Consider the following 72,089-nt stretch of genomic DNA (forward strand, 5'->3'; position numbering starts at 1 on the left):
TATTTCACTTAGCATAATGCTCTCTAGTTCCATCCATGCTGTTGCAAATGGTAAGAATTCCTTCTTTTTTACCACAGCATAGTATTCCATTTTGTAGATGTACCAAAGTTTTTTAATCCACTCATCTGCTGATGGGCACTTAGGCTGTTTCCAAATTCTAGCTATTATAAATTGTGCTGCTATGAACATAGGGATGTATATATCCTTTCTGATTGGTGTTTCTGGCTTCTTGGGATAAATTCCTAGAAGTGGTATTACTGGGTCAAATGGCAGTTCCATTTTTAGTTTTTTGAGGAAACTCCATACTGTCTTCCATAGTGGCTGCACCAGTCTGCATTCCCACCAGCAGTGCACAAGTGTTCCTTTTTCTCCACATCCTCTCCAGCACTTGTCGTTTGTTGATTTGTTGATGATAGCCATTCTGACAGGTGTGAGATGGTACCGCATTGTCATTTTGATTTGCATCTCTCAGATAATTAATGACTTTGAGCATGTTTTCATATGTCTCTTGGTCTCCCTTATGTCCTCTTTCGAAAAGTATCTATTTCGATCCATTGCCCATTTTTTGTTTGGGTTATTTTCCTTTTGTTAAGTTTTATGAGTTCCCTGTAAATGTTGGAGATTAAACCCTTATCTGTGATAACATTGGCAAATATGTCCTCTCATGCAGTGGGCTTTCTTGTTCTATTGATGGTTTCTTTTGCTGTGCAGATGCTTTTTACTTTGATGTAGTCCCATTTGTTTATTTTCTCTTTAGTTTCCATTGCCCTAAGAGCTGTATCGGTGAAGATATTGCTTCGGCATACATCTGAGATTTTGCTGCCTGTGGATTCCTCTAATATTTTTATGTTTTCCCGTCTTACGTTTAAGTCCTTGATTCATTTTGAGTTTATTTTTGTGTATGGTGTAAGAGAACAGGAACAAGACAGGGATTCCCACTTTCACCACTCCTGTTCAACAAAGTACTGGAAGTGCTATCCATAGCAATTAGGCAAGAAGAAGAAATAAAAGGTATCCAAATTGGAAAATAAGACGTGAAACTGTCATTATTTGCATATGAAATGATACTATACGTAGAAAACCCTAAAAACTCCATCAAAAAATTATTAGATGTGGTAAATTTGGCAATTAATTTGGCAATGTAGCAGGATACAAAATTAATGCCAAGAAATCTATGGCATTGTTATACACCAATAGTGAACTTACAGAAAGATAAATTAAAAAAAAAAAAAACAATCCCAGTTACTATTGCTCCAAAAAAAATTAAGATACCTAAGAATAAACTTAACTAAGGAGGTAAAAGACCTGTACTCAGAAAACTACAGGACACTAAGAGATAGAAAAAGACATAAATAGATGGAAGAACATACCCTGTTCATGAACTAGTAGAATCAACATCATTAAAAATAAATGGAAAAAGAAACATTATATAAGCAAATAGCTTTATTCATTTATTACAGAAGAGAGAACACTTTATGGACAATTCTAAAATATCATCTTTTAGAGAAAGTGAGTGCATGACTTTCTTGCTCATGGTTTGGGCTGGGAAACTTTTAGGTTTAGAAATGAGAGTCAGGTGAGGTGCTGAGTTGTGTAATTTGTTAAGACAAAGGTAGAGGCAGCAGAGTGAAGCAAAAATATTATATGAATCACAAGGCATTCTGTGATTATAAGAGTTCTACACCACTCTTACAATCACTACTGTACAGAAACAACAGTTTGGAGTTAGGCTAGAGTTTGCAATTTATGCTCCTTTAGTCACATGATACATTTTTAAATCACCTGATATGACAGTGGCAGACCAGTCTATAAGACTCTAGAGAATGTACACTGGGAATGACAACACACAGAAAGACTAACAGGAAAATAAGGGTTAAATTATATTTAATGATATGAGGCCATGATTCAAATGAACAAATCCAAGAAAACAAGATCACTAGTGGATAGCTCCCTTAATTTAAAGAATGATTATACTTGGCAATAGTATTTATCTGGATGCATCACTAGACACCATCTTGGGTAACACAGAATCTAAAATTATTCATTTGTGCACTATCTCTTGGAGCAAAGGGATTAAAAGTGTTTGTTGAGCTGTGGAAGTGTCAATAATAACTTCACCTAAGGTTATTGATAAATGACCATTATAGAAATCATTTGGTTGGTAAACATAAAAAAGTGGACCAGGGAATTTTCTGGTTAATTATCCATATACTATGCCTTTATTTGTTATGTTACTGGCCTCAGATCTCAATGAGAAATAGTCCACAGTGTGAGTATTGGTCATGAATATATAGAGTCTCTGACAATTAGCTCCTATGCACAAGTCAGATTTATATGTACTAAACAAAGAATGAGCTTGGTTCACATGAAAAATATTATCCTTGTGGGGTACAGGTTGTATTGGGAGTGTGCACATTAGCTGAGGTTTGCCCCAGTTAACTTCCTGGGTAAGACCAGATAATTTTTATAAATCAGTTTGGATCCTTTCAGAGGAAACAGACTGCTACAGAAAAACAGTGTTGGTATTTAATTCTATATCCTTTTTGGGTTTTTAGCTTCCATGGACAGTGCTATAATTATTTTGCAGAAGAATTTTTCAGTTCCATGGCCAGGATCCAATTTTTATATGACTGGATGTTGAAGTCAACAGTGCAAGAATATTTCTAGTACTAGAAATGTCCAATGGAAAGAACAATACTCTGAAGTGTTTGTAGGAATACCAATTTGATACTTTAGGCTTTTTATGGAGTATACATTCTATATATTGCAGGGAAGAAATAAACTCTCTTCTGTTTTCCTAGGTTCTTTTGGCTTGTATAATAAAATATACATGAAACTTATAAAAAAAAAGAAAATAACCAAATTTAATACAGATGTACACATGAGAACCCCACACATATGAAAGAGCACTAGAGGCCCCACATATATGGGAGGTTAAGAAACAGAAAACAAAAATGATGTATATATGGTATTCTGATGTATGGATGAGGTAAGGCAACGTGGGGCTAGAGAGGGTCATTACAGGATATAAGAAAAGCAAAAGTTCAGTACTTAGTAGTTTGCCTTGCGCTATAGGTAGGTCACAAAAAAATTATTTCTGGTGATCATTCATTAGGGGCAAGGCACCTAATTTAAATTCTTTAAGGGAGAGGTTAAAGTTTTTCATGAGCCTGCAAGGATTTGATTGCCTTAAGCTCAAAATAATTCTCATGCTAAATGATACATTTGGGGGAGGCCTGTTGTGAATCCTTACAACATAAAAGTGAACATTAGTGAATAGATCAATGCATTTTAGAAAACAAAACACATATGTAACCTGTACCAAGGTAAAGAAGAATATACAACAAACACCATACCACAATTCCTAGTGCTCTTCCAGTCATCATTTTCCATCAAGGGTAACACTATCTTAGATAATTATAAAGTTAATACCCTTACACCCATAACCATGGTCAAGAAATACAATTCACTCCAGAAGGCCTTCCATTTGCCCTATCTCAATCATAGTTCTTTCTTCTCTCCAAAGTAATTATTATCCTGACTTTCTAGTAATCACTTTCTTGCATTTCTTTATAGCTGTATCACCCAAGCGTCCGACTCTAGGCATATAGTTTAGTCTTCCCCATGTGAAATAACTGATATGGATTTAAGTCACTTTTATCAATACATGCCCTTTCTACATAGTTTAATTTCTTACATTGTTTCCACAGTCCAGGATTTTCGGCTTGTGTAATCATGATGTGGTTCAGTGAGTTTCTTTGTGTTTTCTGCAAACTGGAAGCTGGATTCAGAAACGTGATCAGAATCAGCTGCAATCCCTGTGGCAAGGCTATTGGAGTTGTTCTGTTGCTTTTTCCTTTCATCAAGAGGCACATGCCAGTTTTTCAAACTATGTTTGATGTTAGCAGCTTCTTATTCTATATGCCTAGATGGATTAAAAGCTACAAAATGGAAACATTTAAATTTCACATTTTCTATGCTTTTATAATCTGAAATAATTTTATAAGGAGACTCTCAATGGTTTATATAGGTAAGTCAGGGTAAATGCATTTTTTTTCATGTCATTTGCAGAGTTTTCATTTAATGAATGGGTTTTCTGTCATTTTCAGAAGGTGAATAATTATTTTTAATTGCCATTATAGAATCATGGTTTTAAACATATTTGATGTTTCAATCTGTTTCAGCTCTTATATTTTTCTCCATTAATTTTTAGGAAGTGTGGAAGGGAGAGAGGGAGGAGGAGACAGAGAGAGAGCGAGGGGGAGAGAGTCATGGATGACAGAGAGACACATTGATCAGATGCCTCTTGCACACTCCCAGACTGGGCCTGGGGATCAAACTTGCAACCCAGGTACATGCCCTTGACTGGGAACTGAACCTGAGACCCTTCTGTGTGAGGGTTGATGCTCTACTTACTGAGGACACTGGCCACGGCTCAGTTCTTACTCTTATTAAAAGCTCATACTGGCCCTAACTGGTTTGGCTCAGTGGATAGAGCGTCGGCCTGGGGACTGAAGGGTCTCAGGTTCGATTCCGGTCAAGGGCATGTACCTTGGTTGCTGGCACAACCCCAGTGGGGAGAGTGCAGGAGGCAGCTGATTGATGTTTCTCTCTCATCAGTGTTTCTGACTTTCTATCCCTCTCCCTTACTCTCTGTAAAAATCAATAAAACATATTTTTTTAAAAAAAAGCTCATACTGTATATTGTTTGGCCAAGGAAGCTCTTTAAGTTGACACTTGAATCTTTTTGACATGAGCTTCATAGCCTTTGATAGCGTCCTGATGTGTCAAAGGGTTCCAAACTCCTTATATACATGTTGGTTCATAATTTGAATCAACCATTTATCTAAGAAGTCTGGTTTATGTAAAATGGTATTTCTGCTATGTGAAATGATATTTCAATTTTACTGTCTGGACTCTAGGAATGCTCATTGATAACAGGTTGATCATTATCTCTAGGAATTTTCATATGAAGGGGTTTTAGTAAAAGCGATGAGTTCTGCTGTCTGAGCTGATTTAGTTCATGTTAAGATATCATCTGATTGGAAAATAAAATATGCATAGTAAGTCTTATATTTTCCTTGGGCATGACCCCTCGATAAAAAGAGTCAAATCTAAATTGTCTAAGGGAGTTTCTAGTAAGTGTACATGGAGCATGGATGATTCTTAGGCAGAATCTAAAGGCTACATATTTTACTGAGGAGCATTCAAAGTAGTATAGTGAAGAACAGTTATACATGAAGAAAAGCAATGAGTTTCTCATATAATATAAGTTGGTTTTCCAAAAAACTGTCTTTTTATCTTCAGTAAATAGCAAAGATTGTGCACCAAGGAAGAGCCCAAATGTATTCAGCAGAAGCCTCCACAAATTTGTTGGTGGCTGTCATAGCTTTGAGGAAAGTTGTGTATCAAGAAAGAGATTGTAATAAGCTATGGTTTCTATGTGGTTGTGTTAAAAGACCAGGGACCTAATCAGACCATTCTTGAATAGGGTTAAAAGTTTACAAGAGTAAGGCACACTGGGCCAGGGCGTTGTTGAAGAGCTAACTTTATGAAATTCATATTCATGTTTGGGTCCTAATGGAGGGCTTTTAAATGAAAATAAAATTAGGTCATTAAAAATAAGATCAATTTTAGAAAAGGTAGGATCTCACTATCTAAAATGGCCAGGAATACCTAAAGATGTCTTGAATTGTCTTTGAGTAACTGGCCTAGGGAAGCTTTGGATAACTTATAGTTGATCACAAGTAAGGACATCACTCTGAGATAAATCATGCTCCAAATAATAAAATTTGCCAACAAAATTGTAATTTTTCTTTTGGCACCTTCTGTTCTTTATGGGCTAGAAGAGTTCAAAGGTACATATAATTCATATTAGAGATACCATTATTTCTGGAGCTTAGTAAATAATCATTTACATATTTCATGAGGGGAATATTACAAAAGAATTTGAGATATTTTTAAGTCCTTTGCCCAGTTTTTGATTGATTTGTTTATCTTCTTTTTGTTAAGTTGTATGAGTTCCCTATAAATTTTGGAGATTAAACACTTATCAGAGATAACATTGGCAAATATGTTCTCCCATGCAGTGGGTTTTCTTATTATTTTGTTGATGGTTTGTTTTTGTTTTTTGCTGTGCAGAAGCTTTTTATTTTCATGTAGTCCCATTTGTTTATTTTGAACTGAATTTTTTTAAAGAAATAGCAGACACAAGAGAAGCTCTGAAAACTGTGTTGAAGTTACCCTTTTGTAAGTGACCATTTACATTTACAAAAGAAATCTCCATTTGTAAGGCTATTTTCCTCTCTTACCTGGAAAAAGAGGATAAATGTCTAGAAACTCTTAGCATTGGTCAAGGCAAAATTTAAATCTACTGAAGAACCTTGCCTTTGTTTAGTGAGCTTTTCCTGGTAATCTCCCATAAGTGCCTCCACTCCAACATTTTCTTTTGTCTTTAGCTGCAGACAGTATTTAACATGATGGCCTGGGTCATTTTGGGAAGTTATTCAGTCTTCCTGGGACTTACCCATGTATATAAGAGGTATGAATGTTACTAAACTTTTGTTTGTTTTTCTCCTGCTAATCTTTTTATTACAGTGGAGTGTCAGCCAAGAATCTAGAAGGCTAGAAGGAAAATAATTTCCCGCCCTATAGGCTGTTCCAAAAAAAAAAAAAAAGTAAAAGAAAAAAAGGGGACAGTGTGGCAGAAGCACCTGCTTTTTAAAAAAAAAATAATATATATATATATATATACATATATATATACATATATATATATATACATATACATATATATATACATATATATATATTTGATTGATTTTTTTTTTTTTTTACAGAGAGGAAGGGAGAAGGATAGAGAGTTAGAAATATCAATGAGAGAAAATCATTGATCAGCTGCCTCCTGTACACACCCAACTGAGGATGTGCCCACAACCAAGGTATATGCCAGGGGTGGGCAAACTTTTTGACTCGAGGGTCACAATGGGTTCTTAAACTGGACCGGAGGGCTGGAACAAAAGCATGGATGGAGTGTTTGTGTGAACTAATATAAATTCAAAGTAAACATCATTACATAAAAGGGTACGGTCTTTTTTTTTTTTTTTTTTTTTTTTTTTTTTTTTTAGTTTTATTCATTTTAAATGGGCCGGATTCGGCCCATGGGCCATAGTTTGCCCACCGCTGGTATATGCCCTTGACCGGAATCGAACCTGGGACCCTTCAGTCCGCAGGCCGATGCTCTATCCACTGAGCCAAACCAGTCAGGGCACACCTGCTTTTTTTGTATTCTCTAGAATGTATTATAAAGGCATTCACTAATATTGCCAATGGATGTGTCTTTTATTTGTTTGCAAGACTGGAATAATGCCTACTTGTTTTTTTAAATTTTATTTTAATTGAGGTAAAATTTACTAACAGTGAAATTCACAGATCATAAAATATTTTATGACTTTTGACAAGTGTATACACTCATGTAACCAAAATCTCAATCTAGATATATTTCCAACACCCCAGATATTCACCTTATGCCCTTGCCCAATCAATTACCAGCCTACACTATTCTGATTTTTATTGCCAAATATTAGTTTTGCCTCTTCTTAGAATTACAATAAATGAAATCATACACTAAGCACCCTTTTGTGTCTGGCTTCTTTTGCTCAGCATAATGTTTCTGAGATTTATCCATTCTGTTGCTTTAATCATTAATTCATCCCTTTGTATCCCTGAGTAATATTCCATTATAAGGATACTAGAGGCCCAGTGCACAAAAATTTGTGCACTGGCGGGGGGGGGGGTGTCCCTCAGCTCCACTTGTGCCCTCTCACAGTCTGGGACCCCTCAGGAGATAATGACCTGCTGGCTTAGGCCCGCTCCCGGGTGGCAGAGGGCAGGCCCAATCCCTAGGTGCCTACCCCCAGCCCCTGGTCGGGCTCAGAGCAGGGCCAATTGGGGAGTTGGGGCACCACCCCCTGTCATGCACAGAGCAGGGTGGATCAGGAGGTTGTGATGCCACCCTCAGTCACGCTCAGAGTAGGGCCGATTGAGGGGTTGGGGTGCCACCTCCTGTCACACTCAAGGCAGGGTCGATGGGGAGGTTGCGGCGCCACCCCCTGTCATTCACAGAGCAGGGCAGATCAGGGGGTTGTGGCGCTGCCACCCCTGTCACATACAGAGCCAGCTGATCAGGGGGTTGGGGTGCTGCCCCCTGTCACGCACAGAGCAAGGCCCATAAGGGGGTTGGGGCTCCATACCCTGTCACCCACAGAGCAGGGCCGATCAGGGGGTTGGGGAGATCCCCCTACCATGCACAGAGCAGGGCAGATCAGGGAGTTGTGATGCCACCCTAAGTCACGCTCAGGGTAGGGCTGATTTGGGGGTTGGGGCGCCAACCCCTGTCACACTCAAGGCAGGGCCCATGGGGAGGTTGTGGCTCCACCCTGTCACACACAGAGCAGGGCCAATCAGGGGGTTGGGGAGCTCCCCCCTATCAGGCACAGAGCAGGGCCGATCAGGGGGTTGGGGCGCCTTCCCCTGTCAGGAACAGAGAAGGGCAGATAAGGAGGTTGTGACCCTGCCCTCTGTCACACACAGAGCCGCAGGGGGATCAGGGGGTTTGGGCGCTGCCCCCTGTCACGCTGCTCCAGGGGCCAGGAGGCGTCACGGCTCCGCTGATCCCAGTGCTGGGAGGCCTCATGGCTCTGCTTGACACCAGGGCAGTGAGGCCTTGCTGCTCAGCTGATCCCAGTGCTGGGAGGTCTCGCAGCTCTACTGATCCCAGTGCTGGGAGGCCTCGCGGCTCCACTTGACACAGGGGCAATGAGGCCTTGTGGCTCCACTGATCCTGGTGCTGGGAGGCCCCGTGGCTCCACCTGACACCAGGGCAGTGAGGCCTCTCTGCTCAGCTGATTCCAGTGCCAGGAGGCCTCGCAGCTCCGCTGATCCCGGTTCGGGAGGCCTTGTGGCTCTGCTGATCCTGGGGGGGGGGGGGGCGGGGGGGGCTCGCAGCTCCACTGATCCCGGTGCTGGGAGGCATATTACCCTTTTACTATATAGGATAGAGGCCTGGTGCACAGGTGGGGGCCAGCTGGTTTGCCCTGAAGGGTGTCCTGGATCAGGGTGGGGGTCCCCACTGGGGTGCCTGGCCAGCCTGGATGAGGGTATGATGGCTGTTTGCATCTGGTCACACACCCTTCAGGGTGGGGGTCCCCACTGGGGTGCCTAGCCAGTCTGGGTGAGGGGCTGAGGGCCGTTTTCAGGCTGGTGGGTGACTGAAGCTCCCAACTTCTCTTTTATTTCTTTTTTCTTTTTTATTCTGGGATTTTATTTACCTTCTATGGCTGTCACTGGAGCTGAGAGCTGTCTTTAGCTCTGAGGCTCGGCTCCAGCTCTGAGACCTCGGCTGCTGAAAGCAGGTTTCTAGACTTTGTTTACCTTCAGTATTTGAAACTTTGTTGCAACTCCAGCTCTGAGATCCCAGCTGACTGAAAGCAGGTTTCTGGGGTTTTGTTTAGCTTCTATATTTGTAACAATGTTTCTTAGAGAGCTGCTCAGAGCCCAGCAGGCAGGCGAGGAACCTGGCTTCCTCCGTCACTGGAGCAAGCAAGCCTCCATGTTCACATCAGCTGCCTGGTTGCTGGGCGCCATCTTGGTTGGCAGTTAATTTGCATATCTTGCTGTTTAACCAATGGGAAGGGTAGGGAAGTTATGGCTAATTGCCATGTTTCTATTTTATTAGATAGGATAACATATTTGTCTATTCATTGTGTTGTTGATGAACATTTAGATTGTTTGCACTTTTGAGTAATTATAAATATAGCTATTTTAGACATTCTTATATGATTTTGAGTATGTATCCTGTCCAGTAATAATATACTAGAAATATAAATTTAACTTTCAGAAAGCACTGTTATACATCCTGTGCTTTCACTTATATCTGTTCTATTCAGTGAACTTCAGGAATAGCTAAATTACTTGCCAAGTTATTCCAACTTATTTTGTTGATCCAAGTTCTATCATCTGCATGCCCTACTAACATCCATACTGGTTGTTAAAGGTCAAGGTAACTGAGATATTATATTCCCAGTATTATTCAAATTCTCTAATAAATGTCTTTCTTCTCAGGGCTGAAGAAAATCCTTGATTATTGCCTTATCGCAGATTGAACCAAGTGTCCAAAATGTATCTGCTAGAGTTTTCCTATTGGCATTCTTAAAGAAAAGTGTGATTTAAGGAAAGAACCAGAGATAGAATATGATTACAGAGGGGAATGTCAGGAAGAAGGGGATGATAATTTGTGAGAAAAGGAGGAGAAAGTTTATTGACAATAGAGGAAGAAATATCCTATATAATAAAAGGGTAATATGCAAATTGACTGTAAGGGCAGAATGACTGGTCGCTATGATGCACACTGACCACCAGGGGGCAGATGCTCAATGCAGGAGCTGCCCCCTGGTAGTCAGTGTGCTCCCACAGGGGGAGCTCCGCTCAGCCACAAGCCGGGCTGATGGCTGCAAGCACAGCGACGGTGGCGGGAGCCTCTCCCACCTCCTCCTTGGCAGCATTAAGGATGTCTGACTATGGCTTAGGACCAATCCTCCAGGGAGCAGGCCTAAGCTGGCAGGTGCACATCCCCTGAGGGGTCTCAGAATGTGAGAGGGCTCAGGCCAGGCTGAGGGACTGACCCCCCAAGTGCATGAATTTTCGTGCACTGGGCCTCTAGTTGTTAGATAAAGGCAATGACTACAGCAATACATCCACCATGGACCCAAAAGCCAGGTTGTCAGTCTGTGGCTAAAAGTCTTCTAATGAAACTATTTTGCAATCCAAATTTTATTTAGAATCTTCTTTATAGCAATATAAAAAAAAGCAGAACATTGAGTGGAGTAGTCCGGCTTGGACTGAAATATTTCTAAGTATGTTTTCTTTCTGTGTTTGGGTTTTTTTTGAAAGGCAATAAGTATTTATTGGGATAAATAAGAATAACTATTCAGGAATCATTATTTCAGGCAGAAGTCCAAAAAATGTTTTGATTAGGAGACAAAGGCAATGGGTATTTATGAGTGTGAGAAAGTAAACAATGATATGAGTTGAAGGAAGGCATTTCTATTGGTGCAGATAACCTAACATACTGATATTAATTATAAACAATGTTTTAAATTTTTAATCTAATAATCATCAGTCCAGTAGTCATAATAACTGTTTTCTTTTTATCTTCATGAATAGATTTATTGAAAAATAAGATTGCTTAGGCCCAGTCCAAAGATGATTTTGCCCTGCTTTTTAGCATTTCAAGGATTGAGACATAGGACATGCAAGAGAGTTCCTCTGACATGGCAGCTCTGGCTCCATTTTAAAGTAGTTCCTTTTATATTATTGTTTATAAGAGGGGAAAAAATGAATGTTGCATTCATAGTCAGGCAAGTGGCCTGAAGATGCTGAGCAGTCACCTTTGGTTTCAAAGTATGCTGATAATGGTCACTTGAATGTATTGTTTCTGCATCTTGTATTTCAGGTCCCTTACCAGAAGTCAGGCATCTTTAAACACAGACCAAATAACCTCTGTCCTCTGAAAGATCTAGTACTTGAAGGTTTTGAAACAAATGGGATAAAAAAAAAAAAAAAGACTTTTAAGGCTTTTGGATGGTGACCCTAGACAAATTCCAGCAGAAGGACAATGGCCTGGTAAAATCTTTAACTTGTCAGTCTTTAGGACCAGTATTTTGTTATTGATTCTCAGGTCTCTATGTGTTTACCTTCATGTATCCTTTTTAACTTTGTAGAATAATGGTTGACAAGAAAAGACAATTTTGAAATTACATAAAAAAACAGAATTTCTACCAAATTTTTAGGATAAATCTGATGAGAATAACAAAGAAGTTAATTAGTAGCAACTAATTTTCCTTGTATAAAATAAAACTCAGTACTTGTGATCTCCAGCAAAATTGATGTCTCATGGCCAGCATATGACTCCCCTATCTGCCTTAAGTTGGGGCCTTTAAGTGGAAGAGATGCAAATGTCCTCAAGATACACATGCAGAAATGGTCTGGTTCAAAGTTCCAGTCTAAAGCAGAGGTATAGAAAGAGGAAACTTTGATTATACAAATTGTGGAACTCTCCCTTCTCGAAGCAATCCTACATAATAAAACCCTAATATGCAACCGAACAGCGGAACAACTGGTTGTTATGACGCACACTGACCACCAGGGGGCAGGCACTCAATGCAGGAGCTGCCCCTTGGTGGTCAGTGTGCTCCCACAGAGGGAGTGCCACTCAACCAGAAGCTGGGTTCACAGCTGGCAAGTGCAGCGGCAGTGATGGGGGAGTCTCTCCCGCCTCCGCAGTAGCGCTTAGGATGTCTGACTGCAGGGGAGTGGGCCTAAGCCATCAGTTGGACATCCCCTGAGGACTTCCAGACTGCAAGAGGGTGCAGGCCAGGCTAAGGGGACCCCCAACCCTGAGTACATGAATTCCGTGCACTGGGCCTCTAGTAATTATATAATGAAATAAGAAAACTGATTTTTTAAAAAATATATATTTTATTGATTTTTTACAGAGAGGAAGGGAGAGGGATAGAGAGTTAGAAATATTGATGAGAGAGAAACATAGATCAGCTGCCGCCTGCACACCCCCTACTGGGGATGTGCCCATAACCAAGGTACATGCCCTTGACTGGAATCGAACCTGGGACCTTTCAGTCCGCAGGCCGACGCTCTATCCACTGAGCCAAACTGGTTAGGGCAAGAAAACTGATTTTATTGACTTACTTTAGTAAGGAAAAATACCAACAATTCTGAGATGACCTCTTTAAGAAAGTATTTATGATTATGAGTTTTCACATTTTTGAATTCATTTTGGCCAAATAATTATTAAATAAAGCTCTTTCATAGATGTTGTGAGAGAAAAATTAATTTCCCTTTTACTTTTCTAAATTCTTCTGGATAGACCAATAATCAAAATAACATAAGACAAATTAAGAGGAGAAAATGCCCACATTTATTACATATGATAAATAAGAGGGAGCCATAAAATGCCATCTTGACCTAAGGAGAAGTATCGGCAGTTAGGGTTTGGGATTTCAGAGGGCAGGAAGGCAATTAATATGGTAATAGAAAAGCAAATGTTTGGTAAATAAATGTTTGATGGGCCACCTTTAACAATGGGGCACAGAAATGACTTTGATCAAATGGACCCAGAGAGGTTCCTTCCTGTCTATCACACTTAGCTCATATTTAATTAAAGTTATCTCTGATAATAGGTCCTTTTCTGGAGCAGGTCCACTTTCTAAATTCTTTTAAGCAGTAAGAGGGAAGGATATTTAGCAGTTGTAATTGCATAAATGATAGGAATGATTATTTGAGTTATCCAGAGTTAGTCACTGAAGAAATGAGGGGAAACTATGGATTATTTTGGATAGCTGCTTAAGGAAGGCCCCAAGACAGTGAAATTTGAGCAGGAACCTGAATACTATGAATTAGAGAGTCTTTCAGACATCTGTGGCAAGAGTTTTCAAGGTAAGTAAACCCAATAAAAATTGATGTGACTAGTGAGTAGTGAGCAAGGGAAAGAGGAGTAGCAGATGAAGTCTGAAAGTTAGAAGGCAGATTGCCGGGGTCCAACCCCAGCAGGTCCAGGGGTTCCCAAAGGCATAGACGGAGTCGGCGAAGAAGGAAGGACATGGAGACAGTGTTCAGTTGATCAGCAGCCTAGCCAGGATCTCCAGCCAGGATCTCCAGCCAAGTTCTGGTCTGGATCTCCAGAGAGGTTCTGCTCTGGATCTCCAGTGAAGTTCTTGTTAGGATCTCCAGCCAGGTTCTGTGTCCATGTTCTCTTGCTAGGTTCTCCAGCCAGGTTCTGCCCAGGTTCTCCAGCCAGGTTCAGTTACCAGGTTCTAGTCAGGTTCTCTTGCCAATTTCTGTAGTCAGGTTCAGTCCAGGATCTTTTGCCATGTTCTCTCGCTAGGTTCTGTCTCTAGGTTCTGAGGCCAGTTTCTGTCCAGGATCTTTTGCCATGTTCTCTCCAGAGAAGTTCTTCTGTCTCTAGAGAACATTCTGTGTAGGTTCTGTGCCTAGGTTCTGTCTCTCTTCGTTCTGTCTTCTTACATCTGTATTTATACCAGTTGATTCCAATCCCATCAATCTCTATTTCAAAGGTTAGGGCATTTCTTATCTCCACTCCAGGAAGTAAAGATTATGTAGCTTAAGCATGATTGTTCGTAGCTAAAGTGATTAATTACCCACCTGGCACTTAGTTAAGAGGTTTTATTCCCTCCCTAACTTCAGGGGAAAATCCCTACCTGGGGAAACAACCTTTCTCAGAGACCTTGGTTAAAACACATAGTGCCAAGAAGGTGAGCAAACATATTAAGAACAGTATGCCATATATGCCAGGTCCCTTGAAACAGCAAGCATGGACCGGCTCCCGGCAGCAGATCTAGCAGGGTCTTGTAAGCCATACTGAAAGCTTTCAAGTTTGCTGTTTAGTTTAGTGGGGAAGTATTAGAAGGTATTAAGGAAGGATTGATGGTATCTGTTTTACATCTTAGATGGACAGCTATAGCTGTTGTGTTAAGAACAAATATAGAGAGACTTGTTAGGAGGTGTATCCATAAGAGCACCAACAAAAAATTAATGGTATAATCTTAAGGTTTAATTGCAGATATATTTAAGTGGGTGTGGATGAGGTTAGGGAAACCAAAATGAGTTGGTGAAGGACCCACTGAATGGCAATAGCAGAAAGACATTACCATTCTGTGCTGGATCTTTTACATTTGTCTCTTCAAATCAATTCTCTAATCTTTTCCACCCAACTTTGTGTCTCAAGAATCTGAATTATATAAACTCCAATCAACAAGCTACCTTGCTATATAACCTCTGTTTGGCAGGCAGGGGGCAATGGTAAAAACCCAGGAAATAATTAAGCATAAAATGAAGGCATTTGTTCCCCCTGTTTTTCATCCCCTGCCCCCCAACTCCCATGGAACCAAATATTAGCAGTGCCTCCATTCCTCTAAGATTACAACTACTTCCTCTTCTGGTTACCCTCTAATTTATCCTGGTTACTAATTCAGGGATTATGCTTCATCCCTTTTAATTCCCATATATACTAACCACACTTTGTGAAAAGTCCCATGTAATAGTCCCATTTTTGAACTGACATCAAATTCTCAAATTCTCATGTGCTCTTTCCTGATGAATGCATCCTAGCTCTGAAGTGACAATAATAGAAAGTGTAACTAGAACACAGGCTTACAGATGATAAGGAGCTGTAATCCTAGAGGAATATAGCCACTGATAAAACCTTGGAATATTAGAAAAGGATTTCAAGTCATGTATATTCGGACTTCTCTCCCTTTCTACCATACAATCTTTTGCTAATGTCTCCCATTGGCTGAACCCAACTTGAAGCTCAGGAGAAAGAGCACAGGTAATGGCATTCATATAAGTCAGTCCGCTAATATAGTAAACAGGGCTCAGAAAGGTAGAGAATGACTTTGAGAGAGGCAAATGGAAATCAACCATCTCATAAAATTATAGATATAAAATATACAAGACAGTTACAAATTGTGATGGGAACTATGAAAGGAATAAATCTGGTGATAATACAGTAACAGAAGGATGTTATTTTCAGGGCAGATAGAGAAAGCCTTTTCAAGAGGTGTCATTTGCACTAAAACTTGAATGATGAGAATAGGCAAGTTTGGCATACAGCTTGAAGAAAGATATTCTAGGCAGAGGGAACTGTAAGGGCAAGACCTGGTGTCAGAAAAATGAATTGGAACTGCTCTAGGTCCTGGGGATTTAGTGGTAAACAAAACAAAGGCCTTGCATTTATGGAGTTTAAATTCTAATGAAGATGACAGAGAGTAACTATAAAGAGATTAATCTCTAGTAAAATGTCAGATAGTAATGAGTGCTATGATTAAAAATAAAATTGGGCAAAAGATAGAGAATAAAGGTGATGGTGACTATTTTAGGGTGGTCAGAAATAGCCTTTTTGAAAAGACTACATTTGACCAAATTATAAAATTAAGTAAAAGTTCAAATTAAGTTATTAAACTAGCCACAGTCATAAATAGAGAAATGAGAAACTAAAAAATGCAAGCAAAAACCAGAGTTTGCTGTTAGAGATACAACTGATCAAAGCTTTTATTACTACTTCAAAGGAGTTAGAGCAGTGGTTCTCAGTTGGCTGCATATTTGAGTCACCTGGAAATTTTTAAAATTTACTGATGTCTGGGTTTCACCTGTAGAAATTGATTTCATTGGTCTGGGACTACTTGGAAATTGGGGTCTTTAAACGCTCCCCAGTCAATTATAATGTGCAGCCAAGGCTGAGAATCTTTGAATTCCAATGCACTCAAGAAATTACACCTGAAATTGTTCTACTTAATGTTAATCACTTCTCCCCATTCCAATCTGCTTTCTGGGGAAGATACTAATATGATAAGTAAAGCGGTCAAAATATAGGTAAAGTCTGTAGAAGTATATGAAGATGCTTAGATAATTACTTGAACAATCAAGAATTTACCTACATTATAAACTTTATCATTCAAACACAGAAGCAATAGCATTGAAGCAAAACCTAACACCAATCATCGTTTCCACATCTTAAATATCCTTAAGTGACATCTGCCTTATTTCATTCAGTTCTAAAAGATCATTTGAAGCTGATGTGTGTGTGTGTGTGTGTGTGTGTGTGTGTGTGTGTTTCTTTTGCACTCATTGAAAAATCAAAATAGGCTATAATCTGGAAAAGGTCATTTTTTTAGAGAGAATGGCACTGTTCTTTTTTACCTGAGACCAAAACTCTAGAGTGCACATAGCTAAAGCATCATTTCAGACAAGTAATTTGTCACACTTAGAGCATGTGCACTTTCCAATATCTGTTTTCACATGCTTGGAGAAAAGTGATTTGAAGAGAGGCATCACCTGGTTTAAACTTGCATCATTAGCTCTAACTTTCTGAGTGATTATCTCAATCAGGCATAGGATGGAAAGAAAATTGACTCTAATATTCCAGGGCGTGAGAGGAAAAGATAGAAAACAGCTGTTTCCTTGCCCCCCCCCCCATTAGTCTTTTTAAACCAGTAGATTCATTGAAAGCTTTCTGATATTTCAGAAACATTTTCAGGGTATCCTACAAACTAAATAAGAAAGGCAGTCTGTTAATAGCATCTTTATTTGACTAATTGCACACTGCCAAGAAATATTTGACTAATTGCACACTGCCAAGAAAGTAACATAACAATATATTTTAAGATATACCATGAATATAGCTTAAGCAATGTTTTCAAGATAGATCCTATGATTATTTTGAATGAAAAGAGAAAAGCTCATCTCTACAAATGTGCTTTGATGTCAAAAGAAGTGAAGTTTAAAAATGTCAACATATAATCATTCTCAATAGCATCCATCACAGTCTTCAAAATGTCAGATATAGACTGTACTTATTTTTAAACCAATTAATAACCTTTCTTTTTCAAACTAGTTAATTAAAAGGATGTATGTGGGCTTTATTTTTCCTTTTAAATACTATTTTGAGCTTAGTAAAATGCTAAGAATTTTTTTTTTTTTTTTTTTTTTTTTTTTTTTTTTTTTTTTTGCTTTTCTGACTGCATTTCTCTCTTGCTGTGTAGAAAGAAAAAAAAAAAAAGATATGTTGCAGCTAAGCTGGGTTCTCTAGCTTTTTCCGTCCCATCTTCTTACCTGGTATCTAAGTTTTTCTCAATTTGTTTTTTTATAAAACATATCCAGAACATTAACTAAAATCTACAACCATGTTCAACCCAAAATATAATACCTTAGAAATATGTGGAATCTAATGAACAAAATAAAGTAACAAACAGAATGGAAACAGATTCATAAATACAGATAATAGACTGACAGCTGTCATGGGGGGGGGGCAAGGGTGGGAATGTGTAAAAAAGATGAAGGGATTAAGTAAAAAACAAACAAAAAACCTCATAGACATAGACAACAGCATGGTGATTACCAGGAGGGAAGGGGAGTTGGGGGAGGTAAAAGAGGGTAAAGGCGGGATAAATGGTGATAGAGGGAGACTTGACACAATATACAGATAGTGTATTATAGAATTGTACTCCTGAAACCTGTATAATTTTATTAAGCACTGTCACCCCAATACATTCAATTAAAAATTATTTTTCTTCTACAACTACCTCACAGTGATAGGGGCATCGGGACAAGAAAATTAACACTTACTGATCACCTATTCATTTCTATATTTTTTATTTAATAGGTGAGAAAATTAAGGCTTAGAATGTATCTCATCTAAGAGCACAGCCAGTAACTGGTGGAAATAATATCCTAACTCAGATCAAATGGACTCCAAAGCCCAAATTCATGCTCCTTTTATTGCATCACATTTTCTTTGAATCTATTTAATCTCACTGGCAGGCTGTGGGTAGACTGGGAGGGGTGGGGGGATCCTAAACACATACCACTGTTGCAATCCTTAAATTGCTTCTGATTTTATGTATCCTGTTTTGTCATCATACTTAAGTTAAAGTGCATTATAAGGCTTCTTTCTTTTCTTTTCTTTTTTTTTTCTTTCTTTTTTTTTTTTTTGCTTTTAATGCCAGTTGTATTTGTTTACTGTATCTTTTACAATGAAAACTTAGATCTTTTACTTTTTTTCAGTATTGCTTCCAACAAAATTGAGGTCTAAATTAATTCACATACTATTAATAATTGTTCTGTATATGCACTTATTAGAACAAGGGCTGTAGTATTTGATAAACACATGTGCGTGCAAACACACAACTTCCTTCACATTCAAGTGAAACCAATAAGACTATATTAAGATAATTGATCAGTAGATCAAACTACATCTAGACATTCTTTACTCTGTATTAATTACTGAAGGTTTTATTAAGAAAAAAATGTTCTATTTAATACTTTCCAGGAATTCAAGCAGCATAACAACGTAATTATGTCAATTAATAGGAAATTAGTATTCTACTTCACATAAGTACAGTGTTGGGCAAAAGTAGGTTTAGACTTGTGAGCACGCAAAACAGAGTTTATCCTTGTATTATTATTATTTATTAATTATTATTTTACTTTTCATAGAAACAAACTCAAACCTAGTTTTGCCCTATCATGTATATTAAACTGTTAAATTTGTATTACCACAAAATTTTCTAATGATATAAATGGCCAAAATTTAACATTACTGTATCAAATGGGTCCTTTTCAACCACAATTGTTTTTATACTAGAGGCCCGATGCAAGAAATTTGTGCAAGGGGCTCAGCCACCGTGGCATCATCCAGAAGGTTGTCCGGTCTAATTAGCATATTATGCTTTTATTATTATAGATAAGCGATAGTGAATAAAATTAAACATTTGCCTAGATTAACAATAAAAGACTTTAGTTACAAAATATATAACTGTGTTTTACAAATAAAAATCAAAACACTCATGACAAAATATTAGAAATATTCACAAGGCAAAGTTTTAAAGTGATGCATATGTTGATCTTTCAAAAATTTTTATCATAAACAAACCTGTAACCATATTAACTTGCAGCAATGGTGACAGAAAAGAACATTTTCATTTAATCCTTTTTTTTCTAAATATATTTTTATTTATTTCAGAGAGGAAGGGAGAGGGAAAGAGAGATAGAAACATCAATGATGATAGAGAATCGTTGATCAGCTGCCTCCTGCACGCCCCCTACTAGGGACTGAGCCCACAATCTGGGCATGTGACCTGGACCAGAATTAAATCCCGGACTTTTCAGTCAGCAGGCTGACACTCCATCCACTGAGCCAAATTGGCCAGGGCTAATCCTTTTTATAGTATCATAATTGTTTTCTTAATTCAAGAACATCATTCTAGCTTTTTAGTTTTGTTTTTTTCTTTCACGTTTTCCAAGTTGCTATGAATTTATTACCTATGTAGCTATGGTAAACTCACATAGCTGATTTTATTTTTTATATAAATAGCACATTCACATGTTTCAAAATTCAAAAGTGAAAAGTGATATAATGATAATTTTCTGCTTCTATTCTCGGGTACAGTTACCCTCCCTTCACACATGATACAAATATTATTGTCATTTGTTTTATGTCATTCCAGTAATATTTACTGCAAATAAAAGCAAGTTCATGCTTCCATATGTTAACCTCATTCCTCATATTTTTTAAACAAGTGGCAATATACTAATCACAGTATTCTGTACCCAGTTTTTCTACTTAATATATTTTGAAGATCTTGCCAGATCCACATATAAAGTAGTCCCTTTATTATATTTTATAGTTGTACAATATTCCATTATGCAGATATATGATAATTTATTTAACCAGTACTCTCTTGATGAGTGCAACACATAACTTTTTATATTAGGCATTTCATACATGTATAACTATATAGAATAAATTATTTGAAGGACAATGTTGGGTATAAGGTTAAATGCAATTGTAACTTGCCAAGTTGGTTTTCACCGATGTCTCAATTTATGCTCTCTAGTAATGTATGAGTCTGTCCCTCACCTTAAGGCAGCACATCTTTGACAGTCATAACTAATTCCTTTTTTTGCTCATCTAAAATTACAGAATTATCATTGACAACTCCTTTTCATTTATATGTTGCATGAAATTCATTAGGAACTCTTTTTGGCTCTACCTTCAAATTATATGTACAATCTGTCCACTTCTTACCACCTCCACTCTGGTCCAAGCAACCAAAAATTCTTATTTGGATAATTACAATAGACTCATCATTGGCCTCTCTATATGTCTCAACCGCCTTATACACTTTTCTCCTTAGACTACCTAGGATGATCTTTTAAAACTCTAGACCTAATCATATACATTTCTTGTGAAAAACCCTTAACTTTCATGCAATGTTACTCAGAATAATAGTTATTTAAAAATGGCCTTTGGATGATATGGATATTTACAAAGGACAAATCTAGCTATTATCCCTCTCTAGAGCCACCTAATCTTTTATCTCAATTTCTCTTTGACATCTGATTGTTTCTCCTGTTTTTCTATGCAGATATTCTTTCTGCTCATCAATGCACATGGCCTAAAAATTGACATATCAGTTATTTATTATTATTTTCATTTATCTTTATTATTAAAAGTATTACAGATTTTTCCCCATTGCCCCCCTCCACCCTTTTCCTCCATTCCCCCCCTCCACCCTGGATTCTCCAATTAACAGTCTACAAATTGATTAAATTATAAGGAAATAATTATATTGGTTTGCCTATATAAGGGGGTAAAAGGAATCTCTTAGCTAGAGATATGAAGCTTACTTCAAATGAAAAAACATGGTTTTGGCAGGCATTCTTAGCCTGAGACATACTAGCAAATAATGATCCCTTCCATAATTCTAAAATATTTTAAATTAAAACTCATATATTTGTATAGCTTTTTCATAAAACCTTTGTATTTTATATGTTCTTACCTCAAAAGAGGAATTGTCATAAAAAAACAAGGCTTTGAAACAGTTAGGAAAAAGAACAATAAGGCTTAAGAGTAGAGGATATTCATTTAATTTTTTATAAGCTGCACTGTACATATGAATTGATGGCCACCAATATGACAAAATATGCTGTGTCTGATTTTCACAAACATGTGTAAGAATCTCATTGGCTTTTACAGTGTGGTTTTAATATGATGATGACTAGAATAAGAGGGGATAAAGAGAGATAATCTTTCAAGTCATTTCTTCTTTTCTTCTTCTTATTATTATTATGATCATTTTAAAGTTTACATTCAATATTATTTTGTATTAGTTTCAGGTATATAGTATAGTGGTTAGACAATTCAAGTAATTTCTGATCCCACTGCTTTAGGCACAGTTTAAAAGATGTATTATGAATTATTTAAGATATTCAAAAAGTATAAAGAATTATTAAATGTACCGCCACTGATTACCTTAGAAAAAAAATACCGAAAATACAGTTGAAAGACCTTCTGTTCTCCCCTCCAATTCCTGATACTTGCTCTCCTCCTGAAACCAGGGTAATCACTATTCTGAATTCCTTTTTATTATACATTCTTTGGGGAAAAAATTATCACTATAAGTTTTTTTTCTTGCATCAGTTTATTTTATCAAACTATATTTACCTCCCTCTTTTTAATTAAAAACATATTTTTAAATTACCTTTATTCTTTTTTTACTATTAAAACCTTTTTTAAAAATACAAAGATACTGCAATGAATTTTAATTTTAAAAAATAATATTATCTATTGCTTATTGTTTCCTTTTGATACCAGCTTAAATGAAAGTTAGAAAAGACTTAAGCAGTTTATTGGACTGACTGAGATTTATTTTTTCCACTTATTGGGTGAGATGTGAGAATGCAAGAGAGGCCATAATGGGAGTTGTTAATTTAATTTTTTTTTTCTGTCCTGAGGGATAAATAAAAATTTTTGTTCCAGCACTCCATAAAAATATTTTTTTTCCAGAATATAAGGACTTGCTTCCAATTTCTCTTTACTCTTTTGTAAAAGTTATATTTTTGGTTCTGTTTTATATTTTTTTTAAATCCAAAAAATGATCAATTTACTAACTGTTTCATTCACATTGTCATTATTTTCTTGGCTTGGGCAAAACACACACACACAATATTTCTATTTTTATATAGTAATCAACAGATATAAAATGTAAATATGAGTTTTATAGCTATGAAGAAAATTATTATTATTATTATTATGCTTATGTCTTATAAAAGGCTATAACCAAGGTATATTATAGCTACTCTAAATTGGGATATATACCTAAACAAATGCTTACTTGCAAGTTTCTTTCAGGTTCCAAGAAACAATATTTTGGTCTGTTGCTATTTGAAATGTTTATATTCAATACACAATCTTTATTTCTGATCATATGGTAAACTTTCCCTCTTCAAGATTGTCAGAGATGAATTTCCAGTCCAGCATGTCAGGAGCTTAGAACTTGGCACTCCAATCTAACAACTAAAAAGCTAAACAAACGGACAACTATTTTTATATCTATAAGAGAAGTAAGGTTACAGGGCAAATTGCTTCTCCAAAAATTGGAGAGACAGAAAGGTGGATAAAGAGAATCACAATTTATGAGAGCAGAAAGCCACAAGCAGAAAGCTCCACAGGAACAAGTACTGGGATATGAAAACCTGAACTGAATTGATAAATCCGTGTGGGCTCAATGAGACAACCCTGAGATATTAAAGCTCCAAGGGAACCCAGTCTTATGTGGGGGACTCCATGCTTACATGAGTTTTACCACTAGGAGCTCTACCAAGTCTTCATGATTAATATTGGAGAAATATCCCTCATATGACTTTGGCAGTGAGGGTAGAGAAACAACCATTTTGAAATATACAAGAGCATTCTGTTCTAAAGATGGCCTGCCCTCAGAAAACAAACAAAAACACATAACTATTTTAGCAAAACCTAACTTGCTATGGATTTATTAGAAGCTAGCCTAACAAGGGGAAAAGAACTACTCAATTCCAGTTCCCTCTAGACCAGGGGTGGGCAAACTTTTTGACTCGAGGGCCACAATGGGTTCTTAAACTGGACTGGAGGGCCGGAACAAAAGCATGGATGGAGTGTTTGTGTGAACTAATACATGTTAACACTGCTGCTGGTGAAGGAGCGGAGGGGAGAGCAAGAGAACCCTCCGCTCTTTCGGCTCCGTGGGCCGGATAGAACAGCCAAACGGGCCGGATCCGGCCCGCGGGCCGTAGTTTGCCCACGGCTGCAGACTTTCACTTGAGGAAAGAGAAATACTCAACTTCAGTCCCCTTAAGACATCCAGTGCCATATAAGAGGGGGAAAATAAACCAAGAAGCATTTTTGAAGTTCACAGTTTAGGGGCACAAGATCAACAAAAGAAATTCTTAATCACAAGACTATAGAATTCTTCTGTTAGCACCTCACATTACTACTACATTACTAAATGACTCTTTATAACAGTTCTTTCATCATATGTCCATCTTTCAACAAAAAATTAAAAAGCATGCTAAAGGCAAAAAACAAAATTAAAACACACACAAAAAAACACAACACAGCTTGAAGACACTGAAAAAGCATCAGACCCCGAGGCATATATGCAAGGAATGTTGGAATTATCAGACAGGAATTTTAAAAATGTATAAATAATGCACCAAGAATTTTAATGAAAAAGAGTAGACAGCATGCAGGAGTAAATGGATTACATAAACAGAGAGATGAAAATTCTAAGAATGAATCATAAATAAATGCTAGAGATCAAAATCACTGTAACAGAAATGAAGAAGGTCTTTTAATTACTAGACTGGACATGGATGGGGGAAGAATCTCTGGGGATATGGCAATAGAAACTTACAAAACTGGATACAAAAGAGAAAAATCGCTAAAACAACAGAATAAAACATATAAGAACTGTAGAACACTATAAAATGTAGCATACCTGTATTGGGAATATAAAGAAAAGAAAGAAAATCAAGAAATGTAAGACATAAGAATGACTGAGAATTTTTCCAAAATAACGTCAGACTCCAAACCAGGAATGTCAGAATATATCAAGCAATATAAATGTCAAACAACTACACCTAGGAATATAATATTTAAATTTTAGGAAGTCAAATAAAAAGACATGTTTTAGAAGACTTAACATCCTTAAACTGTCCATACTATGTAAAGCAATCTATAGATTCAGTGCAATTCCTATCAAGATACCAATGGTGTATTTCACAGACCTAGAACAAATAGTAAAAAAATTTATATGGAACCAGCCCCCTCCCCCCTAAAAAAAGAGAGAGACTCAGAATTGTCTCAGAAATCTTGATAAAGAAGAACAAAGTTAGAAGAATCACAATACTTGCTATCAAGCTATACTCTCAAAACAGCATGATACTAGCATAAGAATAGGCATATAGATCAATGGAACAGAACAGAGAGCCCAGAAATAAACAAACACCTCTATGATCAATTAATATTTGACAAAGGAAGCAAGAGCGTATAATGGAGCAAAGGCAGTCTCTTCAATAGATGGTGTTGGGAAAATTGGACAGGTACATGCAACAAAAATGAAACTAGACCACCAACTCACATCATACACAAGAGTAAACTCAAAATGGATAAAAGTCTTTAAGACAGGAAACCATAAAAATCTTATAAGAATCCATAGGCAGCAAAATATCAGACATATCTGGTAGCAATATCTTTACTGATACATCTCTTAGGACAATGGAAACTAAGGAGAAAATAAGCAAATGGGACTACATCAAAATAAAAAAGCTTCTGAAACCATCAACAAAACAACAAGAGAGCCCACTGCATAGAAAACATATTTGCCAATGTTACACCGGATAAGTGTTTAATCTCCAAAATTTATAGGGAACTCATACAACTTAACAAAAGGAAGATAAACAATCCAATCAAGAAATGGGCAAAGGACCTACAAAAGACCAAGAAACATATGAAAAATACTCAGTCATTAATCATCCAAGAGATGCAAATCAAAATGACACCTGTCAGAATGGCTATCATCAACAAATCAACAAAGGACAAGTGCTGGCGAGTATGCAGAGAAAAAGGAACCCTCATGCACTGCTGGTGGGAATGCAGACTGGTGAAGCCACTGTGGAGAACAGTATGGAGCTTCCTCAAAAAACTAAAAATGGAACTCCCATTTGACCCAGTAATCCTACTTCTAGGAATATATCCCACAAAATCAGAAACACCAATCAGGAAGTATATATATACCCCTATGTTCATAGCAGCACAATTTACAATAGCTAAGATTTGGAAACAGCCTAAGTGCCCATCAGCAGATGAATGGATTAAAAACCTGTGGTACATCTATACAATGGAATACTACGCTGCCGCAAAAAAAGTAAGAACTCATCATTTGCAACAGCATAGATCGTCCTGGAAAGCATTATGCTAAGTGAAATAAGCCAGTCAGAGAAAGATAAATATTATATGATCTCACTCATTTTGGGAATTTAATGAACAATATAAACTGATTAAAAATAGAGCTAGGGACATAGAAGCATTGAATAGACAGTCAAACTTCGAAGGGAAGGCAGGGGAAGGTGCGAGGGGGGGATAAGGGATTAACCAAAGGACTTGTATGCATGCATATAAGCATAACCATTAGGCACAGACATTAGGGGGGGTGAGAGCCTGTGCTGGGGGGTGTGAGTAGGCTGGGAGAGGTCAATGAGGTTAAAAGGAGATATATGCAATGCTTTCAACAGTAAAGAATTAAAAAAAAAGAAACTAGACCACCAGCTTATACAAGAATATACTCAAAATGGATAAAAGATTTTAATGCAAGTCATGAAACCATAAAATATCCTAGAAGAAAACATAGACAATAAAATCTCAGACACCTCACATAGCAGTATTTTCACCAATCTATCTCCTAAGGCAAGGGAAACAAAGGAGGGGGGGGGGAAATAAGCAAATGGGACCAAATAAAATTAAAAACTTTGCACAGCAAAAAAAATAACAATCAACAAAATGAAAAGGGAACCCACTGAATGGGAGAATATATTTGCCAATGATACATCTCATAAGGGGTTAATTTCTAAAGTATATATAAAACTTATATAACACCCTGAAGACAAACAATCCAGTTAAAAAATGGACAAAAGAGAGAAGGAGCTGCCCCATAAGCCAAGTCAGGGGAAAAGTGAATAAGTGGAGGTGACACTGAGGGACTCCAGGGAAGTTGTAGCCATCATGACCACCTTCCAAACCAATACGGATCCTCTCCTCCGGGGTATATCACCCACCCCTAACAAGATTCTGGTTTGCTCAAAGAGACACCCACCTCTCCCCATAGTCAAGCCCTGAGACCTGGACCAGGAGAACCAAGATCCAAAGAATTTGGAGCAGAAAATCAGTACTCAACGTCCTCTTTTTGACTCAGCAGGCCCCAGGCCAGAAGCCACACATGAAACACAGAAATCAGAGAGATTGGTGGGGAATACTCTGCTTCGTAATCCATTGGAGGAGCTCAGGCCTAGCCATAAGGAACAAAATGTGAGGTCTGCGTTTCCTCCCCAGAAAGGGATTCCAGGGCTCATAGAGTTTGTGGCTGACCCTGAGGCCCTGGCTCCCATCCGGTCAGGTGAGGGGCTGAAGAGCTGTCACCTGGGGCATCAGCCCAGCCTGGCTCAGAGAGTGCTGGTTCAAGGGAGCCAGGGAGGCACCATCCAGAGGGGCCAGGGTACCTGCACCTCTACATATTTGGGTCCAAGAAACCCCCTCCCCCCCACAACCTGACTGGACCCTGCCGGGGCTTCCTGCTTTTTGAGGCTGGAGGGACCAGGACCCCACAGCTGGACCTTGTGCACCCAGAAGCTAGAGGCTATGATTCCACCTTCAGGACCTTCCTTTCATCCCTCTGCTCTCCCCACCTTCCAGGAGCTAAAAGAGAGACAGGTGGCAGCAGCCAGACTGTAGTGAGCCAGGCCTCAGGATTGCACCTGGAGAACCCAGTCCAGCCTGCTTCCTCTTTCCCAGAAGGAAAACATGAAGTAGTCACTCACTTAGATGAAGGAGGAAGGGGCCTTCTCAGTCTGGTCTGGCCTAGTGGTTCCGTTAAGAGAATGCTGGGAGGTAACCCACACCAAGGACAGCCATGACTGCCATCTGATGCCCTCCCCTGGCCATGTGCTGCTACCATCCATTCCCTGTCCATCCCCCTTTGGATCGGCTCAGTGTGTTTCCTCCCCTGGCTCCTCAGCTCCGCCTTCATATTCATTGTGAGGCATCTTGCAATTTGCCCCGAAACCCAGTTCACACCCCCATCCCATCAGCCCCCAAAGCTCAGCAGGCCCAATGTTTGAGTGGCCTCTCTCCTCAGTCTTGCCCTGAAAAGCCTGCCCTGCCCTGGGAGCAGATTGTAGTCCAGTTATTTGACCAGGAGAGATCTGGGAAACCACCGTGGCAACTCCTCATGGACCCCACCCTAGTAGAACCCCCAACATCCAAGAGCTGAAGATGCAGCGCATCATACCCTGAAGCAGCTTTTGCAACAGGAGGTAGAGGGGCTGGCAGGGAGCAAGTATGCCCCCCTTAATGGAGGCTCCTCTCTGGATATGGTTGAACTTCAGTCCCTGCTGGCAGAGATTCCTAGAACCCTGAATGCCCCAGAGCAGAATTCTGGGGCTTTCCGCCTTCCTGAACTGTTACAGCACTTTGGACTACCAAAGCCCTGCTTTCTAGAGGAGTGTGGGGAATCACAGCTCTGCCCTGGAGCAGAGCCTGAGGCAGCTCAGCCCTTTCCACCAGCAGAGCCAGGGTTCCCAGAGCCCTGCCGTAGGAGGGAGCCTGAGATACCAGAGCCTACCACCCAGAAACAGCCTGAGGTATCTGAGGTCTGCCCTCCCATAGAGCCTGGATTAATTCAGGCCTGCTCCCAGGGGAATACTGGACTTCCAGAGCCCTCCCTTGGGGTAGAGCCTGAGGCATCACAGGCCTGCTCTCTGGAACCTAGGTGTTCAGAGTCTAGTCCACAGTCCTGCTGTGGTCAGTGGGCTCCAACAACCACCAGTGTGATCTTCTCCTCTCAATGTCCACTTTGTATCAGTCCCCCAATCTGCTCACTCCAGTCTCTGAGGCCCCCAGCAGGCCAGGCAGGCCCCAGCAGTCTGGCCGTGAGGCAGCGTCTCAAAGCATGTCTGACTGCCATCCGCTACTTCCATTAGGTGTGCCTGGATGATGAGTGTGCCTTCTACACCAGCCGAGCCCCTACTTCAGGCCCCTCTTGGGTCTGCAACAATCCTGTGGCCAAGTTATAGGGCTGACAGGATGCCCTGTGTTTTATTCCAATTGATTCTGCAGCCCCTCCAGATTCTCTAACATAAAGCACCCACTTCCACCCACTCCTGCCCTATCTTCATTCTTCCTTTTAGCCCTTATTTATTTTTGGTCCACCCCGTGGGATTGGGAGTCTGAGAGTTGACATCCTTTTATCCTTCAATAAAGTTTCTAAAGTGTCTGGGAAAAAAATGAACAAAGGACCTGAATAGACACTTCCCCAAAGAGGATATATAAATAGGCAATAGATATATCAAAAAATACTCAATGTCACTAATCATCAGAGAAATTCAGATTAAAACCATGAGATATCACTTTACACCTGTCAGAATGGTTATCATTAATAAATAAACAAACAAGTGCTGATGAGAATAAGGAGAAAAGGAAGCCCTAGTGCACTGTTGATAGGAATGCAGACTGAAGCAGCCAGAGGAAAACAGTACGGGATTTCCTCAAAAAATTAAACATTGAATTGCCTTTTGGCCCAGCAATCCCACTTCTGGGACTATACCTTAAAGAACTTGAAACACTAATTTGAAAGAATATATCACACCTATATGCATAGCTGCATTATTTACAATAGCCAAGATCTGGAAACAAACCAAGTACTCCTCTGTAGATGAGTGGTGTTCCATTGTACATTTACACCATAAAATACTACACAGTTGTAAAAAAGAAGGAAATTTTATCTTTTGTTACAGCCTAGGTAGGCCTGGAGATTATTATGTTAAGTGAAATATGCCAGTCAGATAAAGCCAAATACCATATGATATCACTTACGTGTGGGTTCTAATGTGCATAATAAACAAGAACAAAATAGAAACAGAGGCATGGATACATGAAACAGGCTGACAGCTATCAGAAGGGAGTGAGGTTGGGGTTTGGAAGAAAGAAGGTGAAGGGATTACCAAAAAAACATTTATATCTAAAACAAATACAGACAACAGTGTGGTGATAGCCAGAGGGAAAGGAGGATGGACATTGGTAGAGGTGGGCTAATGGGGGAAAATGAGGTTAGGAAAGGATCTTGCTTGGGGTAATGGGTGCATGATGCAGTGTGAAGATGATGTTTTATTGAATCACTAGAGACCTGGTGCACGAATTTGTGAGTGTGTGGTGTTCCTTGGCCTGGCCGGCAATTGGGGCCTATCTGGGCTGTCTTGACCAGTGCTGATGGGGCAATGGGGGCCGGCCAACCGGCAGGAGGGACCACAGGAGGTTGGCCAGCCATGGGAGGTTGGCTGTGGGAGCACACTGACCACCAGGGGGCAGCTCCTGCATTGAGTGTCTTCCCCCTGGTGGTCAGTGCACGTCATAGTGACAGGTCATAAAGGTCACTTAGGCATATATATATTAACCTGTATGACCTCTATGGTATTGCAAATCAATGTAACACCAATAAATTCAATTAAAGATAATAAAAACTAAAACAAGAAAAGATGAAAATAGAAAAAAGAAGCTCAAATTAAACATAAAGCAAGCAAATGGAAGGAATTAATACAGACTATACTGAATGTTAATGAAATAGAGAGTGAAAAAACAAACAGAAAAAAGCAACAGAACAAAAAGTGGGTTCTTTGAAAAGTTCAGCAAAATCTAAAAACTTTGAGGTAGATTAACCAGTAATAATAATAATAAAAAAGATTATATTACCAAGATCATAAATATAAAGAGGGTCAATACTACAAAACACTCAGAAAATTAAAGAAATAATTATTAAAGAATACTATGAATAATTGCATGCCAACATATTTGGTAACTTAAATAAAATAGAAAAATTCCTAGACAGACACAAACTACTGAAAGTGACAAGAGAAAAAGTAGCTAATTTGAATAGAAAAATAGCCTTATCCAGAATTTGCATTAATAACCAGCAATATAATCACAAAACAAAGTTGTAGCCAAATGTTTTTACTGTGTAGTCTACCAAACATTTTAAAGAATTGATACAAATTTTCACAAACTCTTCCAAAACAGAATAGAAAGGAACAATTCACAACTCTTTCTTTCTTTTTCTTTTCTTTTCTTTTTTTTTTTTTTTTTGCTTACATTTTCTTTTTCTTTTTTTAAATTTAAATTTATTGGGGTAATGTTGGTTAATAAGATTATATATGTTTCAAGTGCACAAGTCTATAATACATCATCTGTATATTGCATGGTCTGCCCACCACCCAAAATCATACCTTCTGTTACTATATATTTGACCCCCTTTCCTTTATTACCCCTACACCCCTTCCCTGTGGTAATCACCATACTATTCTCTGTGTCTATGAGGGTTTTTTTGCATTTTTTAAAAACCTTATTGTTGAAAGTATTACAAATGTCCCCCCATCCCCCCTCTTTGATGTATCTATGAGTTTTTGTTTGTTTTTCCTGGTTTTTTCCTTTGTTGCTTTCAGTTTTATATCCCACATATGAGTGAAATTTATGGTTTTAACTTTTTATGTCTGACTTATTTTGCTTTTTAGTGTTATTCTAATATAAAACCAAAGATATCATGAACAAAATAAAGAAAAACATCTATAGATCAATATCAGATTTTAAAAAGCTTCAACAAAGTACTAGCCAAGGTAATCCAGCAGCATATTAAATGAGTTATACACCATGTTCATCTGAGATTTATCCCAGGAATTCAAGGTAGATTTATCATCCAAATATTCACTCAGTTTAATACACCAAACTAATAGTTTACAAAACAGAAACATGATCATCCATAGAATTTTAAAAAACCACAATTGATGAAATCTAACATTATTTCATTATAAAAACACTGAACAAAGAATAAAAGGAGAATCTCACAACTCGACAAAGTGTATCTATAAAAAATATCATACTTTATGGTGAAAGACTGCATCCAAATCCCCCAGGATCAGTAATAAGTCAAGAATGTGTGCTCTTGCCACTTCCATTGTCCTGGAGATTCTCATTGGGGCAGTTAGACAAGCAAAAAGGCATATAGATTGGAAAGGAAGAAGTAAAACTATCTCTGTTTGTAAATGATATGATTTGTACATAAATATTTGAGGGAAACTAATTAAAATATTAGAACTAATAATTGAATTCAGAAAATTTTTCAAGATAGAAGATCAAAAAAGAAAAGTCAATTGTATTGCTATATACTATCAATGAACAAACTGACAATGAAATTAAGAAACAATTTTATTTACAATACAATACAATACATAAGAATAATTTTAACAGAAGTGTCAACTTTGTATCATGAAAGGTACAAAATTTCCTTAAAATAATTTAGAGATCAAATAAGTGGAAAGATATTTGAAGACTTACTATATCGGAAGACTTACTATGTTAAGACAATATTGTTAATATTGTAATCCTCCTCAATAGATCAACAGAGTTAATGCTTCCCTACTGGAATCTAAAATGGGTCAATTGTAGAAATTGCCAAACTAATCCTAAAATTCATATGGACTTAAAGGAAGTCCATAAAATCCAAAACTATCCAGAAAAGGAAAAATAACATTTGAGGACTCACAATACTTATATACTTAGAACCTAAGGCAAAGAAAAAATAACCATGGCAGTGTGGTATTGACATAAGAATGGATATATAGATAAATGGAATAGAATTGAGAGTCCAGAAATAAATCCTTACATTTATAGTCAACTGATTTTCAGCAAGGGTGTCAAGACAGTTGAGTGGAAAAATAACAGTCTTCTCAGCAAATGGAAATTGGATAATTGGACATCCACATGACAAAGAATGAAGTTGAACCCTTCATCTCATACCATATTGAGAAATTAATGCAAAATGGATCACAGACATTAATGTATGGGCTAAATGTATAAAATGTTTAGAAGAAAATATAAAAGTAAAATTATATATTCTTGGATTAGGCAATAGTTTCTTAGATATGATACCTAAATCACAAACAACCAAAGAAAAAATAAATTGGACTAGATCAAAATTAAAAATTTTGCCCTCACCGGTTTGGCTCAGTGGATAGAGCGCCAGCCTGCAAACTGAAAGGTCCCAGGTTCAATTCCGGTCAAGGGCATGTACCTTGATTGCAGGCACATCCCCAGTAGGGGGTGTGCAGGAGGCAGCTGATCAATGTTTCTCTCTCACTGATGTTTATAACTCTTTATCCCTCTCCCTTCCTCTGTGTAAAAAATCAATAAAATATAAAAAAAACTAAATTTTTTTATTTAGGATGATTATATATATATATATATATATATATATATATATATATATATGCAAATTCGTCCAGAATGCCATAACAGTCACGATGGAACAAATTTGCATATTACCTCTTAGGCTGCACACGCAGATGTGGGGAACGGGAACTGCTGTGCAGTGAGGCAAGCCATGGATGGCTCAGGCAACCAGCAATTGTGCAGAGAACAGGAAGCAGGGCCGGCCTATCCAAGTGACGATGATCAGGTCTGCAGAGAGCAGGGTGGAGCAGGCCCTCAGAGAACAGGAAGCATGGCCTGCCAGTTTCCACAGCCATGATCAGGTCTGCAGAGAACAGGATGGAGCAGGCCTGCAAGGGAGCTGGAGCCGAGAGGCAGTGGGGGCATGCCCAGGACACCACTACTGGGAGACAGTGAGCCAACAGGCCTGCCTCTACACATGAGCTGCAGAGGAAACACCTTTTCTTACAGCCCATTGGCTAAACTCCCTGTACACCAATCTCAGTGTTCTTGATAAATTTGGTAATAAGAATCCAAGAAGGTGATCTAGGGGTTTTCCATCTCACTCCTGGAGGAAAAAACAAATGTCCACTCCTGGAGGGGCTAAGAAATGTCATATCCTTCCTTAGCTGGTTTTCCTCAGTGGTAGAGCCTCCGCCTGTGGACTGCAGGGTCTGGGTTCGATTCTGAACAAGGGCATGTACCTAGGTTGCAGGCTCCTCCCTGGTCGGGGCCCAGGTCAGGGTTCAAGCAGTAGGCAACCAATCGAAGTGTCCCTCTCACATTGATGTTTCTCTGTCTTTCCCTCTCTCTTCCACACTCTCTAAAAATCAATGGAAAAATATCCTCAGGTGAGGATAAAAAAAAAAAGAAAGAAATGTCATATCCTATGAAAGAGACATCTTGAAAATGCCTAAAAACAGTTGACATCTTTTTGTGGTGAAGAGACTGGAGTCTGTGTTGATTAAAACACCTTGTGGCCAGCAGTGACAGCAGCAATGGGGTGATGGAGGTGGCACCTTCCCCTGATCAGCCTGCAGAGGGAGGCCAGACTCCGGTTTAGGCCAGCTCCCCACAGGGAGCGGGCCTAAGTCTTCAGTAGGACATCCCCTGAGGCTCCCAGACTGTGAGAGGGGGCAGGCTGGGCTGAGGAACCCCCCCCCATTGCATGAATTTCGTGCACTGGGCCTCTAGTTGGTTAATAAAATTATATAGGTTTTAGGTATACAATTCTATAACACATCATCTGTATATTTTTTTTGTGTGTTCACCACCCCAAGTGAGAAAAATTAAAATATTTGTGCATCAAAGACATTATCATAAAAGTAAAAAGATAACCCACACTAAGGAAGAAAATGCTTGCAAATAATATATCTGATAAGGGAGTTGTACTGAGAATATATGGAGAGTTCTTATAACTCAATAATAAAAATCAACTCAATAAAGAAAAGTAGGCATTTCTCCACGTAAGAAAGAAATATAACAAATAGGCACATAAAAAGTTGTTCTAGATTATTAGTCAGGAAGGAGATTCAAATTCAAACCACAACGTGATATCCACACTCACTAAGATATCTATAATTAAAAAGAGAAACATAAAATGACAAGTAATGGTGAGAAAGTGGAGAACTTGGAAACCTGTGCATTACTGGTGATCATGTAAAATGATTCAGCCACTATGGAATAATTTGTAGATCCTCAGTAAGCTAAATATAGAATTATCATAAGATAACTCAGCAATTCATATATATATATATATATATATATATATATATATATATATATATAAAATAAAAGCATAATATGCTTATTAGACTGGATGGACGTCCTTCTGGATGACCTTCTAGACAAAGCCATAGTGGCGGAGTCCAAAGCAGCCACCCTGGCCGTGGGGGCCAAGCCCCTTGCATGAATTTCGTGCATCGGGCCTATAATATGCATATGTATATATATATTAGTATGTATATGTATTATGTATATGTATATGTATATGTATATGTATATGTATATGTATATGTATATGTATATGTATATGTATATATGTGTGTGTATATATGTATATCCTCTATATAATAAAAGCCTAATATGCTAAGTTTCCGGTCGTCCAATAACCAGTCAACTGTTCAACCAATCAAAGCTAATGATATGCTGAGGCTGCTTAAATGCTCGTTATGATGTGCACTGACCACCAGGGGGAAGACACTCTGACCAGTAGGTTAGTTTGCTGCTGGGGTCCAGCTGATTGGGACTGAGCGAGAAGGGCCAGACATGACCTGGAGCTCTACTGCAGCCCCTCCCTGGCCCCGAACCTGCACTGGTGGTGTCCCTCGTCCTGACCTATGCCTTCTCACAATCCGGACCCCTCAGGGGATGTCGGAGAGCCGGTTTCAGCCCAATTCTTCAGGCCACTCCCCTCATAAGGGTGCCAGATGCAGGGGGCATGGCTGGTGTGTGCTACTGTAGCGGCGCTTTCTCGATCATGACAGATTGGGCAAGCAGTGAGGCCAGGATGAGCGGGAACAGCAGGTAAGAGCTGCAGGCGTCATTGGACTGTGGGTTTCAGCCCGATCCCTGCAGGCCACCCCCAGGGACCCTATGAATGCACGAATTTGTGCACCAGGCCTCTAGTATATATATACATAGAAATAGATATAGATAGATATAGATATAGATATAGATATATAGATAGATATGTATAATATATATGTATTCACTCTATATAATGAAAGGATAGTATGCAAATTGTCCCCTCAATGGGGAGTTTGGCCAGGAGTTTGGCCAGGAGGCAGGGCCAGCTGGGGGAAGGGAGGGAGGCCCCGGCTGGCAGCCAGCAACTTCTAGGGACCCTACCAGTGCACGAATTTCATACGCTGGGTTCTAAATATATATATATATATAATTGAAAACAGAGATTGAAACAAATACTTATACACCAATGTTTATTACAGCATTATTAACTAAAACCAAAATATGGAACCAAGCCATGTGTGCATCAACAGATGAATGGATAAACATTTTTTCTCTACATACAATGGAATATTACTCAATAAATGATGCATGGGTTTATTTCTGGACCCTAAATTTGATTCCATATATATATACATGTATATCCTTATGCCAGTATCACATTGTCCAGATTATTGTAGGACTATACTATTTTTAAATTTTTCTTTTTAATTCAGACATAATCCACATACATAAAATATAACATTTTATCACATGCAAATTAATGGTTCTTACTATATCACAAGATTTTGAAAGCACTACTATAACCTAAATCCAGAATATTTTTATCACTTCAGAAATAGATCACAAACACACTGTCACTTCCCATTTCCTGGGTTGCCCCCAGGCTGGACTGCACAGAGGCTCTCCTGGTGATGGATTGCATGACCTTTATGATTAGAAGCCCATGGAGGAAGTCTGGACGTTCGGGAGACATTTAGTCCAGAGGCAAACTTTTTGAGATGAACCACTAAAGGAGCCCAGACAGGTGGAGGGTTGGGTGTTCAGGATGGAGGGGCACTGCCTTTCTCTGTGAGGTAAGGCACGAGGGGTCACTGCTCTGGCTGTTTTCCCGCAGGAGATGCCAGACCTCCTGGCTCTGACTTTGAAGGAGGTTTTCTGGGGGGCTCTGGAGGATTTGGGTGCTTGGGAGGATTCTGGGGCTCCAGAGGACTTGGAAGCTTGGAACACAGCAGGGCAGGGCAGCACAGAGGTGAGGGCAGTGTGCTCAGCCTCTCGCTCTAAATCCCTGGGAAAGGTTGTTTCTCAGCAGCTTAACAGAAGCATCTTCCAGGAGAGCTGACAGCGCCATGACCCAAACATGTTGTATCCGCCCTCGTGTGGAGGCCCTCCTGGTGATGGCAGTCTCCACCCACCCATGTCTGCTGCGCTCGCAGCCTGCTGATCAGTTGTTACGTCACGGTGTCCTGACCAATTTGCATATTACCTTATTATTAGTATAGATAGCATATTAATTTTACCTATTATTAAGTTCATATACATTTGGGTTGTTTCTACTTTCTGGCCATTATAAATAATGCTGTTTATGAAATTTTTCATGAGCATCTTTGTAAATTTTGGGGAAGTTTGCTTAAGAGTAATATTATTGGTTCACATGGTAACACTTATGTTTAACTTTTTGAGGAACTACTGGTAACTTTTACATAGCCCATGCCATTTTACATTCACCAGAATATTTTCTCTACTTTTATCTATACATTTTATGGTCTGCCTTTATGAATATAGTCATCCTAATGTTTGTGAAGTGGTATTTTATTGTAGTTTTATTTGCATTTCCCCCTTGACTAAGGATGTTCAGCAACACATTTTGTGCTTATAAGTCACTTTTATATCTTTGGAGAAATTTCAACTCAAATATTTGTCCATTTTAAATTTATTATTTGGTTTTATTTTACTTTTGTTGAGTTGTAAGTTTGTATATACAGTACATATATATTCTCAATACAAGTCCCTTATTAGATGTATAATTCACAAATATCTTCTCTCATTTTGTTAGTTGTCTTTCTTTCATTTTAAATCCTTAATTGAGGATAACCTTTTATTGATTTTTTTTTTAAGAGAGAGGAAAGCAGAGAGAGGGGGGAGAGAGAGAAATATATCAACATGAGCTAGAAACATTGATCAGTTGCCTCCTACACATGCACTGACCGAGTATCAAACCTGCAACCTAGTTATGTTCTCTGGCCAGGAATAGAACCTACAAACTTTCGGTGTATGGGACAATGCTCCAGCTAACTGAGCCACCCGGCCAGGGATGTATGTTGTCTTTTGACTTTTTTGATTGTGTCCTTTGATATACAAAAGTTTTTCATTTTTATGAAGTCTAATTTATCTACTTTTTCTTTGATGGTTGTTTTAGGCATCATATCAAAGAAACCATTGTCAAATCCAAGGTCATGGTGGTATATCCCTATTTTTTTAATGAGTTACATAATATTAGCTTTTAAATGCCTTTGACCCATTTCGTGGTAATTTTTGTGTATGATAAGATATAGTGGCATAACACCATTATTTTTTCATGTGAACATCCAGTTGTCTCAGCACATATCTTTGAAAGACTATTTTTTCTCCCTTGAATCATCTTGTTGAATATTAATTGACCATAGGTGTATTGGTTTATATCTGTAATCACAATTGTGTTCCATGGATTAAATGGTATATTTTGAATTTTTTAAGAACCTCCATATTGTTTTCCATGGTGGCTGCATCATTTTCATTCCCACTAATAGTGAGCAATGGTTCCAATTTCTCTGTACCCTCACCAACACTTGTCTTTTTTTCATAATAGTATTGAAACAGGTGTGAGGCAATATCTCATTTTGGTTTTGCTTTGTCTTTCCCTGATGATTAGTAACATTGAACATTTTTTCATATACCTGTGGATCATTTGTATGTCTTCTTTGGAGGAAAATCTATTCAAACTATTAGCTCATTTTAAAAATCAGGTTATTAGTGTTTTTCCCTAAGTTGTACACATCTCATATATTTTAGAGATTGAGTCCTTATCAAGTGTATGATATGATATATGAGATGTAAATATTTTATGCCATTCTTAGATTGCCTTTTAACTTTGTTGATTGTTTCCTTTGCTGTGCAGAAACTTTTTAGTATTATGCAGTCCTATTTGTGAATTTTTGTTTTTATTGCCAGTGCTTTTGGTGTCATATCGATAAAATTATTGCCAAGATCAATATCATGAAATATTCCCCTGTGTTTTCCTTTAAGAGTTTACATTTTTAGGTCTTACATTTAAGTCTTTTATTCATTTTGACTTCCTTTTATTGTATGGTGTAATTTAAAATTCCATTATATCCATTCATCTGCTGATGGGCACTTAGGCTGTTTCCAAGTTTTAGCTATTGTATATTGTGCTGCTATGAACATAGGGGTGCATATATTCTTTCTGATGAGTGTTTCAAGCTTCTTGTGATATATTCCTAGAAGTGGATGACTGGGTCAAATGGGAGTTCCATTTTTAATTTCTACACAAGAATAAACTCAAAATGGATAGAAGACTTAAATGTAAGACGTGAAACCATAAAAGTCTTAGAAGAAACCATAGGCACCAAAATCTCAGTCATCTCTCATAGCAACACGTTTACCAATATATCTCCTAGGACAATGGAAACTGAGGAGAAAATAAACAAATGGGACTACTTGAAAACAAGAAGCTTCTGCATGGCAAAAGAAACCATAATCAAAATAACAATAGACCCCACTAGATGGGAGAACATATTTTCCAGTGATACATCTGATAAGGGGATAATCTCCAAAATATATAGGGAATTCATACAACTTAACAAAGGAAGACAAAACAATCCAATTAAAAAATGTTCAAAGGACCTAAATAGACACTTCTCCAAAGTGGACATACAGAAAGCCAAGAGACATATGAAAAAATGCTCAAAGTCACTAATCATCTGAGAGATGCAAATCAAAAGGACAATGAGATATCACCTCACACCTATATGAAAGGCTATCATCAACAAATAAACCAGCCACAAGTGTTAGTGAACTTTATGAGTAAAGAGAACCCTAGTACACTGCTGGTGGGAATGAGGACTGGTGCAGCCACTTTGGAAAACAGTACGAGTTTCCTCAATAAAAATTTTCTTTCAATTTGTTTCTGTCTTAATTTCATCAATTTTTTTTAGTTTTTATTCTACAAGTCTTTCACCTCCTTAGTTAAATTTTTTCCTAAATATTTTATTATATTTGTTAGTATTTTAGATGGGATTGTTAAACATTTTTTTCAAATAGTTCTTTTTTATAATATGGAAACACAACTGATTTGTTGTGTATGTTGTGTATGTTGATTTTATATCTTGAAACTTTTCTGAATTAATTTATTTGTTCTATCAATTTTTAATGGAGCCTTGAGAATTATCTAGATACATGGCCATAAAAGGAAGCAATTATTACCTTTTGCAATAGCATGAATATACCTGGAGAGTATTATGCTAAGTAAATAAGTCAGTCAGAAAAAGACAAGTATCACATGAACAAAATAACAAACAAAATAGAAGCAGACTTATAGATAAACAGAGAACAGATGACAGTTGTCAGAGAGAAGGGGGTTTGGGGGAGGATGAAATAGATGAGGGGATTAAGAAAAAAATCACTGGTATACACAGACAATAGTATGACAATCACAGGAGGGAAAGGGGAGTGGGGGTAGTAGAAGAAGGTAAATGGAGGAATAAATGGTGATGGAAGGAGACTGGACTTGAGGTGCTGCACATATAATATACTTTACAGATGATATATTATAGAACTGTATACCTGAAACCTATATACTTTTATTAACCAGTGTCACCCAAATAAATTCAATAAAAATTTTACAAAAGATCATATAATTTGCCAATAGGGACAATTTTGCTACCTATGATTTGGATGCCATGGCTCTTGTTTTGTTTTTCTTACTCAGTCCTGTGTGTAGTTGTTCTAGTACTATGTTAATTAGAAATGATGATGGTGGATACTTGTCTTGTTCCTGATTTTAGAGTAAAAAATCTTCATTTTTTCATAATTGAGTATGATGTTAGCTGTGGGTTTGTCATAAATGGCCTTAATTATGTTGAAGTATTTTCCTTTTATCCACAGTTTGTTGAGAGGATTTATAATGAAATGGTGTTTGATTTAGGCAAGCTTATCTGAAAAATGTTTAGTTTTTTATTATTTTATACAAGAGGTTAAGAAAGTTATGGTATGGGCCAAACCTGGTCCATGACGTGTTTTTGGATGCCCTGGAAATAAAGATTTTTTTTACAATGTTCAAGGCTGTAAAACAAAAACAATAGCAAAACAACACAAACAGTATGGAGAATATGAGCAGGAGGCCAATGACTTTCAAGAGTTTAAAATATTTACTGTATATTGGCACTTTATGGAAACAGTTGGTTGATCCTTGTTTGCTGTACATTAAGATATATTCCTAGATTAAGCTATATTAGAAAATATGCTGTACAATTGCTGCTAGAAAGCTTAAGCCATATTTGCAGCCTATTTCTAAAATATATACCAGATAATTTTAGCATGTATTTATATATGAACCTCACTTTTTATTTTATTTCATTTCAACAATATCCCAAATTCAAATTTTATCTTGCCATATTTATTTCAGATATGAAAATTTTAGTTAGTTAGCTTGAGCTTCTTACTCTCATTGCCTGACATATTATGGATTAACAATATTGCAAAATTGTATGACCTATGAAAAGGCATGAGTGTGCTCAATGAATTGACTCTTTTTGTGATTAGACAATCTACACAGGGTACATTATATCTGTACCAAATGGAAATCCAGCATAGGGGAAACAAGAAAGGGCTGAGATATGAGTCTCATACAATTCCAAATTCTTCTTCTTCATCAAATATTGAATATTCTTAACCTGGGTTCCATGCTTGCATGGGGGTATAATAATGAAGGTTGCTTAATCTGTGACCACCCTGATATTGTGTGCAAAATTTGTTATATATCTGGGCATTTTTCTAGACAAATAGACCACAACTTATATCAATTTTCCAAAGAAGACTGCTGGAAGCCGGTCCATCCTTGCTGCTTGACACAGTCACTGCAGGAAAGAAACATCTGCACAGCATATGTTTCAAGGGACCTGGCGTATATAGCATACTGTTCTTAATATGTTTGCTCCCCTTAGCGCTGTGTGTTTTAACCAAGGTCACCTCTCCAAGAAAGGTTGTTTCCCCAGGTAGGAATTTTTCCCTGAAGTCAGGGAGGGGATGCCTCTCCTAGAAAGGTTGTTTCCCCAGGTAGGAATTTTTCCCTGAAGTCAGGGAGGGGATGAAACTCCTTAACTAAGTGCCAGGCAGGTAGTTAATCACTACAAACAATCATGCTTAAGCTACATAATCTTTACTCCCTGGAATGGAGATAAGAAACGCCCTAACCTTTGTAATAGAAATTGACAGGATTAAAATCAACTGGGATAAATACGGATGTAACAAGACAATAAACAGCAGAACTTCACTGGAGATCCAGACCAGAACTTGGCTGGAGATCCTGGCTAGAGATCCTGGCTAGGCTGCTGATCAACTGAACGCTGTCTCTGTGTCATTCCTTCTTCGCCGACTCCATCCACACCTTTGGGGACCCCTGGACCTGCTGGGGTTGGACTCCGGCATCTGGCGCCCGAACAGGGTTCCCTTAGGTAAGTCCCCCCGTATTTGGGACGGATAGGACTGCACCGTAGGGTGCTTCAGACCCCCCCTATAGAGGATAAGTAGGGTAAGCGGGTAGTTAGTACAGAACTTAGATTGACAAGATGGGTCATACTGAGTCTAAAGAAAAAAGACTCTGTATTAATCTTTTAACGCATATGCTTACTAGCAGAATTGGAGTTGAGGTTTTTCCCAGTGAGACAGAAAGTTTTATAGAAGAAGTATGTCAATGGCTTCCAGAGGATGGAACTGTTAATTTAAAAACTTGGGTTGAAGTAGGAAAGCAATTAAAGAAACACCATGAATCTGACAAGGTCCTGCCATGTTTCTTTTCCCTCTGGGATTCAATCTGTGACACCTTGGCACCAGAGGCAAAAACGGTTGAACTTTCTCAAAATTTAAATAGTCCCTTGGCTCCACCCAGAGAGGACACATCATCATTGTCTTCAGCTCAATCTAAAAGCAATTTAGCTATGCCTACTGATCGGGAGGAGAATAAATATCATAAACATGACCATTGTTCCTTTCCAGTCAGTAGAGAGGAGAATGGCCCTCCCATTCAAAACAGGCTCCCCAAATTAGAAAAGAAGCCTAAACCAGGTCCTGTGGCTCCTATGAGCTCCATGTCTAAATTTCAAAGGGCAATAAGAGAAGCTGAAGCTAATGGAGATCTTGAATTCTCACTCTGCTTCCCAGTTACATATGAGAATGAGTCTGGTGGGAATAGAAACCCCACCTTGGAGCCTATACCTTACAAAGTACTTAAAGAATTAAAATTGGCCTGCTCTGAATATGGACCTCTAGCTCCTTACACACAAACCTTGGTAGAAACCCTAGCCAGTAAATGGATGACTCCTTATGATTGGTCACAGGTTTGTAAATCCTGTCTCTCAGGAGGCGATTACTTATTATGGAAAACTGAATATGAAGATCTTGCTAAGAAAGCTGTAGCCACTAGCGAAAAAACCAGAAAAAGAATAACCCTAGACATGATATTAGGAGAAGGTGATTTTAACACGGCTGAGGAGCAAATGAATATGCCCACAGAGGCACTTACCAAAGTAACCAGTTGTGCAGTAAGTGCCTGGAAATCCCTACCTTATACAGCAGGAGAAACAACCACCCTTACAGAGGTTAAACAAAAGGTCGAGGAACCATATCAGGATTTCCTTTCTCGCCTCATACAGGCAGTCAAGAGAGTAATCAATAACAAAGAGGCAGCCGATATCCTAATCAAACAACTGGCTTTTGAAAATGCTAATAATACCTGTCAGGCTTTATTAAGGCCGATTCGCAGAACAGGAACTATAAATGATTTTATAAAACAGTGTGCTGATGTAAGTCCAGCATTTATACAGGGTGTAGCTATAGCTGCAGCTCTCAAAGGGGAGACATACCCTCAATATGTACAGGGTATAGGACAAGCCAGCAATAATACAGGTAATAAAAGAAATATGAACTGCTACTCTTGTGGCTTATCTGGGCACTTTAGCAGAGAATGCCCAAATAAAAATAATAATAATACTCAGGCCAGATGGCAAGCTCCTCGACAGCCTGGAAATACATTAGGGAATAATATTAATCCTCCAAAAACCGTTTGTCCCCGATGTCAGAAAGGATTCCACTGGGCAAAGGAATGTAGATCAAAATACCATAAAAATGGTCGGCCTTTAAACTTTACAAATAGCTCCCAAGGAGGTTATATCCCATCACCTCAATCGGGAAACTTGAGAAGGGGCCAGCCCCAGGCCCCTGCAATAATAGGGGCATCAACCTTCAACCCCTTTGCAAATTTCGATCAGTCAGTGACCTCTTCAGGGCAACCCCAGGCAGTGCAGGATTGGACCTCCACTCAACCACCCATGCAGTACTAACCCCAGACTCGCCAGTAGCAGCCATTCCTACAGGAGTGTCTGGGCCACTGCCTGAGGGAACTGTAGGTTTAATATTAGGGCGGAGCTCCACCTCGTTACAGGGGATCTTAGTCATCCCAGGAGTTGTTGATGCAGACTACACAGGAGAAATACAGATTTTACTTTCCCCACCCACCACAACTATACAGATTCAGCCCAACCAGAGAATTGCCCAATTAATCCTGTTACCAATACATAAAATAGGGACAGCTGTTACCCAGGAAGCTAGAGGGGCCGGAGGCTTTGGATCTAGTGATGCAGCATTTTGGATACAAGAAATCCATGCTACTAGACCTACAAAAATTTTACAAATTCAGGGAAAACCAATTGAAGGTCTATTGGATACAGGAGCAGATGTTTCCTGCATAGCAGAGAAGGATTGGCCCTCTTCATGGCCCACGCACACCACCTCCACTTCCCTAGTAGGACTAGGCAAGGCATCTAATGTAAAAAAGAGTTCTCAGATTCTAACTTGGACTGATGAAGATCAACATTCAGGAACATTCTGTCCCTATGTAATTACGACTATCCCCTTTACATTATGGGGAAGAGATATCTTGTCTCAAATGGGAGTTGTATTATATAGCCCCAGTGATAGAGTAACATCACAGATGCTAGACACGAGATTTAATCCAGGAAAGGGATTAGGAAAGGAAAGTAATACCTCACACTCCTCGACAGGATCTGTAATTGGGGCCATTGCCCTTAGGACTGCTGATCCCATAGTCTGGAAATCGTCACAACCAGTATGGGTTGAGCAATGGCCCTTAACATCTGAGAAAATATCAGCAGCCCGACAATTAATTGATCAGCAATTAGCAGAGGGACATATAGAGCCATCAAATAGTCCCTGGAACACACCCATATTTGTAATAAGAAAGAAATCAGGCAAGTGGAGACTTTTGCAAGATCTAAGAGCCATAAATGCCACCATGGAAGATATGGGCTCCTTACAACCTGGATTGCCCTCCCCTGTGGCAATTCCACAGGAGTATTGTGTTGTTGTTATTGACTTACAGGATTGTTTTTTCACTATACCTCTTCACCCAGCTGATTGTCAAAGATTCGCATTCAGCATACCATCAGAAAACTTTAAACAGCCTTATCAGAGATACCAGTGGAAGGTTCTCCCACAAGGGATGAAAAATAGTCCTACATTATGTCAAAAGTTTGTAGATCAGGCATTGCAAGTTATTAGAAAGAAATTTTCAGATCTATATCTTATTCATTATATGGATGATATTTTACTAGCTCATAAAGATCGGGCTACTTTACAGGAAATTCTTACTCAGACCATCCTTGCTTTAGAAGAACATGGTCTAAAAATAGCCCCAGAAAAGATTCAGACTGAACCTTCTTTTTCATACTTAGGCAGAATATTACATACCTCTACTATCACCCATCAGCCTCTACAATTAAGAAAAGATCATTTAAACACATTGAATGATTATCAGAAACTATTAGGTGATATCAACTGGGTCAGGCCATATCTAAAAATAACCACTCTTGACTTAAAACCTCTATTTGACATTTTAAAGGGAGATTCTAACCCTAAGTCTCCCCGACAATTAACTGTAGAAGGAGAAAAGGCTATAGCAAAAATAGAACAGGCCATCAATAAACAGCAACTACAGTATCTAGATTATTCCAAATCTTGGGCCTTAATTATTCTAGCCACTAAATATACTCCTACAGGATGCTTGTGGCAGGAAGGACCATTAGAATGGATACATTTACCTGTCACTCCTAGGAAGATTGTACCACCCTATCCCTCCCTAGTGGCCACTCTCATTATCAAAGGTAGACATCGCAGTATCGAACTCTTTGGAAGAGAAGTTACTGAGATAATAATACCTTATAAAAGAGAACAATTAGACACACTATTACAATTTGAAGAAGAGTGGCAAATAGCTATAGGTAACTTCCCAGGACAAATTTTACATCATTTGCCAAGATCACCTATATTGCAATTTCTCTCCCTACATCCGTTTATATTTCCTATTAAATGTTCAAAAGAACCATTATCACCTCCTGCCTCCTTAGTATTCACAGATGGTTCCTCTAATGGTAGGGCAGTAACAATCATTGACTCAATAACCCATGTTCAACAAACTCTAGAGACGTCAGCTCAGAGAACAGAGTTTTGGCAGTCATTTATGCTTTTGAACAATTGCAACAGGTTCCCTTTAACTTGTACACTGACTCTCAATATATAGTTAAATTATTTCCTCATATTGAGACCGCCTCTCTCCCACAAGGAAGAACAGCCATTTTCTCTTTGTTAACTCAGCTACAAACTTGCATTCACAAACGAGAAAAGGCTTTCTATATTGGACATATTAGAGCTCATTCCTGCCTACCAGGACCCTTAAGCGAAGGAAATTATCAGGCGGATTTACTAACTCGCCCAGTAGTTTGTACAGCTCTAGAAGAAGCCCGGCGGTCTCATGCCATTCACCATCAAAATGCTTCTGCTCTCCGTCTATATTATCGCATATCTAGAGAAGCTGCTCGAAGTATTTTGCGTGACTGCGGCCATTGTCCTACTCATTTTCCTAGCCCTGCTACTGGAGTTAATCCAAGAGGACTTAGACCCTGTGACTTATGGCAGATGGATATTACTCATGTCCCATCTTTTGGCAAACTTTGCTATGTGCATGTTTGTATTGATACCTTTTCTCATGTTATCCTTGCTTCTGCACGTACAGGAGAAGCCTTTAAAGATGTAAGTCAACATCTATTCCAATGCTTTTCCTACCTAGGAATACCAAGGGCACTTAAAACTGACAATGGGCCTGCCTATACCTCTAGAGCTTTTAAAAACTTATGCTCTACATTCGGTATCGCACATACTACAGGAATACCCTACAATCCTCAAGGCCAAGCAATAGTAGAAAGGGCTCACCAAACTTTAAAAACACAAATTAAAAAATTACAAGAAAATGAGTTTAAATATTCCTCTCCTCATCATGTTCTACAGCATGCTCAATTTGTAATTAATATACTAAATGTAGATTCTGAGGGAAATTCCCCGATGTACAGGCATTGGAACCCTGATCTAACTAAACCTAAAGCCCTCGTCAAATGGAGAGACTTGCTTACAGGAGCCTGGAAGGGACCTGATGTACTTTTAACCCAGGGGAGAGGATATGCTTGTATATTTCCACAGGACGCAGACTCACCTGTGTGGATTCCAGACCGTCTAGTCCGACCTTATGTCTCACCGCCCGCCATCTCTGCCTCATCATAGCACACCTGACCAGTGCCCGTCTGCAGCAGATGTGCAGACCTGAGCTGGAACAATCTGTCCATTGGGAGGATCACATGTGCCTCCGTTTTGTCTTTCCACATGTCCCAGCTTTGCCCCACATCTCCTTTCCTTTTTCCTTTTTTTGAAAATCTAACTACTTGTTTGCTGGTTCTTTGGCCTTTCTCCTTCTTTCCTGAACACAGCCTTTTCTAGAATCTCCCTACCCTACTGTTCCAGGAAGGGCACCTCCCTTTTATGCCATGACTAGGGGTGTTTGGTATATGCCCCATACATGGAGTTGTCTTGTGCCAAGAGCCTGACATCCTGGGCTGAGAAAGCCCTGTTCCAGGACTCTCCTTTGTCCTGTATTGGCGCTTCTTACCCTTGTGCCAAGAGGGACCCTCTTCTTACAATAGAATTGCCCATAGCTGTTGCCTGAGCTCTCTGTTCATGCTGAGGTTGAAGCCTCATGGTGGCTGGTACCATAGATCTGTCTCTGGCCCACTGGCGTAAGCTGGGCCCTCTCTAGAGTAGAAACCTGAGTTCCCTATGATCAATGCCAGAGCCCCGCCAGCAGGCGAAGGAATCCAAAGGCAGTTGCTGGGCATGGAGGCCAGAGGGACATAGGCTATCAAGGAGATAAAACTGAACCTCACATCACCCTACTTGGCCCAGAGATGGCTGGTAGTCAACGACGGGTAAGACTCCACAGGGTGGGGCAACCTAAGACAGGCACAGTCGGGGGCCAGTAGGAGAAAACTTGGGGTGCAACAAAGGTGGGGCACAGACCCCCCTCCCCAATGGTGCAGGGGCTTGAACACTCGCCCCTTCTGAGAAAGGTCTCCTGTCCCCATGGCTGCTTCATGCTTCCCATGCCCAGCTCAGATCGGGACCCAGGTAAAGACAGAGACTGGCTGACAGCAGCTGCCCTCTCACTGCAACAGGACTTGTTTCCCATTTCTACCTGGGACCACAGGGAAAGGGGAAGCTGAAGGAAAGGGCTGTGTCAGGATGCTGCCTTCTTCCCTTTCTTCTCCCTCTTTTTTCTAAACACTTCCATGCCTTGTAGTTCTTTTGCTTTCTCTTCTTTTTCTACTACCCTCCATTTTCCATATCAGCTGGATCCAGAGGGCACAGCTTACTCCTCCTCGGACATCGACACCACCATCAACCACGGCCCTGATGGACCCTTTGATGCAGCCCTTCAACTTGCTGACCCTTCGGGAAGCCTGTCACCAGTGATGCCGCCCGCTAGCCAGACCAACAAAGACAATCAAACCAACAACTTGAGGACAGCTGAAATCCCTTGACTGAAGAGGCTGGCAACCTTCTACAGGAATGGGGCTCCTTCTGCGCTCCATCCACTATGTTTATAGCTATGCTCACTATCATTGCTTGCCACTCTTCTTCCGAGACTTAAATGGCCCAATCTGAGAGGTGGCCACTGATTTGCATGCGTGATCATTTAAAAAATAAAAAAGGGGGAATTTGCTGGAAGCCGGTCCATCCTTGCTGCTTGACACAGTCACTGCAGGAAAGAAACATCTGCACAGCATATGTTTCAAGGGACCTGGCGTATATAGCATACTGTTCTTAATATGTTTGCTCCCCTTAGCACTGTGTGTTTTAACCAAGGTCACCTCTCCAAGAAAGGTTGTTTCCCCAGGTAGGAATTTTTCCCTGAAGTCAGGGAGGGGATGCCTCTCCTAGAAAGGTTGTTTCCCCAGGTAGGAATTTTTCCCTGAAGTCAGGGAGGGGATGAAACTCCTTAACTAAGTGCCAGGCAGGTAGTTAATCACTACAAACAATCATGCTTAAGCTACATAATCTTTACTCCCTGGAATGGAGATAAGAAACGCCCTAACCTTTGTAATAGAAATTGACAGGATTAAAATCAACTGGGATAAATACGGATGTAACAAGACAATAAACAGCAGAACTTCACTGGAGATCCAGACCAGAACTTGGCTGGAGATCCTGGCTAGAGATCCTGGCTAGGCTGCTGATCAACTGAACGCTGTCTCTGTGTCATTCCTTCTTCGCCGACTCCATCCACACCTTTGGGGACCCCTGGACCTGCTGGGGTTGGACTCCGGCAGAAGACTGAAATGCAAAACGTTTATTTAGAAGGAAGATTAGGGTAAGAAGTTGCCAAAGCCTTATGATACTCCCTCTTAAGCAGAAATTCAGAGCATTCTTGAGGTTCTCAATCTGAATTGGTCTCAGAGTCCTGACAATAAGAAAACCTTTATTTTATACTTGCAATCAAATTATAGAAGTCTTCAAACTGCAGAACATGCTTGGGTTATTATTTTTATTTTCTTCAGTATGAGTTCTTCTATTTGTTACAAGTGATAAAATTCTGTTGTGGTGGTCAGTTATTAGGATATTTCATAAGTTTTGGTCAAAGACTCATCTTCATGGTATTGATGTTTTTATTTTCTTGGCCCAGAATTTCCACATCAGTGGGTGGTTTTAACACTCAGCCACAAGTGATGAAGCTAAGGATAATGATGCTTGCAAAGGACTTATTTACACTGATGTTCCAGAAAAAGTTCACTTTTAATGCATTGTTTGGTGGCCGGAAGAGTCTTTTCTGTCCATATTCAGGCTCGCACATGTGACAGCTTTTTTTTTTTTTTTCCCAAATTTCTGGTTTCATATAGTGAATCAGTTTCAGCAACCTGATGTGCATAGAGACTGAAATCTCAATTACCATTCTCACATGTATTTAAAAAGCCCTTTCCCTTAAGTTATTGTTTCTCAATTGGGATCATCATTTCTCAGGCACAAAGAAGTAGTAAAGTATGTCACTACAGAAATCCAGAGTTGAAAATCTGTGAACTGTTAATGCTGAAACTAAGAGAGGAGAGAATATAAGAAGCAAACATTCATAAGGCCTTGCAAAAAAGGCCCTAGAAACTCCCTGAAGTCTTCTGGAGGAATCAAAGGGAAGCCATTATTAAAAACAAAACAAAACAGGGAAATTAAACATTCTTACCATTATTGTAACATATTTGTAAGTTTGTGGGGGAGGGATCACAGGTTAAATGAAAGAGTACTCGATACAGCAGTTCATGTTTTTTATATGATTGTGAAAATTTGCATGTAGGCCCAATGCCAAGAATCCTTTAAAAAACATTACAATTCTACTATGATAAAGTTAAAAGAGAAGAACACATTTCAGGATTATAATTTCAGTAGCCCTGGAACATGCAAGATTATTTTTTGAATACACATTTTTTCCCATTGTGCTTCTAAAATATTCTCATAATAAACACACTCTTTATAAAAAAATAAAAATAAAGAACATTAAATGTTTGTCAACAATTTTTGCTTCATATAAATCATAAAATCTAGACATGACTATGACACAATTCTCTGAATGCTTTGCTGTGAGGTGTGTTAAAATACTCCTAAGTTACAGTTTATTTTATAATTATAATGCAATTGGTTTTCTTTTTTTAATTCACCCAAGGATATGTTTTTATTGATTTTTAGAGAGAGAGAGAGAGAGAGAGAGAGAGAGAGACATCAATGTGAGAGAGAAACATCAATCACATGTGCCCCGACTGGGGATCAAACCTGCAAACATTTGGCATATGAGACAACACCCCAACCAACTTATCCACCCAGCCAGGACTAATGTCATTGATTTTCAATTACCCAAAGGTACTGAACATGTTTATGGCATTGATTTTGGTAATGGTTTTACAGATACAACTTATCTCCAAAGTTGTCAATTTGCATATATTAAATGTGTACGGACTTTTATATGTTAATCATCTACACTAATAAAAGACAAAGATGCTAATTGATCGTGCCATGCCGACCAGCCAATCAGAGTGACTATATGCAAATTAAACCAACCAAGATGGCGGCAGACAGCCACGGAGCTGGAGCAAGCAGGAGGCTTGGTTGCCCCAGCGATGGAAGAAGCCAAGCTTCTCATGGCCGGCTGTAGCCTCCGCAAAAGGCAACAAAGTTTCAATTATAGAAGCTAAATAAATCCCAGAAGCAGCTTCCAGCCAGCCTCCACTGGGAGCTTGGGTGGCTGGGGGCTGTGCCCAGCCTGCAAACAGCCATCAGCCCCTCAACCAGGATGGCCACAAACTCATGGGGTGAGGGTCCTCGCTGGGGGTCTTGGCCAGACTGCAAACAGCCATCAGCCGCTCACCCAGGCTGGCCAGGCACCCCAGCGGGGACCCCTACCCTGAAGGGGCTGTGACCAACCTGCAAACAGACATAAGCCCCTCACCCAGAATGGCCAGGCAACACAGGGAGACCCCCACCTTGAAGGGGTTGTGGCCAGCCTGTAAACAGCCATCAGCCCCTCAACGGCCACACCCTCATGGGGTGAGGGTCCCCACTGGGGCCTTGGCCAGCCTGCAAAGAGCCATCAGCCCCTCACTCAGACTGGCCAGGCACCACTGCGGGGACGCCTACCCTGAGGGGCTGTGGCCAGCCTGCAAACAGCCATCAGCTCCTCACCCAGGCTGGCTAGGCACCCCAGCATGGACCCTCACCCAGAAGGGACTGTGGCAAGCTTGCAAACAGCCATCAGCCACTCACCCAGGCTGGCCAGTAACCCCAGCAGGACCCCCCCTCCCTGAAGCGGGTGTTCCCAGCCTGAAAATGGCCCTCAGCCCCTCACCTAGGCTGGCCAGGCACCCCAGCGGGACCCCAACCCTGACCCAGGACATCCTTCAGGGCAAACCAGCTGGCCCCAACCCATGTACCAGGCCTCTATCCTATATAATAAAAGGGTAATATGCAAAATGACCCTAACAGCAGACCGACTGGGAATCACTGGTCACTATGACACACACTGAGCACCAGGGGGCAGACGCTCAATGCAGGAGTTGCCCCCTGGTGGTCAGTGTGCTCCCACAGGGGGAGCTCTGCTCAGGCACTAGCCAGGCTGACAGCTGCCAGTACAACGGTGGTGTTGGGAGCCTGTCCCACCTCCTCAGCAGTGCTAAGGATGTCCAACTGCAGCTAGGCCTGCTCCCTGCTGGCAAGTGGACATCCCCCAAGGGCTCCCAGGCTGCCAGAAGGATGTCTGACTGCCAGCTTAGGCCCAATCCCTTCAGGAGTGGGCCTAAGCCAGCAGGTGGTCATCCCCTAAGGGGTCCCAAACTGCGAGAGGGCACAGGCCTGGCTGAGGAACCCTCCCGAATGCACAAATTTTTGTGCACCGGGCCTCTAGTACATTAATAAAATTGTTTATAAAAATAAACAACAAAACAAACCAAAGCAAACAAGCAAATAAAAACCCTGATGAACTGCAGAGCAATTTCAACCAAGGCAATTCTCAGTATAATACTTCGAAAAATAACTTTATCATTATTTCTCCTACCTCCTGAAAAATCTTTACAAGGAATACACAATCTACCACTTCTCAAAATTTAAACAAAAGAAGTTTTTACTAGTAATGACAAGTTCAAGTGCAAAATCCCACTGGCAGCTAAAGAAAGTATTGCTTAGGGTTAACTCTGCAATCAAATTCGGTTAATTATAGAGTATTAAACACAACATTTTAAATTATACTGGGTGAACTTCAGAATGATTATTTTACTAGAAAATAACATAAAAAAAACTGTGAGACTCCTGTGAGGATGTCAATGAAACAATCATTTATGAGCTCCTGGGCCAAACCAAGGTGTTTGCTGATTTTGATCAAAGACTGAATTATAGCTTTATTACTCATTGAACATGGCTCATTGTCAGTTGAAAGCTGTCATTCAAAAAAGTCTTTCACAATCACTTCTTAATAACCATGGGGCACTTTTTAAAAAATCCAGCAAGAACTCAGCCTATTGTGACCTGATCAAGACTAGACACTTAGGCAATATTTTAGCTGAAAGTTTCTTGTGATCAGTAAAGGAAAAACAAATTTGTACAGTATAATAAAGATTTCCTATATTGGAAATTGGACTTATATGCCTTATCTTGTTATTTTATAAACATCGACCTCAATGTTCTTATTTCTTTTTCCTCATTCTTTCCTAATTCCTCTCATTATCCCCTCTATTGTCCCCAATCTGGACCTGCCTCAGTTCTGATTCCGCAGGATTCTACTCTCACATGGTTGATATGATAAAAAATAGCATGTTGACTGAACTAACTAACATCTTCCTATGTTGCATGCATTTTAAAGAGATGTCCTGAAATCTAACAAAAAATAAATAAATTTTATTAAATTTGAAACTAATTAGAACATAGTTTGAAGCCACACATACTAAGAGGAGCTTGAGAAATCTATAAAATGCATAAAAGAGGTCAAGGAGGATAATAAAACTCTAAATTCAATACCTGACTCCACTACAAATTAGTTATGTGAAATTGGGTAATTTATCTGTTTGAGTTTCTTATCTGTAAAATGTAATTAGTAATGGTACTTAATCATTATATTAAATTGTTGGTAAAGTTTGAATAAAATATTTATTCAGCTATCTCCTGCAACTGTTTCTTGCAAGTAGTGGGCGCTACATTCTCTTAGTTTCCTTTTGCACATCACTGAAAATGATCAACAAAAATTGAATAATTGTTAAGAACCCAGGCTGTAGAGAGAACTTGGACTTCTTAAATAAATAAGAGAGGCCATTACTAAGAATAGCTGTCACCGTTATCTTTGCTGAAAAGGGTAGTATAGCTGGCAAGCTTTTCTGAAGAACTCAGCTCTCTAGTATAACTGTGGCTGATGTACTAAACCTGTTTTGTGCTGTGTGTTGATCCTTCAGTTTTTATAGTATTGAATGTCACTATATATATATATATATATAGTTGATTTCAGAGAGGAAGAGAGAGGAAAAGATAGAAACATCCTATCTAATAATAGACAAACATGGTAATTAACCATATCTCCGCTATGCTTCCCACTGGCTAATCAAGGTGATATGCAAATTAACTGCCAACAAAGATGGCGGCTGGCAGCCATTAAGCTGAAGTGAACATGAGGCTAGCTTGCTCCAGTGATGGAGGAAGCCAAGGTTGCCCACCTGCCGTGGCCCAGCTCTGAGCTCTGGAGGCAACAATGTTGCAATTATAGAAGCTAAACAAACCCCAGATACCTGCTTTCAGCCAACAGCAGGCTCAGATCTTAGAGCGCCAGTGATGGCAACAGAGTTTCAATTACAAAAGCTAAACAAATCTCAGATACCTGCTTTCAGCAGGCAACAGCCTCAGAGCTGGAGTCGGCTCTCAGCTCCAGTGACAGATATAGAAGGTAAATAAATCCCAGAATAAAAAAAAAAGAGGCTGGGAGCTTCAGTCATCCGCCAGCCTGAAAACGGCCCTCAGTCCCACACTCAGACTGGCCAGGAACCCCAGTGGGGACACCCCACCCTGAAGGGGATGTGACTAGCTGCAAACAGCCATCAGCCCATCATCCAGGCTGGCCAGGCACCCCAGTGGGGACCTCCACCCTGAAGGGGGTGTGACCAGCTGCAAACAGCCATCAGCCCATCATCCAGGCTGCCCAGGGAACCCAGTGGGGACCCCCACCATGAAGGGGGTGTGACCAGCTGCAAACAGCCATCAGCCCCTCACCCAGGCTGCCCAGGCACCCAAGTGGGACCCCCACCCTGATCCAGGACACCCTTCAGGGCTAACCAGCCGGCCCCCACCCATGCAACAGGACTCTACCCTACATAGTAAAAGGGTAATATGCAAACTGACCCTAACAACAGAAAGACTGGGCATGACTGGTCACTATGACACACACTGAGCACCAGGGGGCAGACGCTCAATGCAGGAGCTGCCCTCTGGTGGTCAGTGTGCTCACACAGGGGGGAGCTCTGCTCAGCCCCAAGCCAGGCTGATGGCTGCCAGTACAGCAGTGGTGGTGGGAGCTTCTCCTACCTCCTCAGCAGCCCTAGGATGTCCTACTGCAGCTTAGGTCTGCTCCCCGCTGGAAGGTGGACGTCCCCTGAGGGCTGCCGGGTTGCCAGAGGGGTCTCTGATTGCCAGCTTAGGCCCAATCCCCTGGGGAGCAGGCCTAAGCCAGCAAGTGGTCACTCCCGAGGGGTTCCAGACTGAGAAAGGGCACCGGCCGGGGTGAGGGACCCCCTACCCTCAAGTGCACAAATTTTTGTGCACCAGGCCTCTAGTCCTATCTAATAATAGACAAACATGGTAATTAACCATACTTCCGCTATGCTTCCCATTGGCTAATCAGGGAGATATGCAAATTAACTCCCAACAAAGATGGCGGCCGGCAGCCACACAGCTGAAGCGAACATGAGGCTAGCTTGCTCCAGTGATGGAGGAAGCCAAGGTTCCCCTCCTGCCACAGCCCAACTCTGAGCTCCAGTCTAAGCAACAATGTTGCAATTATAGAAGCTAAACAAACCCCAGGTACTTGCTTTCAGCTAGCCGGCCCCGGAGTTGGAGCCACAACAAATTTTCAATTAAAGAAGGTAAATAAATCCCAGAATAAAAAAAAAGAAAGAAAAAAAAAGGAGAGACTGGGAGCTTCAGTTGCAGGCTTGGCCCACCTGAAAACAGCCCTCAGCCCCTCAACCAGACTGGCCGGGCACCCCAGTGGTTACCCCCACCCTGACGAGGGTGCAGGCAGCCTAAATACAGCCATCAGCCCCTCATCCAGGCTGGCCAGGCATCCCAGTGGGGACCCCCACCCTGAAGGGGGTGCAGGAAGCCTGAAAAAAGCCATCAGCCCCTCACCCAGGTTGTCCAGGCACCCAAGCGGGACCCACCCTGATCCAGGACATCCTTCAGGGCAAACCAGCTGGCCCCTACCCGTGCACCAGGCCTCTTTCCTATATAGTAAAAGGGTAATATGCAAACTGACCCTAACAGCAGAAAGACTGGGAATGACTGGTCACTATGACACACACTGAGCACCAGGGGGCAGATGCTCAATGCAGGAGCTGCCCTCTGGTGGTCAGTGTGCTCTCACAGGGGGGAGCTCTGCTCATCCACAAGCCAGGCTGATGGCTGCCAGTACAGCAGTGGTGGTGGGAGCTTCTCCTACCTTCTCAGCAGCCCTAGGATGTCCGACTGCAGCTTAGGTCTGCTCCCCATTGGAATGTGGACGTCCCCTGACGGCTGCTGGGCTGCCAGAGGGGTCTCTGATTGCCAGCTTAGGCCCAATCCCCCATGGAGCAGGCCTAAGCCAGCAAGTGGTCACCCCCAAGGGGTCCCAGACTGCAAAAGGGCACCAGCCATGGTTAGGGACCCCCTGCCCCTGAGTGCACAAATTTTTGTGCACTGGGCCTCTAGTCCTATCTAATAATAGACAAACATGGTAATTAACCATACCTCCGTTACGCTTTCCATTGGCTAATCAGGGCGATATGCAAATTAACTCCCAACAAAGATGGTGGCTGGTAGCCACACAGCTGAAGCAAACATGAGGCTTGCTTGCTCCAGTGATGGAGGAAGCCAAGGTTCCCCTCCTGCCACAGCCAGGCTCTGAGCTCCAGTCTAAGCAACAATGTTGCAATTATAGAAGCTAAACAATCCCCAGGTACTTGCTTTCAGCTAGCCGGCCCCGGAGTTGGAGCCACAACAAATTTTCAATTAAAGAAGGTAAATAAATCCCAGAATAAAAAAAAAGAAAGAAAAAAAGGAGAGACTGGGAGCTTCAGTTGCAGGCTTGGCCCACCTGAAAACAGCCCTCAGCCCCTCATGCGGACTGGCCAGGCACCCCAGTGGGGACCCCCAGCCTAAAGGGGGTGCGGGCAGCCTGAAAACAGTCCTCGGCCCCTCATCCAGGCTGGCCAGGCACCCCAGTGGGGATCTCCACCCTAAAGGGGTGCAGGCAGCCTAAAAACAGCCATTAGCTCCTCACCCAGGCTGGTCAGCCACCCAAGCGGGACCCCACCCTGATCCAGGACACCATTCAGGGCAAACCAGCCAGCCCCCACCCGTGCACCAGGCCTCTATCCTATATAGTAAAAAGGTAATATGCAAACTGACCCTAACAGCAGAAAGACTGGGAATGACTGGTCACTATGACACACACTGAGCACCAGGGGGCAGACGCTCAATGCAGGAGCTGCCCTCTGGTGGTCAGTGTGCTCACACGGGGTGAGCTCTGCTCATCCACAAGCCAGGCTGATGGCTGCCAGTACAGTGGTCGTGGTGGGAACCACTCCTGCCTCCTCAGTAGCGCTAAGGATGTCCAACTGCAGCTTAGGTCTGCTCCCTGCTGGCAAGTGGACATCCCCCGAGGGCTGCCGGGCTGCCAGAGGGATGTCTGATTGCCAGCTTAGGCCCAATTCCCTGGGGAGCAGGCCTAAGCCAACAAGTGGTCACCCCCCGAGGGGTCCCAGACTGCGAGCAGGCACAGGCCGTGCTGAGGGCCCCCCACCACCGAGTGCACAAATTTTTGTGCACCAGGCCTCTAGTCCTCTATAATAAAAGCCTATGCTAAGTGTCCGGTCATCTGGTCAGCTGTTCAACCAATCTAAGCCTAATATGCTAATAATATGCTAAAACCACTCAACTGCTTGCTATGACATGCACTGACCACCAAGGGGAAGACAATTGACTGGTCAACCAGTCGCTATGATGTGCACTGACCACCACGAGGCAGATGCTCAACAGAGAAGCTTCCCCCTGATGCTCAGTGTGCTTCCATAAGGGAAGCACCATTCAGCCAGAAGCCGGGCTCACAGCTGGCATCCACAGCAGCAGTGGTGGGAGCCTCTCCTGCCTCCACGGCAGTGTAAAGGATGTCTGACTGCCGGCTTAGGCCCAATCCCCATGGTGAATAGGCCTAAGCCATCAGTTGGACATTCCCTGAGGGCTCCCAAATTGCAAGAGAGCACAGGCTGGGCTGAGGGACCCCCCCCCCTTAGTGCACTGGGCCTCTAGTCAAAGAGTGAGAGAGACATATAGTGGTTTTTTTAAATATATTTTATTGATTTTTTTGCAGAGAGGAAGGGAGAGAGATAGAGAGTTAGAAACATTGATGAGAGAGAAACATCAATCAGCTGCCTCCTGCACATCTCCTACTGGGGATTGTGCCTGCAACCCAGGTACATGCCCTTGACCGGAATCGAACCTGGGACCTTTCAGTCCGCAGGCCGACGCCCTATCCACTGAGCCAAACCGGTTTCGGCGAGAGAAATATAGTTTGGTTGCCTCCTGCATGCACCCCACTGCCATGTGCCCTAACCGGGCATGAAACCATGACCTCCTGGTTTATAGGTGGATGTTCAACCACTGAGCCACACTCAGCTTTCTAATTACTTACTTAATAACTTACTTAATAACTAATAAGAAACTCAGCTTTCTAATTACTTTCTAATAACGCCTTTTAGTTGCTCTGCTTTCCTTCTGAGGTCACTTTGCTTCACCATCAGTTCTTGCTTCAGCTGCTGCTCTGCCATTTTTTCTGCTTTGATGTTTGACTTGGTTGACTTTAAACAGATAGCCAGATATTTATTCAGCAAAATGGGTTTATTTGGGAACAAAAAGATTGCAATTTGACATATGTGGTCTAATGGAAAACCAGAGAACAAAGGAGAAATCTTCTTTTATAGAGGAAAGGGGAAGATAATTTGAAATGTACTATTTATTCATTGACTGAGTTGTAACAGTCATTCACTGGCTAAATGGTTCCTGGATGAGGGGAAGATCCTCCTTTCTGATGGAGTAGTAGTGTAGAAAAACATCTTCCTATTGGAGATGGAAAGTTCATGTCTTCCTGTTTGGGGTAACTGACCAGGGGTAGGGTGTGAACGCTCCCCCTACCAGCCTTCCCAACTCCAATTTAAGTGAGGTTACTGCTTATTATTTTCCTCCTAACTTTGATTTGTCACATTCAACTTAATTTGTCCTGCTCCAGTTCCAAGCTGTCTTTGGCAACTTGGCCCACTATTGAATTGTGTGTTTATGAAATATTACTATCTTCTCTGTCCCAGTTACTGCTCCAAAACCATTAATAAGCTCTTGTCGGGTATTCTGTAGGGGGATTTCTTATTATTGGTCTCATTTCAACAACATGATTCCTAGAACTTTTCTGTATACCTTTCATATTTTATATAAATATACAGGAGGTCCTTGGGTTACATCGGAGATCCGTTCCTAGGGCGCGATGTAAAGTGATTTTCACCATAAGTTAGAACCCACCTATATAAGCGCCTACACAACTCACATAGAGCACATACACAGCAGTAATGAAGTGAAAGAGAAAAAAAATTAAAAGAAAAATAACAATTCCTGACCTTTACTGTGGTAAATAAATAATAAAAAACATAAAGCGCATATGTACATAAGTCAAAATGATGGATTTTTTTTTTTTTTTATAAATAAATGGGATATGGCAACGTAACCATGAAACGACATACGTCGAGTCTGATGTAACCCAAGGACTGTCTGTATTAGTATGTACTAGATACATATATTACTATGTACTATATAGTAAGTGAGTGAGAGAGACACTTGGAGTTAGAGAGACCTTATTGTTCTTCTTATATTATTCAACATGGATAGCAATTTTATTTTTCTATAAATATGCACAGGCACCTACTGGGTAGATATAGCATGCTGATCCTGCATAGCAATAAAATCTGTTGCCAATGGTAGTGGTTTCTAAAAGATTTTAAATAGAGCAAATCTTTATTCTAGTGAAAATTAATGTACTAAGCATATAAAAAATATGCTGTTTTGTTGAAAGTAGAGAGATAAGAAAACAGGAGAGAAGTCAAGCTCCCAAACACTTGGCTTCCTCTTTACTTTTGACCCTCAAAGGGAATAGCTACTTACAGTAACATGTAGAAAATCACAGTATTCTGTTTAATTAATGGAAGGTGATGAGTCTGAGAGTTAGAGGACAACTTACCTAAAAATAAAGACACATACTAGGCTTCTTTAACAATTTTTTTCAAAATTGATCTCTACACACAGATGTTCTGTCCAACACAGTGACCACTAACTTCATGCATTTAGTTAAATATAAACTAGTTAAAATTAAATAAAATTAAAATTCTGTTTGGGAACTACACTATCTTTATTTCACTTGCTGAAAACTGTGTGTAGTTAGTAGCTAATCTATTGGACACACAGATATATAACATTTCCATCATTACAAATAGCTCTATTGGACAGCATTGCTACAATTAACCATATGGTTCTAAAAATAACCTTAAAATCCTCTTAACTATTTCAAATAAGTTATCACATAGATTCTAGAACAGGGAAAATCAATACTAAATGCTTCACATGGATTAAATATTAGAACAATGACACAGTTATTGTTGTAATTAGATAGTTATTAATAATAGCAAAGAAACAAGGGGGAAGCTAGACATTATAGGCATGTCATTTAGGCAGCTTCACCAGGAAGCTGCAACTTTACACTCACCAAGAAACCACTGATTCATTCCCTGCTGATCCCTGGGAGAAAGGGTCCAATAAAGGGGAGGCAGATGCATGCACAGTAAAGTTGGGGTGACTAGGGAAGGTACTTGCCTGTCAGTCAAGGCTGGGGAACAATGGGTTAGCCAAAATGGGTAGAGTCAATGCAAGCCTCCCAAAATTTGGGAATACATAATTCCCTAAAAAAAAGTCTGTTCCCTTGTTGGTCTTGACTCTCTTGTTGCTCTTGTGACTCTTGTTACTCTTGGCTCTTTTGCCTTTGCCCATTAAGTCCACTGCCATGTAGACACCACATGCAATGGACTAATGGACTGCAGCTGGGAACACAAACTAAGCTAACTTGATGCTGGACTGGACTGTGCAGGCATGGAATGGAAATTGGGTACATTGGCTCTAATTCTAGCCTTATTGATGCCAAAGCTACACTTGTTCCTTGGCAGGGTAAAAGAAAATGGAACCTTAGAATCTGAGGGATATAATTCCATACAAATAAAAATCACTCATTCTCCCATGTGAGTCTCAGAAAAAAATTTTTGGGGGGTGTCACAAGAATTCTACTCCCACAAGCAATCTGTGTGGGGTTGAGGACATATGTACTTATTTAAATATAAACTAATTGAAATAAAATAAATTTTAAAATTCAGTACAGTGGGGCATTGACTTACGAGTGTCCCGACTAACGAGTTTTTCAAAAAACGAGCTGTCTAGCCTGATTTTTTGCTCTGAGTTGTGAGCTAAAATTCGGGTTATGAGCCAACTTCAGATACCCCACAGCTAGTTGGAGCAGTGAACGCCACAACATCAGCCCAGCATCATGTGTCTCACTCATTCACTGTTGATTTGACATACAAGTAATTTGAGTTATGAGCTCCATCACGGAACGAATTAAACTCATAAGTCAAGGCCCCACTGTATATATATTTACATATTTAAGCATACAGAGGTAAGCAAAATATTGTTACTGTATCTGATTTTATGACTTCTAGCAGCTACTTGTAGAGAAACCTTAATTAAATAATCACACAAATAAAAAAAATACACCAAGTCACTTGCCACAAAGGATAAATAAATTTTAATATGAAATAATATAATCAATTGGTTTAATATAGTCAGTAGGGTCAAGGAAGATTTTAATGAGGAACTGATGATTTACATAGATTAAAGTTATAAGTCAATGGGGGAGGGGTGGTATGGGAGATTTTTAGGCAGAGGGAAGGCACATGTGAAAAACTGAATGAAAACCAGCATGAACAAGTAAAACAAAGAAGAAAGGGATACAAAGAGAGGTAATGTCTATGTAGGATCTTTGGGACAGTATTAAGTATTCCTAAGAGAATTGGAAATTAATTGCAAGGTTTCCAGCAACTGAGTGACAATAACATTTGTATTATGTAGCAATCTTTATGGATACAGCGTAGAGAATAGGTAAGACAGGTAAAATAATAGATGCACTTATATCAATCAGAGGGCTAATGCACTGGTCCACTTGGGAAAAGATGATAACTTGGAAATATTTTACAATTGGTGATGAAGAAAAGTGGGCCTGTGTAAGATATTGAAAATATACAGAACTTGGTGGTAGATTAGAGACAGAGAATAACAGGGAAAGTTGTCAAAGATTACCCCATGATTTTTGTACTGAGATAAGGAATAAAACAATATATGAGTTACTGAAAGATAGAGCATAAGTCCAGTTTTATAAATAATGAATTCAGATGCCTTTGAGGAACATAAGAGGAGATATAGAGTTGCAAGTTGATATCTAATGTTTATTTCTCACCTTGTACCAGAAAATAACATAAGGTCACTTTTAAGATAATAAAAATAGAGGAAGATGACAAATTATGAGTATATGACAAAGAAAAAGCTGAACAAGGGTAGAAAATAAAACATATCTGGAAATAAAGCTAATATGAAAAATACATGCTGTTAGATCCCATACACTTGCTGGGGGAACCAAGTCACAATCAATACTGTCTATAAGATAAAAACAAACTAATGGCTCAGAAAAATGCACAAATATTCTTGATATGAAGCAGAGATTTTCTGTTTTGCATTAAGAATTTGTTGTTGTTGTTGTTTATCCTCCCCTGAGGATATTTTTCCACTGATTTTTAGAAACAGTGTTAGGGAGGGGGAGAGACAGGGAGGGAAACATTGATGATGACACATGAATTAGTTGCCTCCTGCACATGCCCCAACTAGGGTGGGGATTGAGCCTGCAACTGAGGTATATTCCCTTGACAAACCTGAATCAATCCCAAGACCCTTCAGTCTGTGGGCTGATGCTCTATCCACTGAGCCAAAATGGCTAGGACCATAAGAATTTTTATAGCATGCAATACCTGATTATTACCTTAGGGCACTGACCTCTTTTCCCTTAGATTCTCAAATTAAAAAATGACAATAGTCAACACAACATTTGCCTTCTCGTGTGTTGAATCAAAATTATACCTTTGGGTGTTTTTTCTTTTTGTCAGCTTGGCAAAATATATAATATATATTTTTGGTTTGCTGGAGAATTTTAGTAATTAGTTTATGTGTGCCATGAGATGAAAGATTAAAAATTGCTGCTAAAAGGATAGGAAGAAATTAATGTTGAAAATATTAATGAAGAGAAAGCAATACGTAATATGATGAATAATGTCTTTAAGAACACCATCAGAGCCGAAACCAGTTTGGCTCAGTGGATAGAGTAAAGGTCCCGGGTTTGATTCTGGTCAAGGGCATGTACCTGGGTTGAGCGCACATCCCCAGTAGGAGATGTGCAGGAGGGAGCTGATCGATGTTTCTCTCTCATCGATGTTTCTAGCTCTCTATTTCTCCCCCGTCCTCTCTGTAAAAATTCAAATATATATATATATATATATATATATATATATATATATATATCTCCTATCTAATAAAAGAGAAACATGGTTATTGGCGTACGACCGCTACCCTTCCCATTGACTAACAGGGCAATATGCAACTTAACTGCCAGCCAAGATGGCTGCCGGCAGCCAGGCAGCTTGAAACTAACATGAGGCTTGCTTGCTTCAGTGACGGAGGACTCCAACATTCCTCGCCTGCCGATGCAGGCCTCTGAGCTGCAACTCTAAGCAACTATGTAACAAATATATAAGCTAAACAAAACCCCAGAAACCTGCTTTAGTCCGCCGGGCTTCAGCCAGCAGGATCGCAACATTGTAAGCAAAGGCCAGAAACCTACTTTCAGCAGCGAAGGCCTAAGAGCTGGAGCCAAGCCTCAAAGCTAAAGCTGGCCCAGAATTAAAAAAAAAAAAATGAAATAAAGGAGCAGTTCAGAGCTTCAGTCACCCCCAGCCTGAAAACAGCCCTCAGCCCCTCACCCAGACTGGCCAAGCACCCCAGTGGGGACCCCTACCCTGAAGGGTGTGTGACCAGCTGCAACCAGCCATCATCCCGTCACCTAGGATGGCCAGGCACCCCAGTGGGGACCCCCACCCTGATCCAGGACACCCTTCAGGGCAAACCAGCCGGCACCCACCCGTGCACCAGGCCTCTACCCTATATAGTAAAAGGGTAATATGCCTCCCAGCACCGGGATCAGCGGAGGCGCGAGGCCTCCCGGCACCGGGATCAGCATGACAGGGGTCAGGGTCCAAACCCCTTGATCGCCCTGCGGCTCTGTGTGTGACAGGGGGCAGGGCCACAACCTCCCTATCCACCCTGCTCCGTTCATGACAAGTGAAGGCGCCCAACCCCCTGATCGGCCTTGCTCTGTGCCTGATAGGAGGGAGCTCCCCAACCCCATGATCGCCCTGAGACTCTGTGTGTGACAGGGTGCGGCGCCCCAACCCCCCACTGCCCCACGGGCCCTGCTCTGTGCGTGACAGGGTACAGAGCCCCAACCCTCCTGATGGGCCCTGCTCTGTGAGTGACAGGGGCAGCACCCCAACCCCCGGATTGGCCCTGCTCTGTGCATGACAGGGGGTGGCACCGCAACCTCCCCATCAACCCTGCCTTGAGTGTGACAGGGGACGGTGCCCCAGCCCCCCAATTGGCCCTACCCTGAGCATGACTGAGGGTGGCATCACAACCTCCCGATCGCCCTGCTCTGTGCATGACAGGGGGCGGCGCCCCAACTCCCCAATCAGCCCTGCTCTGTGCCCGACCAGGGGCTGCACCTAGGGATTGGGCCTGCCCTCTAACACCTGGGAGCAGGCCTAAGCCAGGAGGTCGTTATCTCCCGAGGGGTCCCAGACTGCGAGAGGGCACAGGCCGGGCTGAGGGACCCCTCTCCCCCCCACCCCCAGTGCACAAATTTTTGTGCACCGGGCCTCTAGTATATATATATAAACACCATCAGAGTAGATACATGGTCTATAGACTTCTTTAATATAGATAAATGCATCTTTCAGAATTTAGACAAAATGTGTTTTTTTTAAAAAAACCAATGATATTGGTATGGTTACTTTTTATTTATTTATTTATTTTATTTATTTATTTTTTAAATATATTTTATTGGTTCTTTCACAGAGAGGAAGGGAGAGAGATAGAGATCCAGAAACATCGATGAGAGAGAAACATCGATCAGCTGCCTCCTGCACATCTCCCACTGGGGATATGCCCGCAACCCAGGTACACGCCCTTGACCGGAATCGAACCTGGGACCCTTCAGTCCACAGGTCGACGCTCTATCCACTGAGCCAAACCGGCTTTGGCAAGGTATGGTATGGTTACTTTTTAAATTTTGCTGTGAACAAGTAATGTATCAATTTAATTTTTACTTAGATTTTAATTTTTTGATTAATTAGAAAAAAAACCTCCAGTCTGTTTATCTATCATGTTTATAATTCTTGTATTTTCTTCTTTATCTGAAGATAATTTTCTCATTTGGTATGTTGTCCCTTCACAGTGAAATATTGCATACATTTTTCTCATCTGAACAATGAGTTAGCTATTTTAAAAAAGATGTTATTAACATAATAAACTCAGAATAAAATAAATTTAATACTGTGATTAAGGAATATTTCAATAAATAATAGAATTGATATAAAAGTAATTTAAATCTGGGATTCTTCTGAAATAAAAATAGATGTTCTTTATATTTGTACTAGAGGCTTGCCTTGGCCTTGCCTATGGGGATTGGGCCAAATCCGATCTCTGAGTCTAGGGTGCAGGTGAAGCAGATTAGGGACCAACAGTGCCCCAGCAGCAACCTAACCCACAGCTGATTCCGTGAAGAATTGGGATCCCTCCTCCCTCCTCTCTTTGTCTGGGATGCCGGTGAAGCAGATTCTGGGCTGACAGTGCCCCAGTAGCAATCTAACCCATGGCTGATTTCATGAGGAATAGGGCTCCCTCCTCTACTGGTAGGAGTGTCTGTCCCCTGGTGATCTTTGCATGTCATAGCTACCAGGCAAATGGTCGAACAATTCTACAGTCGCTTAAGCTTTTATATTATCTCTCTCTCTATATATATATATATAGATAGATATAAATAGATATAGATGATACAGATATAGATAGATATAGATAGAGATAGAGATAGAGATAGATAGTATGCTCTGAATTAGGCCATAGCATTAGTCCTTATCTAGTACTTTTTATAAGTGCACACTAGGCATTACTGAAATCTCTTCTCCCCTGCTCTCTAATAGTGATAAATTCATATCCTAGAGAGCATATACTCTAGGTAAAAGCAATAAAATACTACTTCTAAAACTACTAATAAAAATAATGATGATAGAGATCCAAGATAGAGGCCAACAAGACAGCAGTGAAGGTGAGAGTGTGAGAGAGTGAAAGGAGAGTGTGTGGGCATGTGAGGCATGTGTGTATGTGTGAGTGAGAGACAGTTATATTCCACAGGACTGCTGGGGATGGGTAGACCAGGCTCGCCTAGCCAGGCAGCCTCTACTACTGCTGCAATCTCTCCAAGGGCAGCCAGCTCTGCTGCAGAGACTGCACCATCTAGAAGGGGAGAGTGGTTATGAGTGGTGGCCCACCCTCACCTCCACCTGGGGAGACCTCAGACACTACCCAGGACCCTACAGCCACACTGGCCAGGGATCAGCTGCCTTGGCTACAAACACCTAGACTCCAGCCTCCCTGGCCATGGGCACCTAAAATGTTTGTCCAGGGAGAGACAAAATGACATAGCTGCAATAAAGAGCACAATACAAAACATCAACAGTAGACTAGAAGAACTGAGTACCACATCAGTGAGATAGAAGACAAGGTAGGATAAAACACCCAAGCAGAGAAGCAACTGCAAAAAAACTTAAAAAACAGGAGAAGAGCCTAAGGGAGTTATGGGACAATATGAAACAAAACAACATCTACATAATAGGGATACCAGAAGGAGAAGAAACAGAGCAAGGAATAAAAAACCTGCTTGAAAAAATAATGACAGAAAACTTCCCTGTTTTGGTGAAGAAAAAACTCACACAAATCCAAGAAGCTCACATAGTCCCAAACAAGATGCACCCAAAGAGACTGACACCAAGACACATCATAATTAAACTGGCAAACACCAACAACAAAGTAAGAATCTTAAACTCTGCCAGAGAGAGACAGAAAGCTACCTACCAGGGATCTCCCATTAGACTATCGACTGATTTATCAACAGAAACACATCAGGCCAGAAGGTAATGGAATGAAATACACAAAGTGATGTAAATCAAGAGACTGAATACAAGAATACTATACCTAGCAAGGCTATCATTCAGACTTGAAGGTGAAATCAGGAGTTTCACAGACAAAAAAGGACTGAGGTAGTTTATTACCACCAAACCACCAATGTAAGAATTATTAAAGGGACTGATGTAAAAAGAAGAAATAGGAAGGGAAGAAGGAACACAGGCATAAAGAATAAAAACAGTGACAAAGAAGTATCTATCAATAATAACCTTAAATGTAAATAGATTAAATGCTCCAATCAAAACACATAGGGTAACTGAATGGATAAGAAAACATAACCCATATATCTGCTATCTACAAAACACCCACCTCATAACAAAGAAGTCACACAGACTGATCATGAAGGGATGGAAAAAAAATTTCAGGCAAATGAATATGAAAAAAAAAAAACGGTGGTAACTATATTTATATCTAACAAATTAGACCTCAAAGTGAAGTCCATAACAAGAGATAAGGAAGGCCACTTCATAATACTAACAGGATCAATTCAACAAGAGGATATAACTCTGGTAAACATATATGCATCCAATGCAGGAACACTCAAATACATAAAAACACTTCTGGAAGTTATCAAAGGAGAGATCAACAGCAATACAGTCATAGTAAGGGACTATAATATCCCATAGACACCACTGGATAAATCCTCTAAACAAAAAATCAGCAAAGACACATCAATCCTAAATGACTGACTAGATAAAATGGAATTAATTGACATCTTCAGAACATTTCACCCCAAAGCTACAGAATATACATTCTTCTCCAGAGCACATGGGACATTTTCAAATATAGACCACATATTGGGACACAGGCAAAGTCTCTTCATATTCAAGAAGATAGAAATCATACCAAGCATCTTCTCAGATCACGATGACATACAAGTAGAAAGAAACTACAATAAAAACAGTGAAAAAAATCAAACATTTGGAGGCTAAATAGCATACTATTAAACAATGATTGGGTTACCAAAGAGATCAAAGTAAATAAAAAGCATCCTGGAAACAAATGACAATGAAAACAAAATAATAAAAAATTTATGGGAAACAGTTAAAGCAGTCTTGAGAGGGAAGTTCATAGCTCTTATAGGCCTACCTAAAAAAAAGAGAAAATAGTAATAAATTATCTAACCATACAACTCAAAGGATTTGAAAGAAAGCAACAAGAAAAGCCCAGAGTAAGCAGAAGGAAGGAAATAATAAATATCAGAGTAGAAATAAATAACATGGAGACAAAAAAAGATATGAAAGATAAACAAAACCAAGAGCTGGTTATTTGAAAGGATATCCAAGATTGATGAACCTCTAGCCAGGCTCACCAAGAAGCAAAGAGGACCCAAATAAACAAAATCAGAAATGAAAAAGGTGAAGTAACAACCAAACCCACAGTAATACAACCCATTATGAAAATATACTATGAAAAACTCTATTCCAACAAACTGGACAACCCAGACGAAATGGATATATTCTTAGAAAAATACAAGCTTCCCAAAGTCAATCAGGAAGAATCAAAAAACCTGAATAGGCTGATAACTACTGAAGAAATTGAAGCAGTAATAAAGAATCTTCCAGCAAACAAAAGCCCTGGTCTGCAGGGCTTTATCGGGGAGTTCTACCAAGCATTCAAAGAACTAAAACCTATATTCCTCAGACTATTCCAAAAAATTTAAGAGACAAATGGCAGGGGAGGGATGTTAGAGAGCAACCAAAGGTCTTGTATGCATGCATATTAGGATAATCAATGGACACAGACACTGGGGCTGTGGGGGCTTGCCAGGGGTGGGATTGGCTGGTGAGGGAGGGTTAAGCGGGGAAAAAGGAGACATATGTAAAATTTTAGACAATAAATAAAAATAAAAATAAATCAATTAAAGATAATAAACACAAACTTGTTTTCATCAAAACAAATTAATAAGAAGGCAGACTTTCAAGCTCTTTCTATAAAGCCAGCATTACCCTAATTCCTAAACCAAATAAAGATACCACAAAGAAAGAGGACTAGAGGCCAATAACCTTGATGAGCATAGATACTAAAATCCTTAACAAATTCTAGCAAATCAGATCCAGCATTACATTAGAAAGATCATATACCATGACCAAGTGGGATTTATTCCAGTGATGAAAGGATGGTACAATATCCACAAATCAATAAATATGATACATCACATAAACAAATTGAGAGACAAAAATCACGTAATCATAACAATCGATGCAGAAAAAGCACTTGACAAAATCCTACACCATTTCTTCATAAAAACTTTCAGCAAAGTGGGAATAGAGGGGTCATACCTCAACATAATAAAAGCCTTGTATGACAAACCTACAGCCAACATCATACTCAACGGGCAAAAACTAAATTCATTTCCCCTGAGAACGGGAACAAGACAGGGATGCCCACTTTCAACACTCCTGTTCGATATAGTACTTTAAGTGCTAACCATAGTGATCAGACAAGAAGAAGAAATGAAAAGCATCCAAATTGAAAAATAAGAAGTAAAACTGTCATTATTTGCAGATGATATGATACTTTGCACAGAAAACCCCAAAGACTCCATCAAAAAACTACTATACTTAATAAATGAATTCTGCAATGTAGCAGAATACAGAATTAATACCCATAAATATATGGCTTTTTTTATACACCAACAATGAACTCAGAGCAAGAGAAACTAAAAAAACAATCCCATTTACCATTGCAAGAAAAAAAAAAAGATATCTAGGAATAAACTTAACTTTGGAGGTAAAAGATCTGTACTCAGAAAAATACAGGGCATTGAAAAAAAGAGATAGAAGAAGACATAAACAAATACAAGAACATACCGTGTTCACGAATTAAAATGTCCATGCTACCCAAATAAATTTATGCATTCAATGCAATTCCTATTAAAATTCTAAGGGCGTATTTCAAAGGCTTAGAACAAACTCTCCAAAAATTTATCTGGAATAAATAAAGACCCCGAATAGCTACAGCAATCCTGAGGAAGAAGAACAAAGTTGTGGGATCACAATGCTGCATATCAAGCTACATTACAAAGCCATGGTTCTCAAAACTGACATATAGACCAATGGAACAGAACCTAGAACCCAGAAATAGACCCAAGGCATTATGCTCAATTAATATTTGACAAAGGAGGCAAGAGCATACAATTGAGTCAAGGCAGTCTCTTCCATAAATGGTGCTGGGAAAACTGATCAGATATGCAAAAAAGAAAAAAAAAAGAAACTAGGTCACCAACTTACACCATTAATAAAAACAAATTCAAAAGGGTTAAAGGTCTTAAATGTAAGATGGGAAACCATAAAAATCCTACAAGACTCCATAGGCAGCAAAATATCAGACATATGTCGTAGCAATATCTTTACCAATACAGCTGCTAGGGCAATGGAGACTAAGGAGAAAATAAAAATAAAAAAATGGGACTACATCAAAATAAAAAAACTTCTGCACAGCAAATGAAACCATCAACAAAACAACAAGAAAGCCCACTTCATGATAGAACATATTTGCCAATGCTATTTCAGATAAGGGTTTAATTTCCAAAATTTACAGGGAACTTAACAAAAAAAAGATAAACAATCAAATGAAAAAAATGGGCAAAGGACCTAAATAGACATTTTTTGAAAGAGGACATGCAGAAGGCCAAGAGACATATGAAAACATGCTCAAGGTCCCTAATCATCTGAGAGCTACAAATCAAAACAATAATGAGACACCATCTCACACCTGTCAGAATGGCTATCATCAACAATTCTACAAAGGACAAGTGCTGGCAAGGATGTGGAGAAAAAGGAACCCTCCTACACTGCTGGTGGGAATGAAAACCAGTTCAGTCACTGTGGCAAACAGTATGGAGTTTCCTCAAAAAGGTAAAAATGGAACTCCCATTTGACCCAGTGGTCCCATAGCTAGGACTATATCCCAAGAAACCAGAAACACCAAACAAAAAGGATATATTCACCCCTGTGTTCATAGAACCACAATTTACAATAGCTAAGATTTGGAAACAGCCTAAGTGTTCGTCAGCAGATGATTGGATTAAAAAATGGTGGTACATCTACACAATGGAATACTACACTGCTGTAAAAAAGAAGAAACTTTTACCATTTGCAACAGCATTATGCTAAGCGAAATAAGCCAGTTGGAAAAAGATAAATATCACATGATCTCACTCATATGTGGGATATAATGATCAACATAAACTGATTAACAAAAATACATCCAGAGGCAAGGTAGCACTGAATAGACTATCCTACCTCAGAAAGATGGCAGGGGAGGGGATGGTTAGAGATCAACCAAAGGACATTTATGCATGCATATTTTCATAATCAATGGGCACACACACGGGGATAGTGGGGGCTCATCCTTGGGGGTGGGAGTGGCTAGGGCATGTCAATCAGGGAAAAAGGAGACATATGTAATACTTTCAACAATAAACAAAATTATGATGATAACAATAACTGGAAGAGAACACACTATTTGTGACTGTAAATTACCACTTTTCCTATTTTAGTACCAGCACGTTAATTTATCTTACAGTTTTATTGAGATGTAATTCACAAATTATAAAATTAACCCTTTAGAGAGTATAATATAATGTCTTTAGTGTATTAGCAAATTCTAGAACCATCACCACATGCAACTTTAGAATATTTTAATCACTCTCTAAACTAACACCAAAACCTGTGGAAACAAATCACTCTTTATTCCACATCCCCCTAGGTCTCTGCTTTCTGTCTCTATGGATGTGCTTATTCTGGAAAGCAACATATAA

General features: G+C 40.0%; 1 pseudogene; it reads left to right on the forward strand.

The window, feature by feature from the left end:
• Nucleotides 1-26,692: 26,692 nt before the first annotated feature.
• On the forward strand, nucleotides 26,693-28,665 carry LOC118653449 (annotated as a pseudogene).
• The last annotated feature ends 43,424 nt before the right edge of the window (nucleotides 28,666-72,089 follow it).

The sequence above is a fragment of the Myotis myotis genome, unplaced genomic scaffold, assembly GCF_014108235.1.
Source record: "Myotis myotis isolate mMyoMyo1 unplaced genomic scaffold, mMyoMyo1.p scaffold_m19_p_4, whole genome shotgun sequence".
Classification (NCBI taxonomy): Eukaryota; Metazoa; Chordata; class Mammalia; order Chiroptera; family Vespertilionidae; genus Myotis; species Myotis myotis.